Source organism: Aethalodelphis obliquidens, unplaced genomic scaffold (genome assembly GCF_003676395.1).
Source record: "Aethalodelphis obliquidens isolate GAN/ISIS:26980383/991018 unplaced genomic scaffold, ASM367639v1 scaffold34, whole genome shotgun sequence".
Lineage (NCBI taxonomy): Eukaryota > Metazoa > Chordata > Mammalia > Artiodactyla > Delphinidae > Aethalodelphis > Aethalodelphis obliquidens.
In genome coordinates, this window is record NW_020837978.1 from 16,895,396 (window position 1) to 16,967,484 (window position 72,089).

Below are 72,089 nucleotides of genomic sequence, written 5' to 3' on the forward strand. Positions count from 1 at the left end.
CCACTCTCTCGCTTTGTCACAGCTCACCCTTCCCCCTCCCCATATCCTCAAGTCCATTCTCTAGTAGGTCTGTGTCTTTATTCCTGTCTTACCCCTAGGTTCTTCATGACATTTTTTTTTCTTAAATTCCATATATATGTGTTAGCATATGGTATTTGTCTTTCTCTTTCTGACTTACTTCACTCTGTATGACAGACTCTAGGTCTATCCACCTCATTACAAATAGCTCAATTTCGTTTCTTTTTATGGCTGAGTAATATTCCATTGTATATATGTGCCACATCTTCTTTATCCATTCATCCGATGATGGACACTTAGGTTGTTTCCATCTCCGGGTTATTGTAAATAGAGCTGCAATGAACATTTTGGTACATGACTCTTTTTGAATTATGGTTTTCTCAGGGTATATGCCCAGTAGTGGGATTGCTGGGTCATATGGTAGTTCTATTTGTAGTTTTTTAAGGAACCTCCATACTGGTCTCCATAGTGGCTGTACCAATTCACATTCCCACCAGCAGTGCAGGAGTGTTCACTTTTCTCCACACCCTCTCCAGCATTTATGATTTTTAAGTTAAATCTAGCTTGGGCCTCCAGAGATTGACAGGACACCCAATCTCTCTAAGGGATCGGATTACTTAGTTCTGGTAATAAACACCTCTTGGAGAGGGAGCTGCCGCATGTGACCAGTCCATGAGGTGGCCCTCTTGTGGCTCCGTCACTGCCTTCCTGTAGACCACGTGGTCACCGCTCAGGGCTCCCATCCTCTCCTGTGACAATGCCGTTGCTGGTCCAGATCTTTGTGCCAAGTGGCTCTTTAGGACGGGATGATGAGCACATTCTCAGGGTCCACAGCTCTTGGTTTACATTTCCTTGCTTGGCTGTTCCCACCACCCCAGTACACCCATGTTATCCACCCTACACCAGAACCACATCTCCATCACTCTGCTCTTGTGGAGTTGGGGTTACGTTTCTAGGCTCTCCCTTTGCCATCATGCTGAGACCCCCTTTGGAGGCCCTTGGTGTCTTTTCCTGCCAGCAGAGCTCAGTCAGTCTACTCCAATCCACCAGAGACTAGTTTGTGGATACCTACTTACTTTACATTTAAGTTATTCTTCCCAGAGCCATGGAAACCTCCAAGAGGACTCGCCATCTCTAGGATAGAGACGAGATTGCAAATTTTAAATAACTACCTACTTTTGTTAAAAAATAAAAGTTAACAATTCTGATTTAACCAGGCACCCATTTCACATTACACGTCTCTGTAAACAATGAACAACAGTAAGAGAAGGGAGGGACCCAAAAGGAGGGACTGGGAAAGAACTCTGAGAAGTGAAACTTTTGTAGTCAGCATCCCATTAAGCAGATACAGTCCCTGGTTAGAAATCATTTTGTCAGGATCCAATTTTTCAGCTAAGGCTGTGGGAAATTCTTGTGGTGTGTGGCTAGGGGGGTGTCCATCATCACGACAGAAGGGATAGATAGCGCACAGCCACCCACCCAGCGATCAGCTCTCCGCATATGGCGGCCACATGCCCAGAACTGCCCTTCCTGCTTCTCCCAGCTTGGATACGAAAGTGAGGGCCAACCACAGACTGCCTGGGGGTGGGGGTGAGGCTGGGAGTGAGAATGTCCACCCCACAGCATCACAGAAGAGCCAGCAAGTGGGAGTGCCTCTGAGACTGCTGAGTGATTTTTCAAAGAGAAGGGGCAGCTTTGCAAACAGCGTGGGGAAAGAAAGCTGGATTGATGAGTAAGGAGCAAACCATTCTAGAAAAACATCACCATTTCTTGCACAATCAACCACTGAATATGTGTCATCAAACACGAGATCATCCTTACCTGGCAATAACACAGCTGAAATAGATCATTTAAGTAATTTTTCATTGTGACTGAGCCCAACATGGCCTTTAACCATCCCGTAACAAGAATACTGACACAGTAGCCTGAAGTACAGAAAAAGTTTATTTTCTTCATAATCCGATGAAAGTGTTGTGGGTACAGAGCCAGAGAACAGCCTCATATTGGAATTTTGGGGTGCCTTAAATTTAAAACAGCTTTTTAATTTTTTTTTTACAGTAACTGTACCATCCCAGTAAACTTTTTGAGATGAAATGAAGAATTTAGGTTTCACTGGGAAATCTACATTCATCTTGAAGAGGGTTCACAATATCCTCAACTTTGTTATTCTCTGAAGATGAGTTCTTCGAGAATTAGGATCCTGTTTTTGCTTTGTAGTCATCGCATGTGTCAAGAAAAACATTGAAGACAAAGCCACAGATTGACTTCAGCCACAACAGCCTGATGTACAGAGCATGAAATATGCAATATGTGTAACTCCTGGACCCAGCATCCTACCTAATGAAAACCCAGGAAGGTGACTTGCTGATCCTTGGTTTCATAATTAGAAGTTTTGCAGGCACAAACCAAGTCAAGAGAAAAGGTACACTTTATAACTAGTGGTTGCTATAATTAAAGTTATTAGTTAAGGAAGGGCTATTACTCGGGGCAAAACAATCAGAAGGAAGTTTTAGCAATTAAGTCAAATTCGCTGTGGTTGTGAGGGTTTGGGTTTTTTGTCCCCCTTTCTTTCTGGAAAACAAAACAACCTCAGGCAAGTGTTCTGTACTTCTCAAAGAGCATCTTGACTCCACAGTGGCTGGAGAGCAAACAGCGAACAGTGAACTGTGCTGTTGATTCTATCAGCAGGTTAATTAAGAAAGCTGTTAGTGATGATAAAAAGAAAAAAAAGCCAGCACATTTTCAATTCATATTGACAAAATCCATGACCTAGGCAGAACTGATGTTTGTTCAATACTAGGAAGACATGCTAGAGGCATTTAGAGGAAAAGGCCGACACAGAAAGCTGAAAGTCCAGTACAGGATGTCCCCTACCCTATTAATAATGTTAGCAGAACTGATCATTTGAAATTCCACGTGCTTTTCCCTCTCATATAAATTCTGTAAGTGGAAGTGTTCAAGGCCTCAGATTCACTCTGAAAAACCCAGTTCACTCATAATGGAGTCGTCGTGAAATAGGGCTAGTTTGGTAGTTGGAAAACTGAGTTCTAGTCCGGGATCTGAAGCTAATGTGTTACGTGGTTTGGGACAGTGGGTTTGACTCTGCATTTCGACTTCTAGACTATGCGTACCTTCAATACAGTCCAGTCTCAGGAGCACAGAAAACCCACCTTTCCCGTGTAGCATTTTCCATTGGGGGAAATCTGTTCACAACTCCAGCATGGGATGGTAGGAATGCATTGCCCTCAGGGCAGTGGCACTGAGTGGGACCATCCTTCTGCAGGATAGAGTCACTCCATCTGCTGCTGGGGGGCTGGGCAAAGACTGATGAGTTTGAGCTGAGACCATATTGCAGGTTGTCCTATGTTTGCAAACCCTGAAGTCAGACCTTGATCAGGAAAAATCTCCCAGTTCCCTAGTTAGGCTTTTATTTCCTCGACCTTGGGGTTGGCTGTCCTGTTTCCCTTTCCATGGCCATTAGTCATTCCCCCCAGAATTTATCCCCTTGGGAACACCACAAACTGTTTCCTCATGCTACCAGCAAGTTACAAGTGCTTATGGGATTGCTTTAGGGGACATGGAAAAGGGGTAGAGGGAGTAAAAGGGTTCCTCCTAGACCTGGCATTGACTCTTGCTCCCTGATCCCTTTCTCCCTTAGGGAGGACACCACTGGTGAATCCCCAGTTGGGATGGGCCCAGGGCAGGAGCCACCACAGAAAAGAGAAAGCGAGAGAGAAAAGACCTCTCTCAGGAGGCTCTAGGATATAAAGGAGATGTAACTGACAAACCTCTGACTGCAAATGAGGTCAGATGCACTCAACATGTTATTTTGACACAGTTACTCACCACCTCAGAGTTGAGTTAACAACATCATTTCTCACGGCCTTTTCTATCTGTCAATATTTGAGCACCTTTAGTGACTTAAGCTCTAAACGTAATCCTGTGATATTTTGGACCCTGTAAAAGTCTGGTGGTAAAAGATACAAATATTGACTCCCAAAAGTGATTTCAGAGATTTGATTGAGAAATTAAAATACACTTAAATAATCTCACTCGCTCTGGTTTATAGAAGCAAGGATATTGTGTATTTGGGTGAAGTGGCTAGATGGCGTATTGAAAAACCCAAATGAAAACGAGAAGGAGAGAGACCTTGTAAGTTACATGGAAGGACCACAGGACATCCCTGGGGAGGTCTTAACAGCAAGAGTAAAATGGACAATAGGAATTGGAATGAATAGAGTTGGAAGAACTGAGCTCAGAAAGTATAGAAGGAGATGGAAGCTCAACTTGGGGAGCTAAACACACCACAAAGTAAATAAAAGCAGAATCTCAAAACTAGGATCTATGCCAGAGGCACAGGCACGGACTCTTTATTGCTTTTAAAGGATGACAGTTGAAGTAGCATGGGACTTTATTGGTTATTTATCTCCATTCCATCCTGTTTGCACCTCAGATTTGCTTCATATGATGGTAAAGCTTAACTTGTACAGTTATTTTGACCAAATGCCAGGCAGAAGGATGGAGGAAGGGGTGCCACTAAAAATGGAAAATAAGGGAAGCTGGTGAACATTTGACATTGTTTTTTTTTTTGACAAGTAGTCATACTACTTTCAGGTACATGTGCATTTTCACAACCTCTTTCTTCTAAGTCTCTAAATATCATTCTCTGATTATATCGTTTCCCTGCTCAAAATCCGTAAGTCTTTTCATGTCTGTGGAATGAAGTCCAGCTATCTCAGCCTGGCCCTTGTAAAAGCTCTTCATTATCCAGATCCACACGTGTTAAACTAAAATACATAGCAGACCTATGCCCATACATAGAAGGCATGTGACAAGTGTTGGTCCCCTTAGTGGATGTTAGTTTTTTCCATCTGGCATCCATTTCTTTTCCTCCTTCCTTTATCCTAAGATAACCCTTATTTTTCTTAGACCTCCCTTTATCCAACACTTGGAAATATGTCTCAGGGGAAAAGGGAGGCTCTGGTTGGTCTAAGAATAATCCAAATCCCCTTGCTAGTGACTGGTTTAGGAATGTGCTTATAACACAGTTCTGGCCAATGAGATGTGAGGAGAAGTGTGTCAGAGGCCTCTGGAAGTTTCCTTGCTTTTGAGAGGGTCTTAGGGAGAAGCGAAGTCTGTCTTTGGATGCTTTATGTTTGACTGGGTTTCCTGGAAGTAAGCCAACCCCAAGAAGAACAGAGCGATAGAAAGAACCTAGGTCATTAATGGCATCCCCAAGCTGCTGAAGCAACTACTAACTCTCAAGTCTTCCCTGCCTCTGGAGACCCTGTTATATTAAGATGATACAATTTTCTATTTTAAATCAGAGTCAGCCTTTCAGCTACTTGCAGCCAAAAGCATTGTACACAATCTTGTTCCATTTTTATTTTCTGTTTCAACCTAATTGCAATCTGGATCTTTACCACTTCAGGGTCCCCAGCCAAATGCATCTGCGCTACTCTATAAATGCCCCTCAAACTCCCTCCCTCCCTCTACCCATCTACTGAAATCCTCACCATTAAAAACCTTATGGAAACATCATTACCCCTAAGAACTCTTTCCTGATAACCCACTCTCCTCCCAGCTGCCAGAATGTTTTCCCTTCTTCTTCGAATTCCAAAAACCCTTTCCTTTCACCTCTTCAGTCATTTTTCCTATTCGGGCATCATACTTATTCGTGCGAACGTCATGTCTTTTTCTAATTGTAAAGTCCTGGGTTGTATCATTTATAGTTTTGTAGTCACCTCCCATCTAGAATAGAGTCTGTTTTTTATATAAAGCACTTGAAATTTGTTGAAGGAATCAGATATCACTAGACTGATTTACCACCCAGGCTCTGAGAACTCCATGGACACTAATTGGTGTAGTAATAAAGTAAGAACACTAATTAGGCAGTTGATTCTTTAAAATGTGGCCTCCCTGTGAGAAATGTACGAAATGAAATTTTTAAAGAATCTGGTCCCTCTAGTAGGGTGATTGAGTGAAATTTAATGATGACAATTGAATGACATTGTAAACGATAGTATCAGTTCCTTTAGAAAGCTCTTTGCATTTAAAATGCAAGAGTAAATCGCCTAAGGAGCCTGGCTGTGTTTTTTTCAGTTGAGTGGAACAGTCGGATGCCCAAATTTTAAAAGCAAAACGGAAACGAAAGACAGTGCAGAAATTGTGCTCCCAACTCATCTGATGAAATATTGGCTCATTGGATTTACAGTACTGTGACAAACCTAACGAATTAGGAAACTGACATCTTGGTTTGAGAGGAAGGCAATATATTGTACTGTTAAGTAGCAATAGAAAAATGACTCTTAAATCAGAAATCATGGGTCAATAAACTTGCATTTCTCTTTTATGGGATCTTTTAAAACAATGACATTATTTGTTGATCTCTGATCCAAGTCTGACTGTAAGGATGCAATTAAGATTGGAGAGACATTTTAACTTCATCATATTTTATTGATTTTAATTAATTTGAAATATTTTATACATGCAGAAAAACACAGACGCTAACATTTCAGACACCCCATATACCCAGCATCCTGATTTAACATGATAATATTTGGCTACATTTGTAATATTTATTTTATATTTTAGATCTCATCCTTTTGTGTGATACTCAGAATAAAGTTCTACTCAGATTTTGAATTCACTAATTCATTATGATTTTCTTGAGTTTTATTTTTAATTTAGGCAAAATTTACATAGAGTAAAATGCACAGTAAATAAGTGTAAGTCCAATGACCTTTGACAGACCTACACATCTGTGTGTAAATAAACATCCCAATAAAGATGTACATTTTCATCACTCTAAAAAGTTTGCTCGTGCCATGTTGCAGTCAATCCCCCTCAAGAAGCACATCCTGTTCTATCACAGCAGATTATTTTTGTCTGTTCTTAAATGTCATTTAAACGAAATCATATGGTATATTCTCTTCTGTGTCTGACTTCTTCAGCATGACAAAATGGGTTTAAGATTTATCCATGTTGTCACATGTTTTAGTAGTTTTTCTCTTTAGGTTGTGTAGTAGTTTTCAATTGTATGAATATACCACAATTTCTTTGTCCATTCTTCTGCCGATGGACTTTAGGGTAAGTTTGGGATTATGCATAAAGTTGCAATGAACATTCTTGTGCATGTCTTTTGTGGATGTGTGTTTTTATTTTCTTGAGTTAAATACTGAGAATGGAATTGCTGAGTCATAGGGAGGTACATTTTTAACTTTATAGGAAGCCAACAAATTTTTTTTTCCATAGGAGTTGTACGATTTATATACCCAGCAATGGTATGAGCATGCCAATCACTGCACATTCTTGCCAGTATTTGATGGTTGTTAGTCTTTTTAATTACCATTTTTTTAGTGGAATGAGTGGCTTCTCATTGTGGTTTTAATTTGCATTTCTTTGTTGACTAGGAAAATTGAACACTCCTTCATATGTTTTTCTTTTATCATTTTAATCTACTTTGGTGAAGTGTCTAAGCATTTTGCCCATTTGAAAATAAGTTTTTCTTTTTTTTTTTTTTTTTTTTGGTGGTATGCGGGCCTCTCACTGTTGTGGCCTTTCCCGTTGCGGAGCACAGGCTCCGGACGCGCAGGCTCAGCGGCCATGGCTCACGGGCCCAGCCGCTCCGCGGCATGTGGGATCCTCCCGGACCGGGGCACGAACCCGTGTCCCCTGCATCAGCAGGCGGGCTCTCAACCACTGCGCCACCAGGGAAGCCCTGAAAATAAGTTTTTCTTTTTTAAAATGTTAATTTGTAGTGGATTTTATGTATTTTGCATTCAAGCCCCTTGAGATATGTATATCTATCTACTTATCTATTTATATATACATAATTTTTCTCTTGTGACTTCCCTTTGTATTTTCTTAATGGTACATTTTGATTAGTGGAAATGTTTAATTTTTATTTCTCCTTTCCTACTTTCTCTGGAGTTAATAAAATATTTTTTAGTATTCTATTTCCTCTATTGGCTTTTTAAAAAACAGCTTTATTAAGGCATATTTGACATACAATAAACTATACATATTTAAAGTGTACAATTTTATGTTTTGTCATATGTATACACCTGCAAAACCATAACCATAACCAAGATGATAAACGTGTCCATCACTCCTGAAATTTCCTCAGTGCTCCTTTTATAATCTTTCTCCCTATCTCTTCTCCTCCCTGTTTTCTTTTAACCCCAGGCAGTAACTACAGATATGCTGTCACTGTAGATTAGTTTGCGTTTTTTAGAATTGCATACAAATGGAATCATACTCTATATACTCATTTTTGTCTGGCTTCTTTCATCAGCATAATGAATTTTGGTTCATCCTTATACCTGAGTATATCAATAGTTCGTTACTTTCTATTACTGAGAAGTATTCCATTTGTTTATCCATTCATCTACTGATGAACATTCGGATTGTGTTGTTTTGGGCCATTACAAATAGAATTTCTATGAACATTTGTGTGCAAGTCTTTGTATTGACACACGCTTTCTTTGTTCTTGGGTTAATATCTGGTAGTAGAATGGCTGAATCCTACAACAGGTATATGTTTAAAAAACTGTCAAACTGTTTTCCCGTGGTTGCATCATTTTATATTGCCATCATCAGTGTAGGAATGTTTCATTTACTCTACATCTTCACCAACACTGATATGGTCATTATAATTTTAGCCATTCTAATAGACATTTGTGGCATCTCGTTGTGGTTTTTTTTTTTTTGGTACGCAGGCCTCTCACTGTTGTGGCCTCTCCCGTTGCGGAGCGCAGGCTCCGGACGCGCAGGCTCAGCGGCCATGGCTCACGGGCCCAGCCGCTCCGCACCATGCGGGATCCTCCCGGACCGGGGCACGAACCCATGTCCCCTGCAATGGCAAGCGGACTCTCAACTACTGCACCACCAGGGAAGCCCTCATTGTGGTTTTAATGTGCATTTCCCTAATGATGAAGGTTGAACATTTTTTTAAAATTTGCTTATTTTCTTTTGCGAAGCATGTGTTCAAATCTTTTGACCATTTTTAAAAATTGGGTTATTTTCTTGTTATTGAATTTTGAGAGTTCTTTATATTTTCTGGATACAAATCTTTTATCGGACATTGTTTGCAAATATTTCTCCCAGTTTGTAGCTGGTCTTTTCATCTTCTTCATTATCTTTTCATAAATGGCAGAAGTTTCTATTGCTGATTATGTCTAATTTATCAATTTGTCTTTTTAGGGATCTTGCTTTTGTTGTTGTATCTAAGAAATCTTTGCCTTACCCAGGGTCACAGAGGTTTTCTCCTATGTATTCTTCTATACATTTTAGAGTTTGGTTTTATATTTAGATCTGTGACCCACTTTGAGTTAATTTTTGTATGGACAGAAGTTAACTTTTGCATATGAAGACCCAATTGTGACGCAACATTTGTTGAACGTCTATTGACTTTTTAGGTATTCCTCTTTGTATTTTTTTTTTTAAACTGTTGCTCTAGGGATTTTATTATGCATTCTTAATTTGTCATAGTCCACTACCACTTCATGTAAAACATGAGAACCTTGCAGTAGTGTCACTCCATATGCTGCCACTCCATTCTTCATGAATTGTCATATATTTTGCTTCCATTTACGTTATAAAAATCCACAACAAAATGTTATTATAGTTAATTTAAATGATCAATTTTGTTTTCAAGAAATTTAAAACATAAGAAAGCACGTGTTTCAAAATGTACCCACGTATTTACTAAGAGTGGTGGTAGTGACCTCTCTCTGTATAACTGAGTTTCCATCTGTTGTCATTTCTCTTCAGTCTGAAGAACTTCCTTTAAGAATTTTCTGAAGTGAGGATCTGCTTGTTATGAATTCTCTTAGCTTTCTTTTATCCAAAAAAAATTTTTTTAACCTCATTTATTGAAGGATATTTTCACTGGCTGTTGAATTCTAGGTTGACAGTTTTCTCTCTGTGTTTTATACATACCATTAGATTGTTTTCTGACCTTCATTGTTTTCTGTGAGTAGTAGTCATTCATAATTCTTATCTTTGTCCCCTGACACACAGTGTTTTTCTTTTCCTCTGAATGCTTTATAATTTATCTTTGATTTTTAGTACTTTGTGATATGCTGAGGTATGATTTTCTTAATGTTTTTCATCAAATTTGGAAAATTCTCAGATACTATTGCTTAAATATTTTTTTCTATTCTCTCTCCTCTCCTTCATCTCCACTTAACACTGTGTTAGATCATTTTATATTGTCCCACAAGTCACTGAGGCTTTGCTTTTATTTCAAAAATTTTTTTTTCATGTTCAGCAATTTGGAAAATTTCTATTGAGCTGTCTTCAAGGTCACTGATGCTTTCTTCTGTAGTGTCCAATTTACTTAATAGTAAATTGCTTATCCAGGCGATCTTTTATTTAAGATTTTATATTTTCAGCTTAATATCCATTGGCTCTTTTTTATTGCTTTTATATATTGACTAAGATTCCCCATCTCTTACATCATAGTTATTCATGCTTTATTTCATATCCTTAAGGATATTTATAATAGGTGTTTTAAAATCCTCATATACTAATCCTAACATCTGGGTCTTTCAAGATCTGTTTCCATTTTTTCTCCTTGATTCTTTGCAGGTTTAATAATTTTTTATTGCATGCTAGACATTGTAGATGATACATTATAGGGAAAAGTGATTATGTTGTCTCCCTTTAAAGGGTGATAAGTTTTGTTTTGGTGGTATTGAATAGTGACATAATTGGTAGATCTTGATCTAGTCAGACTTTGTTTTAAGGTTTCTTAGAATAGTCTATTACTATTTTTGCCCTAAGTCCTAGGGAATGGCTTTTATTCTAGGACATAAATTTCACTAAGATATGGCTTTTCTAGGGTCTCAATTGGATGCCTGATGTTTTCAGTGAGGAGTGTCCACTCTGGCTGGGCCACAATCCCAGATTCTCCAAACTCTGTGTGCTCGCTAATATCTCTGTTCAGCTCTCAGCTTCCCAGCAGCAGAACTCACAGAGTCAGGCTTTGTACATGTGCTTCTCAGTTCTTGGCCCAGGATCTGAGGGAGTGGCCATCCAGTTTTCTTGGGCCCCAGCTCTGTGTAGCTACCCCTTTCTCTGGCCACGCCCCAACAAATTTTAGCTGCCTCCAAAACACATTCTGAAGAATAGCGGCAATATGGACAGCTCTATCTTATTTCTGATTTTAACAGAAATTTCTTTAGTATTTCATTGTTAGTTTCCAATAAATATTCTATCTTGTTTTAAATTTTTCAATTTTTATTTTACTTAGAGATTTCATCATGAATGCTTACTGAATTATATCAATTACTCTTTTGTCATATATTGGTATAGTCCTATATTTTCCCCTTAATTTATTAATGGAATAAATTATGTTGATAAAATTCCTAATGCTCATTCTTAGGTTTCCGAAATAAATCCTTATTTTATACACTGATAGGTATGCTTTTCAATTTTTCAAGCCTTTAACATTTAAATGAATAAAACAGAATAATAAGCTTTAAAATACAGGGTGCTTAAAAAAATAAAAGGACAAATACTTCTTAAATTTCAGTCACTTTGCCTTAAACATACAAAGGCAAGTTGATTATTAACAGTTAAAAGAAATTTATACTGTGTCTCTCTACTTGTGCTACTAAGACAATTACATTCAGCTTTCTTGAAGGATAATTGATGACAACTGCACGTTAAAGACAATTGTCTTTGATATTGTGAAAAGAATTTAGCTACCACTTACGAACCAAGTGACCTTGTTTAACTTACCCTCTCAGAGCTTGTTACCTTCTCTGTAAGATGGGGGTGGAAATCACACCTACCCTGCAAGGTTAACGTGAGCATTAAGTGTGATGATGGGTGGGGGTATGTTTTGAAAGTGCTAAGCTGTTGTTGGTGGGGTTTTTTTTCTTTTCAGAATTGCTCTACTGTATTTCTTTTCCCTCCTTTTCCCCCTTTTAAAACATTAAGACTTCCGTGTCTTTTTAAAAGCAATTTAAAGTTCACAGCAAAATTGAGATGGAGGTACAGAGATTTCCCATATACCTCCTGTCCTCACACATGCATAGCCTGCCCATTAGCAACATTCCCCCACCAGAGTGATGCAGTTCTTACAAACGATGAACCTACATGGATACATCATAATCACCCAGAGTCCATCCTTTACCTCAGGCTTCACTCTTGGTGTTGTACATTCTGTGGGTTTGAACAAAAGTATAATGACGTGTGTCCACCACGATAGTATCATACAGAGTATTTTCACTGCCCTAAAACTCCTCTGTGCTCTGTCTGTTCATCTCTCTCTCTCCAAACCCCTGGTAACCACTGTTCTTTTATTGTCTCTTTAGTTTTGCCATGGAGTTGGGGTTTTTTAATTAATTAATTAATTATTGGCTGCGTTGGGTCTTAGTCGCGGCAAGCGGGATCTTTCATTGCAGTGCGCGGGCTCTTCGTTGCAGTGGCAGAGCTTCTCTAGTTGCAGCATGCACTGTCCAGAGCACGTGGGCTCTGTAGTTACAGCATGTGGGCTCTCTAGATGTGGCACATGGACTAAGTTGCCCCGCGGCATGTGGGATCCTAGTTCCCAGACCAGGGATCGAACCGGCGTCCCCTGCATTGCAAGATGGATTCTTAACCATTGGACCACCAGGGAAGCCCCTGCCATGACTATTCTTTATTACCTGTGGTCCCCAAGGACTACACAGCTGACATGGGACATTCCTTGTTAAGGAAAGGGCGATAGGAAGATTCTCTCTTGAGCCTTGTTGTCACTGTCCACTATTGGATTTACTGTCCTGGCTGCTGGGCAGGACCCCCGAGGGTCCTGTTATTGTTTGGAGAGGCGTAAAATGGAAGAAGAAATCCACTCTCGCTTCCTGAAAAAGAAGGAAAAAAGGAAAAGGGAAGAGAAAATTCATTTGTCCCTGAGAGGAAAAGGAGGAAAGAAATTTAAAGGAAATTCACTTCTGAAGACTAGGACTGTAGCAAAAACAGAGTTCTCACCCTGCTTCCAGTATCCCCGTTAGGACTATTTCATTGTTTTTCCTAAAGAAATAATGGGAAATGATTTTAATACTCCAATTCAACTACCTTAACATTTAAATAAATTTTTAGAGGCAGGCTTGGAAACCTAACCATCTAAAGAATTTTTTTTAATGCATTGTATATTAAACAAGCATACAAACAAAAACCTTGCAAAGATGTTTTGTAACTTAATTCACCTTTCTGTCTCTACCCAGACACTTCATATACACCTCATCAGCTCAAGCTCGAAATGCCTAAAGACATGACAGCAATGCTTATGAGGGTTCTATTGAATGGCTGAAGAATGCTGATGAGGATCAGACATCAGGATGTATAGCAGAGGAAAGCAGCTGTTCTGTTCTGGAGCCATGGAAATGCTTTGGAATGGTTTTCGAGGAACAGTCAACAAACCTCCAGGTGAGTGTCAGATACTCAGGGCTGCCCTGACCCCAGACAATAAGAATAGCAGAGAGTTGTGGACAATTTCAGAGTTGAGGGTGTCCAGAGAAAATCCCAATAAGGCTACCCTTTGGCTAGGTGGCCAGAGTTTTACATGTACCAAAACATATTGAACAAATGTGCACATATACCCTCAGCTTGTGCCTCTGGGCAGTAAAACTATTAAATTGCAATATTAGGACTCAAGTATATTCACTTGAACTAATTTAACTTACGTTTCAGATAATGAGTCAGTTAAGTTCCTGGAATTTCGCTCCTCTTATTTTTCTTTCTTCTGAATTTACATCCTAGTTCACCTAAGAGATTTCAGTTTTCTGGGAGATCTGATTTGTCTAAAATAGATGTAAAGAGAAGCCCTCTATATTTATAACCAGACCAGAGCATGGTCAGTGGTGAGAGAAACATCCCCATGGTTCAGCTCTATAGCCCTGAAGACAGCTAAAAGAGAATTTGGGTTGATAGGCAGCTATCTGTTGATGGAATTATGCACTTAGAAGGTCTTCTGCTTTCCATTTGTAATGTTATCTGTTTGGTTGGTAGCCAGTTTGTTGTGTTTCAGGAAAAATTCTGCAGAGATCAACATATGCTTCCATGTTGTCATTCTTCTGGTTTCCACAATCCAGGACATAGGCCTGCCCACTATTTCATTTGTCTCCCTTTGGAGACTCAAAATTGATTTATTAAGTTGAATTAGCTTGGGTTGATGCAAAGAAAGGTCAAAAATTGTGATGGAAAAAGGATTCAGAAATAATGGTGGAAAAAGGATGAAACAAAGCAAGCAAGTCAAGATGGCAGGAGAAAAGGGAAAAAAAGGAAGACGTGAAAATGATGATTGATGTTGCTGTTTCAACTGAGAAATTTAAAGGCTGCAAAACATTGAGAAATCAAATTAATGACCTGGAAAATAAACTCAGATTAAGAAATGTCAGATTGGAGGATAATCTTTGATGGGGTAGAAGTAGGAGAAACAATGACTGTTCCCCACCCTTACCGCCCCCCCCCCACATGAAACATTGCAAAACTGCTTTGGGTGAATAATTTTTAATTCCTTCCACAAGCCATATCTTAATTTCGCTAAAGCTTGATGCCGTGACAGAAATCTGTAGTTTATATGTGAGATGAGAAATTCTTACAGGGAAAAGATAAATATCTTAAATTCCTTTGGCCTCTGAAGACTTTTTGTTTCTGTGGAGAAGCTGACAGAGCCACTGGCTTTGATTGTTTTTGATTATGTAGGGCTTAAACCAAAGTTGTTAAGGGTACTAAACAGTAAGAGTCAAATGCTTATCTGGCTAACTCCAGTTATCATAACTAAGTCACCTACTCCCTTGAACTATTATCTTGATAAGTATCTTTTCAAGATTGAGCTGAATCAAAAGAATTTTTGAATAGTAAAGAGAAAAGTATTTTAGAGAGGATGTGAGAGGCAAAACAGTTTCTTTGTTCCTGATCCTACTTGGAGATTCCCAGAAATTGTTCTAGAGTCACAGTGGCTGAATGGCCTTTTTTATTAATGGCACTGGGTGTGGTGCATACTTATTACACAAATAATAGATAACGGTTGTTGAACGTCTACTCTATGCCAGACATAGTTCTAAGTGCTTTACATGTATAAATTCAGTTGGTCTGCACTACAATCAAAAGTGGTAGGTATGGGACTTCCCTGGTGGTCCAGTGGTTAAGACTCTGCACTTCCAATGCTGGGGGCACGGGTTCAATCCCTGGTCAGGGAACTAAGATCCCACATGCCATGCGGCACCACCAAAAAGAAAAAAATGGGGTAGGTATGATTAGTGTCTCCATTTCAAAGATGAGAAGAGCGAGCTGAAGAGTTAGATCATTGCCCAGGTCACCCAGCTCTTACAAAAGAGGCAGGATTCATATTCAAGTTATCCTGGCTCCAGAATCCACCTTTTCAACCACAGTACTGTGGTTCTAAGCTATTTAAAGACACTGGGATTTTAAAAATAATCTATTTCTGGCCACGGGTGTAAAAATATATTCATGTATCCCAGGAACAGTTTTGTTAGCAAGAGGAAGTCTCTTTTTTGTTACCCGTTCATTTTAAGTCAGTTTAAATACAAAACAAGTCAGAGTTTTTGCACCGCCAAAAAGAGTACAGTAAGATGTGGAGAAAGCCAGAGAAGCACGTGTTCAGAGGGACTTTGTGTTACCTTCCTGGCCTGAATGGGATCAAGGTTGATATTTTCCTTTTTAAAAAAGATGGAGCTAAAATTTAAAGAACTGATTTTTCTTGTTTTAATTCATTTTATTTCCTTTGACATTATGGCCTGTTTAAATTACACAGCAGCTGTGACTGGTAAAAGAAATGCTTCAGTTCAGAGCAGAGAAGAAAGAACATGTTTTAAACCATGGAGTCAGAAGGTGAGAAACTCCCAGGTTACCAGGAGCAGAGTTACTCTCAGAAGAATGGGATGAGTTGGTGACTACACTCCTCAGCGCAACAGGAAGCGCAGCGTCTCCCAACATGATAGATCTCTCAATACCGCAGCATTGGAAAGAGCCTTTGTTTTTTTCCACCCAAGGGATCATTTTGAATAGTCTCTCAAGATGTTTGAAGTGGCTATAATCTGGTCAATGTTCCTCAAAGTGTGGAGGGTACCCGTGAGGCAAAAGAGAGAAGAGACTGGAAGCAGAGTGGGAGAGACGAGGCTCACTTCCAACCCATCCACTTCTACACCCATCACTTTTTTCTTCCTGCCTTGCAAGGTACGATGTTGCTACCAAAGTGCAAGAAAGTGTCTTTGTGAGTTTGAGAGCTCAAACAGGTGAGGGGGAAAGGCACCTAAAGTAACAGTGGTAAGAGTTTAGAAACAATATTAAAAGCCGTGGAATTACATCAAAACTCAGTAGGATGGAATTCCATCCAAAGTACTCATCTTGGGGCTTCCCTGGTGGCGCAGTGGTTGAGAGTCTGCCTGCCGATTCAGGGGACACGGGTTCGTGCCCCGGTCTGGGAAGATCCCACATGCCATGGAGCGACTAGGCCCATGAGCCATGGCCACTGAGCCTGCGCGTCTGGAGTCTGTGCTCCGCATCGGGAGAGGCCACAACAGTGAGAGGCCCGCATACCGCAAAAAAAAAAAAAAAAGTACTCATCTTGGAGCCCACTCCTTAGAACCAAAGGAAGGCTTAGCTTGGATCTCTATTTTCTACATTGATATTAGGAAAAAGGTATGGTTTCTTTCTTTTTACAATGTTTCCTGGCTACAGAAAAAATTAATTCCTCAAAATTTTGCGTGCAGAGAGATGGATTAAATAACTTTAAGAGTTATCTCTTCTCCAAAGAGAAGGTGTCCTTGCAATTTTATTAATTAATTTATTTGTGATATCATAGGTTAAGCCCGTATTTAATGAGAATGCTGATGGATGAAGCCATGACCGTATGGTGATTACTACAGTGGACCAAGATTCCAGATTTTGTGCTTGAAGACACGGGCAAAGCAGGTACAAGGTCTCTCAGCAGATATTTTTATTTGTGAAATGGGGCAACACTTCTGGTTGCTTTTCAGTGGTGAGGATTAATGCAGTGCATGGTACTTGGCTTGACAACCTGTGAGTAGAGATTTGAGGACTTAGGTGCTGCAATGAGCACGGTATTATTATCACTTGTAATTTTCTAAATTATGGAATTATGTAGAGCGGCTCCGACTGCAGATTGCACGTGAAGCCTCTGAAAGGCATCTTACTTCATGCTTTCTGGGATGGTAAAATTGTGATCACCTTTATGCAGATCCAAAACAGAGAGTAGAGTCTGGGTTAGATTTCGTATGAGACACGAGAGTTTGGATGACCCTCATTTTCAACATCGTCAATAAAATGCCAATTTACAACTGAGATGAAGAACTAAAATTCTACTGAAGATTTATCTTCTTACAAGGTGTAGTCTGTATATATTTTCCAAAATTATGTGCTTTATGATTTTGTCATAAAATTAATGCCCATTCATTCAAATATAGAAAAATAGAAATAAATATGTCTCTCTTAAAGAGTCAAGTACCTTGACCAATTTCACAAGCAGTGACAATGGAAGCCGAGTTAGGAACCTAGGGAGTCTGATTTCCAAGCCAGTGCTATCTTTGCAACCTCACAGTTTAGAGTTTAGCTAATTTAATATTTTGCTTTTTGTTTTCACTTAACATTGTGCCAAAAGCATATTTGACGTAAAACTTTCTTCGGGGGAGGTGTAACATTCTATCACGTACCCCAACGGTCTTTTTGAACATTTTAAAAAATATCTTGCGAATGTCGCTATTCGGGGTGAAGATCAAGGGTTCTGGAAGGTTCGCACTGTGTGTCTGCACCCAGCTGGAAACACAGGCTTACACAACAGCCTTGCCCTCCTCTCACCTGGCTGGGGTTTTGCAGAGCCAGTAGGAGGAGGCGATGACCACACCTGTCTTTATTTCTAGGAAGTCAGACAACGGCTTAGGAGATTTTACTTGGGAGGGAGAAAGAACATTTAAGAGGACTATTTAAATCATAAGAGAAAGAAATGGAAACTTGTTTGTTGGGGATTCGCTGAAGAAAGAAAGGAGAAAAATCCCATCTATCCAGCATGGTTAAAGTGGCCCTTTGCACTTAGATGAATGTATCAGGGTGTAAATTAGTTGTTTCTATGCTTTAGATCTGAAGGGAATGGAAAAAAGTCAAATAACAAAACAAAGCAAAGGAAAAAGGATAATTCACCATAATACTCTCAAAAGCCAAAGTTGACGAACACTAGCGCCCAGGTTATTCTAAGACGTGGATTTTCTGATGACAGGACTGGGAACCCTCCGTTCCTCCTAGGTGTCCCCTCGACCTCCCGGGAGGCCTTCCACCCACTGCCACTCTGCTCTCTCCCAGGAAGCTGTTGGCTATTCCCTCATCTGCTCTTTTCTGGGCTCCCCAGTTTCCTTCCAGCAGATCACTCCACTCCAACAAACATACAAATGTTCCTTGTCATGGATACACGTCCTATGTAGATTTACTCTAGTTAGTGAAGTAGCAGTCTCATTTTACAGTTCATAAACTAAGTTTGGATTCATGCTCAACCTCGCTACCAGAGCTTTTGCAGCTAAGAGCTGCAGCTCACATCACGTGCCCTGAGTTGCCCCTACCTCTGTGCCTATCACCCATCAGCGAGATCTGTTTTCTCTGCAGAAGCACATGCATTGCCCCACGCCGACAATCACTGGTTTTAGCATTGGCTAATCACCAATACCGTTGTGTTAAGTGAGATTCATAGATGCTGATTGCATTTATTGCATAAATTACTTCATTATTAAAATCAGGTCATTTGAGTCCCCAAACCATTAACATGAAGGTTATTAACATAATTTCATAAGCTAATAAATCAAGCACAGGAAAAGAATTAAAGGGTTCTTAGTGATAAGTGTTTCTTCAGAGATTAAGGAACACAATTTTCTTATGCATATATTAACATTTTACGAGTGGGTTCTTGCAAGAGCAGTTTTTTCTCTCTCCATACGTGACTCACACTCTGTCTTCTTCATACTTGGCCTCTGAAACTCATTTTCAAAATTAAGGTGTTTTTTTTTTTTCCTTTTCAAAGAACTATAAAGCAATTTTCTTTTTTTGATGATGAATGTGTAAGAATACACAGAAATTTTATTTTTTAATATCTTTATTGGAGTATAATTGCTTTACAATGGTGTGTTAGTTTCTGCTCTATAACAAAGTGAATCAGCTATAAATGTACCTGTATCCCCATATCTCCTCCTTCCTGCATCTCCCTCCCACCCTCGCTAACCCACCCCTCTGGGTGGACACAAAGCACCGAGCTGATCTCCCTGTGCTATGCGGCTGCTTCCCACCAGCTATCTATTTTCCATTCGGTAGTGTATATATGTCCGTGCCACTCTCTCACTTTGTCCCAGCTTACCGTTCCCCCTCCCTGTGTCCTCAAGTCCATTCTCTACATCTGCGTCTTTATTCCTGTCCTGCCCCTAGGTTCTTCAGAACCTTCTTTTTTTTTTTAAGATTCCATATATATGTATTAGCATACAGTATTTGTTTTTCTCTTTCTGACTTACTTCACTCTATATGACAGACTCTAGGTCCATCCACCTCAATACAAATAACTCAATTTCGTTTATTTTATGGCTGAGTAATATTTCATTGTGTATATGTGCCACATCTTCTTTATCCATTCATCTGTCGATGGACACTTAGGTTGCTTCCATGTCCTGGCTGTTGCAAATAGAGCTGCAGTGAACATTGTGGTACATGTCTCTTTTTGAATTATGGTTTTCTCAGGGTATATGCCCAGTAGTGGGATTGCTGGGTCGCATGGTAGTTCTATTTTTAGTTTTTTAAGGAACCTCCATACTGTTCTCCATAGTGACTGTATCAATTCCCACCAACAGTGCAAGAGGGTTCCCTTTTCTCCACACCCTCTCCAGCATTTTATTGTTCGTAGATTTTCTGATGATGGCCATTCTGACTGGTGTGAGGTGATAACTCATTGTAGTTTTGATTTGCATTTCTCTGTTAATTAGTGGAGTTGAGCATTCTTTCATGTGTTTGTTGGCAATCTGTATATCTTCTTTGGAGAAATGTCTGTTTAGGTCTTCTGCCCATTTTTGGATTGGGTTGTTTGTTTATTTGATCTTGAGCTGCATGAGCTGCTTGTAAATCTTGGAGATTAATCCTTTGTCAGTTGCTTCATTTGCAAATATTTTCTCCCATTCTGAGGGTTGTCTTTTCATCTTGTTTATGGTTTGCTGTGCAAAACCTTTTAGTTTCATGAGGTCCCATTTGTTTATTTTTGTTTTTATTTCCATTTCTCTAGGAGGTGGGTCAAAAAGGATCATGCTGTGATTTATGTCATAGAGTGTTCTGCCTATGTTTTCCTCTAAGAGTTTGATAGTGTCTCGCCTGACATTTAGGTCTTTAATCCATTTTGAGCTTATTTTTGTGTATGGTGTTCGGGAGTGTTCTAATTTCATTCTTTTACATGTAGATGTCCAATTTTCCCAAAACCACTTATTGAAGAGGCTGTCTTTTCTCCATTGGATATTCTTGCCTCCTTTATCAAAGATAAGGTGACCATGTGTTCGTGGGTTTATCTCTGGGCTTTCTATCCTGTTCCATTGATCTATATTTCTGTTTCTGTGCCAGTACCATACTGTCTTGATTACTGTGCTTTGTAGTATAGTCTGAAGTCAGGGAGCCTGATTCCTCCAGCTCCGTTTTTCTTTCTCAAGATTGCTTTGGCTACTTGGGGTCTTTTGTGTTTCCATACAAATTGTGAAATTTTTTTGTTCCAGTTCTGTGAAAAATGCCATTGGTAGTTTGATAGGGATTGCACTGAATGTGTAGATTGCTTTGGGTCATATAGAAATTTTCACAAAGTTGATTCTTCCAATCAAAGAACATGGTATATCTCTCCATCTGTTTGTATCATCTTTAATTTCTTTCATCAGTGTCTTATAGTTTTCTGCATACAAGTCTTTTGTCTCCTTAGGTAGGTTTATTCCTAGGTATTTTATTCTTTTTGTTGCAATGGTAAATACAGTGTTTCCTTAATATCTCTTTCAGTTTTTTGATCATTAGTGTATAGGAATGCCAGAGATTTCTGTGCATTAATTTTGTATCCTGCTACTTTACCAAATTCATTGATTAGCTCTAGTAGTTTTCTGGTAGAATCTTTAGGATTATCTATGTATACTATCATGTCATCTGCAAACAGTGACAGCTTTACTTCTTCTTTTCTGTTTTGGATTCCTTTTATTCCTTTTTCTTCTGATTGCCGTGGCTAAAACTTCCAAAACTATGTTGAATAAGAGTGGTGAGAGTGGGCAGCCTTGTCTTGTTCCTGATCTTAGTGGAAATGGTTTCAGTTTTTCACCATTGAGAACGATGTTGGCTGTGGGTTTTTGATTTATGGCCTTTATTATGTTGAGGTAGTCTCCCTCTATGCCTACTTTCTGGAGGGTTTTCATCATAAATGGGTATTGAATTTTGTCGAAAGCATTTTCTGCATCTATTGAGATGGTTTTTATCCTTCAGTTTGTTAATATGGTGCATCACATTGATTGATTTGCATATATTGAAGAATCCTTGCATTCTAGGGATAAACCCGACTTGATCATGGTGTATGATCGTTTTAATGTGCTGTTGGATTCTGTTTGCTAGTATTTTGTTGAGGATTTTTGCATCTATGTTCATCAATGATATTGGCTTGTAGTACTCTTTCTTTGTGACATCTTTGTCTGGTTTTGGTATCAGGGTGATGGTAGCCTTGTAGAATGCGTTTGGGAATGTTCCTCCCTCTGCTATATTTTGGAAGAGTTTGAGAAGGATAGGTGTTAGCTCTTCTTTAAACGTTTGATAGAATTCGCCTGTGAAGCCATCTGGTCCTGTGCTTTTGTTTCTTGGAAGATTTTTATACACAGTCTCAATATCAGTGCTTGTGATTGGTCTGTTTATATTTTCTATTTCTTCCTGATTCAGTCTCGGAAGATTGTGCTTTTCTAAGAATTTGTCCATTTCTTCCAGGTTGTCCATTTTATTGGCATAGAGTTGCTTGTAGTAATCTCTCATGATCCTTTGTATTTCTGCAGTGTCAGATGTTGCTTCTCCTTTTTCATTTCTAATTCTATTGATTTGAGTCTTCTCCCTTTTTTTCTTGATGAGTCTAGCTAATGCTTTGTCAATTTTGTTTATCTTCTCAAAGAACCAGCTTTTGTTCTTATTGATCTTTGCTATTGTTTCCTTCATTACTTTTTCATTTATTTCTGATCTGATCTTTATGATTTCTTTCCTTCTCCTAACTTTGGGGATTTTTGTTATTCTTTCTCTAATTGCTTTAGGTGTAAGCTTAGGTTGTTTATTTGAGATTTTTCTTGTTTCTTGAGGTAGGATTGTACAGCTATTAACTTCCCTCTTAGAACTGCTTTTGCTGCATCCCATAGTTTTTGGGTTGTCATGTTTTCATTGTCATTTGTTTCTAGGTAACTTGATTTCCTCTTTGATTTCTTCAGTGATCTCTTGGTTAATAGGTAGTGTATTTTTTAATTCCATGTGTTTGTATTTTTTACAGTGTTTTTCCTGTAATTGATATCTACTCTCATATAGCATTGTGGTCAAAAAATATACTTCAAACGATTTCAATTTTCTTAAATTTACGAAGGCTTGATTTTTGATCCAAGATGTGTTCTATCCTGGAGAATGTTCCCTGGGCACTTGAGAAGAAAGTGTATTCTGTTGTTTTTGCGTGGAATGTCCTATAAATATCAATTAAGTCCATCTTGTTTAATGTATCAATTAAAGCTTGTGTTTCCTTATTTATTTTCATTTTGGATGATCTGTCCATTGCTGAAAGTGGGGTGTTAAAGTCCCCTACTATGATTGTGTTACTATCAATTTCCCCTTTTATGGCTGTTAGCATTTGCCTTATGTATTGAGGTGCTCCTATGTTGGGTGCATAAATATTTACAATTGTTATATCTTCTTCTTGGACTGATCCCTTGATCATTATATATTGGCGTTCTTTGTCTCTTGTAATAGTGTTTATTTTAAAGTCTGTCTTGTCTGATATGAGAATTGCTACTCCAGCTTTCTTTTCATTTCCATTTGCATGCAATATCTTTTTCCATCCCCTCACTTTCAGTCTGTATGTGTCCCTAGGTCTGAAGTGGGTCTCTTGTAGACAGCATATATATGGGTCTTATTTTTTTATCCATTCAGCCAGTCTATGTCTTTTGGTTGGAGCATTTAATCCATTTACATTTAAGGTAATTATCAATATGTATGTTCCTATTACCATTTTCTGAATTCTTTGGGGTTTGTTATTGTAGGTCTTTTCCTTCTCTTGTGTTTCCTGCCTAGAGAAGTTCCTTTAGTATTTGTTGTACAGCTGGTTTGGTGGTGCTGATTTCTCTTAGCTTTTGCTTGTCTGTAAAGGTTTTAATTTCTCCATTGAACCGGAATGAGATCCTTGCTGGGTAGAGTAATCTTGGTTGTAGTCTGTTCCCTTTCATCACTTTAAATATGTCCTGCCACTCCCTTCTGGCTTGCAGAGTTTCTGCTGAAAGATCAGCTGTTAACCTTATGGGGATTCCCTTGTATGTTTTTTGTTGTTTTTCCCTTGCTGCTTTTAATATTTTTTCTTTGTGTTGAATTTTTGATAGTTTGATTAATATGTGTCTTGGCATGTTTCTCCTTGGATTTATCCTGTATGGGACTCTCTGTGCTTCCTGGACTTGATTGACTATTTCCTGTTAGGGAAGTTTTCAACTATAATCTCCTCAAATATTTTCTCAGACCCTGTCTTTTTCTCTTCTCCTTCTGGGCCCCCTATAATTCGAATGTTGGTGTGTTTAATGTTGTCCCAGAGGTCTCTGAGACTGTCCTCAATTCTTTTCATTCTTTTTTCTTTATTCTGCTCAGCAGCAGTTATTTCCTCTCTTTTATCTTCCAGGTCACTTATCCGTTCTTGTGCCTCAGTTATTCGGCTATTGATTCCTTCTAGAGAATTTTTGATTTCATTTATTGTGTTGTTCATCATTGTTTGCTCTTTCGTTATTCTAGGTCCTTGTTAAACATTTCTTGTATTTTCTCCGTTCTATTTGAAAGATTTTGGATCATCTTTACTGTCATTACTCTGAATTCTTTTTCAGGTAGACTGCCTGTTTCCTCTTCATTTGTTTGGTCTGGTGGGTTTTTACCTTGCTCCTTCATCTGCTGTGTGTTTCTCTGTCTTCTCATTTTGCTTAACTTACTGTGTTTGGGATCTCCTTTTTGCAGGCTGCAGGTCCGTAGCTCCCATTGTTTTTGGTGTCTGCCCCCAGTAGCTAAGGTTGGTTCAGTGGGTTGTGTAGGCTTCCTGGTGGAGGGGACTGGTGCCTGTGGCTGAGGCTGGATATTGTCTTTCTGGTGGGCAGAACCGCGTCTGGTGGTGTGTCTTGGGGTGTCTGTGGCCTTATTATGATTTTAAGCAGCCTCTCTGCTAATGGGTGGGGTTGTGTTCCTGTCTTGCTAGTTGTTTGGCATAGGGTGTCCAGCACTGTAGCTTGCTGGTCGTTGAGTGGAGCTGGGTCTTAGCGTTGAGATGGAGATCTCTGGGAGAGCTTTTGCCACTTGATATTACGTGGAGCCGGGAGGTCTCTGGTGGACCAGTGTCCTGAACTCGGCTCTCCCACGTCAGCGGCATGGGTCTGACAGCAGGCAGAGCACCACAACCCGTCAGCCACACGGCTCTTTCAGATACACCTTGGATGATATGGACTCTGAAAATTCAAGTTACACCCGAGATTCCATTCCCCTGTGGTTACTCATCTGGATCACAGACATGTAGGACCCGTCTGCCCTGAGAGGCCACCTCCAGTATCTTCCCCATAAGCATCTTTGCCATAAACGTATAAAGCAATTTTCAACTGAATCCATTAGCCGTCTGTGATATGCACTACCTATAAAATTCTTTTTTCACACTTCTTAGACTGCAAAGGCTTTGGGATGGGGGGGAAGGCAAGGTATAGAGTTGGAAGGAAAAATGCCTTGGATTAGTCTTAGGTAGTGCGATTTTCATTCTAGGTGAATTTCAAATGTATTTCTAGATTTAAGAGGTTCTAGTGAAGTTCTAATTATCTCTCTAATTACAACACATACTGAGGTTAAGCGTTCTTATCAAATGGTGCATTAAAAATGGGTTTTATTCCCAGGCTGGATCTAATAGGGTGAAATACTGGCCTGAACACATAGAAATTGGTTCCCTCATTCATTTCACTTACCAGATTGTGAAACATTCTGAGGGTCGGAACCATCATTATCCAGTGCAATGATGTTGCCTAGAAACGAAGATAAGTTCCAGTGTAAATTAGACTATAATAACTTTATCCTTTGTGCAATTTGTGTAATGTTTTTGGCAAATAGCAACTGATGGATCATAACTGAAATACGTAGACTGTTGTTAGCAAAGCATCACGTGTGATTTTACAGGTGAATTGAGGAAATGGGTGGGCCAACAGTTCTTTCTAAGAACAAGTGTAGTGATCACACCACACTTTTTCCTCTATAATCTTCAGTGACTACGAATATTCCCCTGAAGAAAGCACAAACTCCCCGGACCTCCTCCTCTCCACCTGCTTAAAACCTTTCAACGGCATCTCATTGCTCTTAGAAAAAAACATTTCTCAGCATGGCCCACAACCCCACGTAGTCTAGCCTGCCCTTATTGGTCTAGCCTCATCTCAAAGCTGGCTTTGCTATTCTGCTTGCTTTCAGTTCTTCATAAGCACTTTTCCCCTTCCCATCACAGAGCCTTTGCACAGGTTTCCCTCTCTGATTATAATGTTCCCTGCTCTCTGAACCCATTAACTTCTATTCATTCTTCAGATCTCAACTCAAGAGCTACTTTCTCCAGGAAGGCTCCCCTGAGCTTTGTGATTAGGTCAGATCTTTCCTGGCTGTGATAGTACCATGAATGGCTCAATTACATGTTTGTCACATTGCCATTTTTTAAGTTTTATAGTGTGTTTTTTTTCTACTTTAAACATGTTTACATGGTAAAAAAAAAATCAAAATGAAATAAAAACATATATACTGAGCTATCTAGCTTTGATTTCTGTTCTCATTTACCCCACAACCTCTCCTTTTATAGACAAACATTTTTTTATTAGTTCCTTATTTATCTTTCTGGTATTTCTTTTTTGCAGGGACAAGTACAAAATATGTATCTCGTTTCTCCCCTATTTGACACAAAAAATAACATACTTTATGCGTGTTCTACAACATACTTTTTCTTCCCTAACAATGTACTCTGGAGCTTATTCTATATCAAGACATAAAGAATCTCTCTCCTTTTAGAGCTGCGTAGAATTCTACTGTGAAACTCTTGCACTGTTTCTGGAACCAGTTCCTTATGCTGGCAGTTGGCTTGTTTTCAGTCTTTTACTATTACAAATAATGCTGCAATTAATAACCACATGTGCATGTCTCTGTCTTTTCCACGTGCAAGTTCCATGTAAACACCCACAAATAGGATTACTGGGTCAAAGATAAATGCATCAGTAATTTTTTTTTTTTTTTTTTTTTTTTGCGGTATGCGGGCCTCTCACTGCCGCTGCCCCGCCGCGGAGCACAGGCCCCGGCCGCGCAGGCTCAGCGGCCATGGCTCACAGGCCCAGCCGCTCCACGGCATGCGGGATCCTCCCGGACTGGGGCACAAACCCGCGTCCCCTGCATCGGCAGGCGGACTCTCAACCACTGCGCCACCAGGGAAGCCCATACATCAGTAATTTTGATAGAAATCACCGTATTACCCTCCCTGTGGGTTGTACCACTTCCCACCTTCACCAGCAAAACATGAGTGTCCGATTCCCCACAGCTTCACCAGCCGTGTTGTTCAACTTTTGGTTGGGAGGTAAGAAATTGTACTCAGGGCAGTTTTAATGTGCCTCTGTCTTATTTTGAGTAAGGTTGAGTATCTTTTCATGTACTTAAGGACCATTTATAGTTTTTGTGTGTATGAACTGACTCGTCATGTCTCTTTGCCCATTTTCTGTTGGGCACTTAATCTTTTCATTCCTGTTAACTAAGTGCTTTTATTAGTTGATATTAACCATTTACCTGTGATGTATGTTGCAGATATTTTCCCCAGTTTGTCATTTGTCTTATGACTTTCCATATTGTGTTTTCAGATAGATAATATCTCTCTCCTGCTAAGACACCAGGGAGGGCAAGTCCCACAGGTCTTGGGCTACCACTATGTCCCCAAATCTGTTTCTTCATCTGTAAAAAATGTGAACCTTGTTGTAGGGCCCCTTCACCTCTGAAAGTCTATGATTTCATTTTCTCTTCTTACCTTTTGGTTTATTAAGGTTCCCCTGCCTTCCCTTCTCCTCTGCCAACCCCCGCCCCCGCCTTCCCCTCCCTTTGCCTCTCTGCACTTGGTCTCAGCGGTCACACATACCATTGGGAACTGTGGAAACTCACATGGTGTTACCTGAGAAGTGCCTAGAAGGGCTCCCTCCCCCATATATCCCACCTGATTTTCACGTGAAATTTCACCGTTAGTGATACATTGTCTTCTCAATTCCCACTAACTTTATTCAGGTTTCTGTTACTTCTTATCTGGACTTAAGCTGGTCTCCAAGTTGCTCTGCCTGGATCACTTCTTTTCACCCTTCAGTCTATGTGCTGCCTCCATATGACATTTCTTATAGAAGAGCTTTGATCACGGTACTTTCTAACTTTCTTGTATTGTCCATTTCTTTTATTGTTAAAGTTCCAAGTCCCTTCATGATAAGATCTCAAACTGTATTTTCAGCTGCAAGTCTCATTGTGCCATCCCTGGTCCCTTTCCTTCCATTACGTAGGCTACTCACTGTCATCCATCTCCATCCTCTTCTCAGGCTGGTCCTTCCATCTGACATGTCCTCCTTTCAACCAGGTCTGATTCTACCTACAAAATATTACCCATTTCTCATCCTCCTCCTCTCAAGCTGGGATTAAACTCTGCTTTCCTGGTGCCCTCGTAACAGTTTGAATAAAAGATCATACTGCATGTTTTTCTTGGCAGGAATGTTCATGGCTCTCTCTGGAGTATAACCTCTTTGAGGGTATATTTTTTCATCCTTATAGGGTCTGTAAGTAATAGTCTCTAGGGCATTTATTGCCTAGAATTGAAGCAACGCTCACTCCCAGGAACTTTAATTTTAATTTAATTTGTACAGTACTCCTGGGATGGTAGAAAGTTGGGTAAGAGTTAATTAGTTTAGCAGATTTGGTTTTTTCCTCTTAAATTATGGTTCAGTAAAATATTAGTGTATACCTTTGTGTATGGGCATGTGTGTGTATGTTTATGTGTGTGCGCAAACACAAATGCCCACACCATTGCATGCTTATGGAAAGGGAGTAGTGTTGAAAGAGAGGAAAGTATATAGAGGTGAGAATAGAGGGGAACTGAAGAGAACATTCTTCACTTTATGGTTTTTCCAAGGAGCAACTGCGCTCTTTCCTGAAACCGTCCACCTCTTTGTCCTGCCAAATTGTATCTTTCCCATCTCTTTGATTTTGGATAAAATTTATCCATGGAAACCTTTCTAGTTAACCCATAACGACCACACCCCTTGCATCTCTCTGATAGGTTAACACATTCTGCATGGATGTGTTAAGACATTCTTGAAACAGTCTAGTGTATCTTGAGGCTATCTTTTATCCATCTTATCGCCTCTTTGTCCTTCCTGAGATAGTACTTCCTAATTTAATCACAGAGCCTTTCCAGAGGAATAGTTCATGACTCTTTGAGAGTGAAAGAATTCTGCAGGATATTTGATCTGGGTCAGACCCTAGTGCTCACCTCCATAACCCTCTCATTTAGCTGTGCCCATGGCTGCCTGGATTGAAGACTACATTGCTCCAGCCTCCCTTGCAGCTAGCTGTGGCCATGTGACTAAGTTCTGGTCAGTGAGATGTAAGTAGAATTGCCACAGGTAACTTCCAGAAGTGATTTTTAAAGAAAGAAGGTGCTCCCTTTTAAACCCTCTCTCCTTTCCAGGGGAGAGGGATGTCAAAATAATGGATGAAGCTTGAGGGACCATCTTAGACTATGAGGTGTGATCCCTATGCTAAAACTGGCAGTATAGCAAGGTAGAGCCGCGTCTGTGATGATTTTCTGCTGATGCATTTCTAGATACCTGCCCCCAGTCTTCTTTTATTTATTTATTTTAAAATTATTGATTGATTGATTTGACTGCACCGGGTCTTAGTTGCAGCACATGGGATCTTTGTTGCCACGTGCAGGATCTTCAGTTGCAGCATGCGAACTCTTAGTTGCGGCACGTGGGATCTAGTTCCCTGACCAGGGATCGAATCCAGGCCCCCTGCATTGGGAACGTGGAGTCTTAGCCACTGGACCACCAGGAAGTCCCCAGGCTTCTTTTACGTGAAAGAGAAGTAAGACATTTGCCTTGTGCAGGTCTTCATTATTTAGGGTTCCATTATTCACGGCCAAACCTAATCCTAACTGAATATAGTCATAAAAAAGACCAAGATCTGGAGAATTACCAACAGGCCTCACACAAGATTGACATATTAAAATCACTTTGGAGTGATAGTACCTCTCCTTATTTAAGCCATTCCCAGGAATTTGAAAGAAAGGAGCAAAAAAATTCCAGGCTGGCATGATACCACAAAAAAACTACCCGAGAAGATTCTTGTTGAGAATGTAGTGACGTGGGCATTACATACAGTAGAGAAACTGAGCTCCAGGAAGGAAAGTGACTCTCCCTAGACCACCCACCTCGTTAGTTAGGCTCTGAACTCTCCTTCCTTGAGTTTCCTAGGCCAGTTCTCTTGCCTCAGCACGTTTTATCTGCAAATTTAATCCAGTCTCCATCAGGAAAATTGGTTATACCCTGGGAAACTGGGCGGAAGCAGAGTGGAATATTCATCTTAGCTATAAGGCTGTGGGTAATCAAACACTGAGCTTTCATCTACCACCCACAAAAGAGAAGTTTAGCTTTCAAAACGTCTGCAAAAAAAGTTCTTTCAAGTTGTGTCTTTCTGACTGTAGGAAATGAGTCCTGCATGAGATGATACATGATAAAACACTTTGTGTGGGGCTGAGAGGTGCAGTGGAAGGCAGTACTCTCCTGTCTTCCCTGTGGAGTTAGAAATCTCCAGGTCCCAGGAGTTGACAGGTGGACCAGTCACAGTTACAGTTACAAAGTTGTGCTTGAGATCATGAAATGGAAACATAAATATGACATTTTCTTTGGTACTAGATGACAATTTCCCAGTGCACAGAGCTCTTCAAAAAACAATATTGCTATTTAAAAAGAAACAAACAAACAATATGCTGTTTCTTTCTACTAAATCTTTCAGCATATTTCTTATTCATTGCAAATTTCTAACACCTGTCTGTGTGTAAAGGTGCTAAATCCGAGTTGGATATAACAAATCCTCATGTCATGGGAGTGGTGCTTTTTCAAAGGCTTTCCTCCCCGTCGTTTCAGGAAAGTTGCCTATCTTAGAATCTCAGGTTTTTAACACTGACAGAAACCTCTTAGTTCAATATATAGAGAATCTAATCCCTTCATTTATAAATGAGAAACATTGAGGTCCTAAGAGAAGAAAGATTGTGCTACAGACTAGCTCAACTAGCTCTAGGTCACAGAGCTAGCTGAAGTTTTAATAAGTATCTCTTCAACTGCTTTTAAATCTTTGCAGAACAGATTAAAAAGAAATATAGGACTTCCCTTGGTGGTGCAGTAGTTAGGAATCCACCTGCCAATGCAGGGGACACAGGTTCAAGCCCTGGTCCGGGAAGATCCCACATGCTGTGGAGCAACTTAGCCCATGCACTGCAACTACTGAGCCTGCGCTCTAGAGCCCGGGAGCCACAACTACTGAGCCCACGTGCCACAACTACTGAAGCCCGCGCACCTAGAGCCCGGACTTCGCAACAAGAGAAGCCACCGCAATGAGAAGCCTGCGCACTGCAACGAAGAGTAGTCCCTGCTTGCCACAACTATAGAAAGCCCGTGCACAGCAACGAAGACCCAATGCAGCCAAAGAAAAAAGTTTATTAAAGAAAGAAAAACTTAAAAAAAAAAAAAGAAATATCTTTTCTTCTGTTTTCCAAGCCACCCAGCAGTCCAGATGAGATCTCAGGTTTGGAATCATAAATATGGGACAACAAAGTACTACCGTATACAATTCAAATATTTTTCCTTTACCCTGAAAGAACAAAGTGTATCATAACCATTCATTCTTTCTCACCTTTGTCGTCAGCTTTCTATGCATGGGTTGAACTGGCTTTTCTTTGCACTGAGGTGTGTGTGTGTGAAGATGTCATGTATTAACAGCGAATTAGGAGCATTTCAGAGCAGAGGTCGGCCTCGCTAACACAACCGAGTTTCTGTGTCACGGTGGTGCTGGATGCAGCTGCTGCTCTTAGGTGTCAACAAAGAAAGCCTAGTACAGTGGAGACGTTAGCCTAGGGCTAGAAGAAGCCTTCTGAGAGCAGCCAAAGTCCTCATTTGGAGCTTGCCACGTAGCTGTGTTGGCTGTTGGTCTGAGCAAACTGCTAGATGCCCGGAGGCCCCTAGTAACCCACTGCTAGCTCCCAACACCTCTTATATTTACATGGAACAAACTACAGGCCCCCCAAAGGGGCAGCAGATACTTGTGAAAAGAGCCATAGTGCTAAGAGAAGGAGACTGAGATAGTAGCCACCACTCTGCCTCTAACTGGGTGATGTTTCCATCCCATTCGCCTGCATTGTCAAAACAGTAGTTGGCCAAGCTTTCAGTCCTCAGACAGAAGTTATCAGGAAAAAGTAAAACAATTAATGAAATAGCATGCTTTGGGGGAAGAGGAGAGAGAATGACTTATTAATATAACATAACTAGGAGGTGATAAAAATCTACATCTTCTATACATGGTTTATCTGATTTACTACCGGCAGTATCACTAGTATATAAAATATCAAAGTTCTGTTTGATGCATTCCAGGGAATTCAGTATTTTGCCTTTATTGAAATTGATTAGGGTGTGGTACTTTTTACTTTTCATTTCAGACATTTAGAATGAGAAGGAATTGCTTTTCTAGCTTCAACTTAAGAAAAACAGCTAATGAATTCATCAGTATTTATTCAACAACTCAGTTTGCACAGGCCTGTGCTCAGAGATATTGGGATTAAAGCTTGGACCTGCCTGATTCTTGGAGTACATTTTAGGCAGCATGTAATTCATACAAATGCCCTCTTGAGCACCTATTCTAGATGAGGCAAAGAAGGCTGTTTTGACGTTACTGTTTTGAGACGGCCACTTGGTAATTGCCATCTTCACTTCCTTATTTTTTCCTTCACAGGGAACACAAACATTTCAGAACTCTTGTCACTGGTGTTTAGTGAAAACTAATAGAAACTGATTGTCATACAGAACACAAAGGATATAACTGGTTTCACAATTACTTAGTGCTCCCAAAAAACAAACCATAGGGACTTCTAGCTAAACACGGCAGATAAAACAAAACAAAACAAAACATGACCGGATCTCCATTCCCTCTCGAAGCCCCAGTAAGATGACAGAGAATGAAAAGGCACACATCAGTAAGGACCATGGGAACAAAAGAGGAAATAGCATTATTTTGAAAGCCAGAAAGCAGATGGATGGGCAATAACTGACCGACTAGACAGGAGAAAGCTGAATGGCGAGAGCCTGTAAGAAGCAAAGCCAAAAATCTGGTTTGATGAAGCCACCGAGGCCCCAAGAGTCTCAGCAGTAGAGGCACCAGCTGCCTCCAAAGGGGTGTGGGCGAGACTGACACCAGGAGGAGTGATTAAGAATCTGTTTAAGGAATACTTGGACCTAGATTCCCTATGGTATCCTGCACCGCCAGTGACTATACCTCCTCAACTCAGTACAAGACTGAAGGTTTATTCTCAAAAGAGGTTGAGTGAGACTGCTCTGGATGAGGGAATACTGGACACAGCTGAGGGCACTCGTGACAGCTAGAAACAGGGAGGCTAAGAGGGGCATCTGCAGACCAACTAGTGGCACCGCCAGCAACATGTGACCCCCGGAATGCTGCATGTGCACTGGCAGGAGAAAGGAGCCTTCCTCTTTGGGTAAATGGATCAGCCCAGGAGACAGTGTCTACAGGCACTGGGGTAACTGTGGTAAGAGTGATGTCCACATCCTAATCCCTGAAGCCTGTGACTGTGTTAGGTGACATGGCAAAGGGGAATTAAGGTAGCAGATGGCATTAAGGTTGCTCATCTGCCAGCCACAATAGGGAGAGTCCTGGGTTATCCAGGTGGCCAGTGTCATCCCCAGGCTCTTTAGCAGTGGAAGAGAGAAGCGGAAGAGGTCCGAGTGATGTGATATGAAGAAGACTTGACCCACTGTTACTGGCTTTGAAGAGGGAAGGAGAGGGCCAAAGGTCAAGGAATACGAGTGGCTTCTAGAACCTGGAAAAGGGAAGGAAATGGACTCTTCCCTGGAGGCTCCAGAAAGGAATGCAGCCCTGCCGACAACCTAATTTTAGCCCAGCAAGACGGAGTCAGACAACTGACCTCCAGAACTGTAAGATAGTAAATTTATGTTGCTTTAAGCAGCCAAGTTTGTGGTAATTTGTTACCGTTGCAATAGAAAACTAGTGCAGACACAGACTGTTGGGGGAGCCCAACGGTGAATCTCATTTGTTGCAGATCCCACGCATACACTCATTCCTCAGACAGGAACTTTTTAGGACTTCTGCCACTAACTTTTTAGGACTTCTCTTGAAAATGGACAGCCAAGGAGTAACAGATATTTGAAGGAAGTATCTAACATAAAAGGCAAAGTTCAAAATTAATAAACACCACAGAGGGAAGAGACCATTCAGGGAGCAGAAGAAAATGTAAAAAACAAACAAAACTCTCAGAGAAATAAGAGAAGATATTGCATCCAAGAAACAAGAACAGAGTGCTCTCGAAAAGGAGCATTCACAAGACTTAAAGCACTCTTAGAATTTAAAAATAGAATAAATAAATATTAGATAGAATGGTAGAGAAATAAAGTTTTAAAAACCAAAAAAGAGGTCAGTGGCAACCCATCGACATGGATCTCTGTTAAAGATATCAAGAATAGGTCTTACTTTAAGAGATACCAAGTAAAATTTAAAAGAAAACAAGAGGGTAAAATGGATTGCTATGCTCAGAAACACTTGGTACTCCAGGACAAAAGTTAAGTACAACACAACCAAATAAAGAATGATCGTCCATGTAGCCAACAGAGATATCATTTGTCAAATCTCTTATGCCTGAATAAAAGGGCATGTGATATTCTGCGGAGATAATGCTCATGAACTCCCAAAGCATGGTGTGACGGTTGGCCTGACAGATATTCTGCGGCATTCCGTCCTGGCCTCCTGCTGGCCCGCAGCCTTCTCAGTTGGTTTTACATGGACAAGATATACATACAATGAGGAAAGCTTTGATGGTCAGCCTGGTACCTTCACCTGCTATTTGAACTAAAATTTTGCCAGAACTACCACTGGAAATAAAGTTTTCGGGGCTCTGAGGGGAGTTGTGGATGGAGGCTTATCAGTGCCTCACAGTACCAAATTGTTCCCTGGTTACGATTCAGAAAGCAGGGGATTCAAAGCAGAAGTACCTCAGAAGCACATTGTGGCTCAGAACGTTGCAGATGATGTGAGTTACCTTATGGAAGATGATGAAGATGCTAACAAGAAACAATCCTCCCAATACATAAAGAACAACATAGCTGCAGACACGATGGAGGAGATGTACACGAAAACTGTACTACTGTATGAGAGAATCCGGCCTATCAGAAGAAGCCTAAGAAAGAAGTTAAAAAAAAAAAAAGAGTTGGAGCTGTTCCAGAAGGTCTCTTGCTCAGAGGAAAGATCAAGTAGCTCAGAAGGCAAGCTGCCTCAGAGCTCAGGAGTGGACCACTGAGAGATGAATCAAACCACAACTTTCTGTGAAGATTTATCAGATAAAGACAATAAATTTATTGACAAAGCAGTGAAAACCACCACCAACAACAAAAACCTTCGTAAAAGTAAAACAAGTGAAAACAGTTTTGAAAATAAGAGAAAATAAGATTAAAAATAATTATCTGTAAAGGATCTCCAATCGAAGTCCCATAATAAGTAGACAAGTTATTAGATTGAGTCAACATGCAATTAGATGAATGGAAAAGGACCCCCACTGAGATAGATCATTGTCTTTTTTTCCCAGAAGTCCAGTAACAGAGATGATTCTAAAAAATTCTAGAGAAGAAAACCTGATTATGGACAAAGGATCAGGCATCAGAAGGTCTCAGAGGTCTTAAAAATAATATTGGAAGTAGAAAAGCAGCGCCTTAACAATTCTGAAGAAAATAACTTCCACCTTAGAATTTCCATCCACGCTGTTAGACAGGTCTGCAGGTGGGGTAGCATTTCAAACATTCAAAGTCTCAGAGAGTTGCTGCCTATGCACCCTTTTCCAGGAACCTGCTAGAGAATACCCTCCAAAATGAGGAGAAAGAAAGAGGACACCAGTAGACAAGAAAGAGGGCATTCTACAGAAGAAAGGAGCCAAGGGAACCTCAGGGTGATTACTATGAAACAGGGCCAGAGAAGACCGAGTCCAGATTGAATAGAAGGATGGAGGGATCCAGAGGGATGACTCCAAGGGGGTGGGGGAAGAAGTTGATCATTCATCTGTTGTTCTTAGGAAATGTATACTTACTGCAGAGTTTGGAGCTGAATAACTGGCAAGCACATAGAAAAGCTTTAGCAAACAACTCAAAACAAGACAATTAATTACTCTGAGGAGCAGAGCAAAAATCCTCATGTAAGAAAGAAAATATAATCTTAGTTCACTATGAGATCTAGTTGTAAGTAAATGTCCATCATTATAATAGGGTCAATATTAAATACTCATTTAACTCTGACTGGTGATATATGATATGTCTATGTAAAGAGGATGGTGGCGAGGGAAAGTACCTATGTGTACGTATACTACTTGTGTGTAGTAGATTGCAAAAATGGCCACAATTTTCTTCTCCCTGTATCCTTCACGATGAGACTTGATAGCACCTCCCATCAAGAGGTGGAGTCTATTCCTCTTCTACTCAAATCCAGCTGGCCTTGTGAGAGAATGAAGTGGGAGTACCAGAAAGCCAGTTCTGAGCCTGGGCCTCAGGAAGCTGCGTGTGCTTCCACTCGGGCCCCCGGGACCCTGCCCATCCTCTGTGTGAACGTGCCTGGCCTCTCCTGCTAGAGGATGGAAGACCACGAGGAGAATGGAAGAGCCCCCCTAGCTGAGGCCACTCTGGTCAGCCAGCCCCCAGCCACCCCAGTAACTGACCACAGCTGACCATAAGCTCAGCCAAGACCAGAATTGCCCAGCCCCGTCCAGTTCAAACGGCTGATCCACAGACTTGTGAGTGCATAGAAATGGCTGGTTTAAGCCAGTACCTTTGGGGATGATTTGTTACACAGCAAAAACGAATTGATACTATGCGTACGTGTGCCAGTATGTCTACAGGAGGATGTTAATGCAGTAAAGTGAAGGTTTTGTGTTCTGTAGTGGGAAATCATTACATCTGTCTAAATCTGAAAAAGCAAGCAACACAAGAGAAGCAGGTTGTTTAGAAACATGATGACAGAAGCAGTGAATGGATTTGAAAATGGATATCCAAGGAATGTAAATCAGGGGTCGGGACGGATAGAGGTTTTCATTACAGGCTGTGTAGAATTGTTTGATTTTTAAAAATTAAGTACGCATTTCATTTTGATAAAACTGCAAATTAAGTGGAAATAAAAAAGAAAAAGAACTAAATTTCCCAGTTATTGGTAGTCAGCTGGTGTAGAGCGTCGGCCATTGCCAGCAGTAGTCACGTGTTCAACAAACGCCCCAGCAGCTGAGGAATTTCCTACTAACACCTTAAGCCACAACCAACCCAGTTTTCCCTTTTGATTAGTATTCAGTCTTCTAGCTTGCATACTTGTGGTTAGTACACAGTGGGAGAATAGAAAAAAAAGCACATGCAAAGTTAGCTGCTGAGTCGCAGACACTGCAGGTGTTCTTCACGTTGGTAGCCTCCATCCTAACAGAGTCAAATAAGGACCACAGACATCAAAACATAATGGAAAACTAGCTGCAACCAAAAGCAGGGCATGGAAAAACTGGTCACTAAAAATCATGCTGTGGTAACATTGTTGAATTGGCCTGGGGAAAAGATGGAGCAAATCCCCGTGCTCAACACAGCGAAGTGGCACTATGAACTCAAAACACACACAACTGCAGCAACAATATCTATTGTCAGACAGTCACCCTCTTCTTCCCTCCTAGTATACTTTCTGTGCTTTAAATGTACTTTTATCTTTGTAATGATTCTTTTTAAGTCAGCTTATAGAATTCTCTTTCCTCTGTTACATTGGGAGAAAGTAAGTGATATTTTGAGAAGACACAGAAGGTAAAAACAAGATACTAGATTCTAAATGATGTGTTTATTAGTCAGAATAGATACATGCTGTAGTAATGAAAGCCCCCAAGTCTCTAGGACTTAACATCACAGGCTACGTCTTCAAAGTTAGGTCTTCAGAAGAACTCTGGTTATCTAATTCACTCAAGATCCGAGCTGATACACCCTGCCATGAGCACTTCCTCTCAAAGCTGACCGGAAGTGACACTCATCACTTCTGCTCGTATTTTTTTAGCCACCTTCACATGGCTGTGTCTAAATTCAAATGGGTGGGAAAATGCAATTCTACCAAGTACCCAGAAGGAGAACTGGAATATTTGTGACATATGCCAACTCAATATGCTATTCTCCCTGCTGTTCAACATAGTCATACGTCACCTAGAATATAAATGAGTTATGTGTATTTTTAATCCAAAGTATAGGAACTTTTCCTCGATGAGTTTTACTCTGGAAAATTATTGTGCTTTAGAAGCAGATGATGCATCTGACTAAGGGGGAGGGCCTGGGAGGTTACATGAGGTTTGAAAGTTATGTAAAGTAATGTGGTTTCCTTTTTTTTTCTTCCTGCGGCTTAATGATGCAGCACAGTATTTGTAGACCAATCCTGGTCTTCCTCAAGTGGTTTCTATAACAAGATAATTTTCTTTCACCCGATCACTAAGCAGTTTGCTTTTGCTTCCAAGTAAAGCCTTATTTTTGCCTAAATTTTGAAGACTGTGACTATAAGGGCACACCACTTTCTGCCTGTTTAAGAAATAATCGGGGGGCTTCCCTGGTGGCGCAGTGGTTAAGAATCCGCCTGCCAATGCACGGGACACAGGTTCGAGCCCTGGTCTGGGAAGATCCCATGTGCCACAGAATAACTAAGCCCGTGCACCACAACTACTGAGCCTGCGCTCTAGAGCCCACGAGCCAAAACTACCGAGCCCGTGAGCCACAACTACTGAAGGCTGTGCACCTAGAGCCTGTGTTGCACAGCAAGAAGCCACCTCAATGAGAAACCCGCGCAACAAAGAGTAGCCCCCGCGCAGCAATGAAGATCCAATGCAAACAAACAAGAAGATTAATTAATTAATTATTTTTTAAAAAAAGAAATAATCCGAGGTGGTCTGGATGTAAAAATGCTAATGCATGCATGAGAAAACTTTATTTAAATCTCAAAGCAACAGTTGCACTTTGAGAAGGAGAGGTTCAGGTGAGCAGGGCCTGTGGATCTGGAGGATCAAAGCAGAGTTTTCAGATGAGACACTGGAGTGGGGAAGGTGGGGAGTAGGTTTCCGTCCCTGGGGACCAAGGAAGGAAACTTATTTTCCTACTGTTATTTTTGAAGAACTTCAGTGTATAGGCACTGGGCTTCTCTCTTGCATCAGGATGGAAATAGAGAAGTAGGGGTTCTAAATATTTAGCCAAAGTCCCCAAACCCTTTGATACTACAGCTTCGAATATGTCATGCATCACATCCAAGTATGGTTACGCTTCCTTGCTAAAATCCAAACAACCAGGAAGCTGAAATAATCAGAACCCTTTATTGCCTGGCAGTAAGAAAATAACACATGGCAAGGAAAACAGTTGAAATCAGGCACACCTTCAAGAGAAAAGCAATTATCAGAATTATCAGGGTCGGGACTGATCGCAGCCAAATTTCTTAACTTCTTTAAAACATGTGGCACATTCAGGCAGAAATAAACTTCGCTGAGATGAACCATTGACCACATGTGGCTCATTTGGAACTCTAAAATCTTTATTATGGAAGGTTCCATCTAGTCAGAATTATAAGCAGTAAGTTCTTTAACATGAGGCCTAAGGAGATCTGTTGTGAATATTTGTTGTGGATACTCAGACCCATAAGTATGTGCCTTAAACTTTAAACCATCTCTTCAGGGTTCTGAGAGAACCCTCTAATTCTTACTCACGAACATGCTGGTGACATGTGACAACCGGGGGTCTGAAGGAGTGATCTGAGCTGGTCTGCTAAAATCGCCTCTGTGTGAGAACCTTGGGGCTAGACCACTTCCGTCTTACAGAAATATGATGCAGGACGTAAGTGTGAGCCTCAGAAGTAATTTTAATTTTTCTAATAGCTACATTAAAGAAATGGAAAAATAAACTAGCAAAATAAATGGTAATTTTTTTATTTACCCCAATATATCCAAAATATTATCATTTCAACAGGTAACAATATAAGAAATTATTCATGAGGTATTTTCCATAGTGTTTTTTTTTCTCCGCTAAATCTTTGAGATCTGGTGTATAATTTACACTACAGGACACCTCAGCAGGGATGAACCTCCCTTCAAGAGCTCAGTAGCTACATGTGGCTAGTGGCTATCTTGTTGGATAACACAGGTCTAGATGGCTGTTAAGGACTTTGTGTTTGTCCCTCCAGAATTTATGTGTTGAAGCCTAACCCCCAATGGACGGTATCAGGAGGTGGATTTGGGATGTAATCATGTTTAGATAAGGTCATGAGGATGGAGTTCCCCCCGCCCTCACCCTGCCATACTGGGTTAGCGTCCTTATAGGAAGAGACTAGAGCTTGTTCTCTCGGCCATGTGAGGATACAAGGGGAAGACGGCTGTTTGCAAACCAGGAAGAGGGCCCCACCAGACACCAGTTTTGCCAAAGCCTTCATCTTGGACTTCAGCCTCCAGAACTGAGAGAAATAAGTGTTGTGTAAGCTCCCCCAGTCATGGTATTCTGTGATAGCAGCCTGAGCAGACTTAAGTCAGTGGCTTTGCTTTTTTCCACTATCAGTTTGAATGCCATGTTTCTCTGTCTCTGTAGTTAGAATGTAAGTATTAGAAAGGCAGGGACCAAAACTTATGCTCACAGCCGTAAATCCATTGCCTAGCACAGTGCCTGACACGAAATCAGCACCTATTGTTGAAGGAATATGAGTACGTGTATGCACTGTCTGTCAGCTGTGTCCTCTTGCTTCCTGTGGTGATGGAAAGGGCAGGTAGAACACAGGCATTTCTGCTTAGTCACTTCATGCCAGTTTTGTGTGGGTACATTTGCACCTAAAGAATTGCCCAATGAGAACTAAAGATATGACTGCTTTGATTTATCAAAAAAAATTATATTCGGGGGGAGGGTGAAATAGGTAAAGGGAATCAGCTGTAAGATGATGGGTGGAAACTAAATTCTGGGTGGTGAGCAAGCTGTAGTGTATATAGAAGTAGAAATATAATGTTGTACACGTGCAACTTATATAATGTTATAAACCAGTGTTACCTGAATAAAAAAATAAATTTAAAAATTACATTCAGAATATGATTACTGTTAAATACATTGTATGAAACAGTAAACATCGTTATTGCCAATTTATCACAATGTTGGGTTAATTCAGATTCTCTACTAAGCATTCTGGAGGAATGGTAAATTTGTAATTTTGTTGTTTTGTTTCATCATATTAGGTTTTTGGATGAATCCTATTCTAATCCTGGTTAATGGAACTGTGTGCAACAAAGAGGGTAAAAGAAACCTCAGTGATGGCCATTCTTCCCTGTAAAGACCTTTTTTTTTTTCATTTAAGAGTACATTTAGAGAATTAAAACAGGTCGCAGAGTAACACTTGAATATGAGCTAGCATAGCTGGGTCTGTTTCTTCCTCGGTACGAATGATCTCTTCTTTGTATGTATTTTCCTTTGTGTTGTTTCATCTGTGAATCTTCTTTCCCAACAACCATCTCCAAAAATGCTGATGAAATGATAAGACACCTCCACAGCAAATGATTTTCCTTTAATTCTTTCACTCTAAAACAGAGAGTTTTAGAACTTTTCTAATACCATCTCCTTTTCCAAATCTTCAAGATCATCAAACTTCTTTCGGGTGGGGAGCTTTTCAAAAAGATGAAAGGGACAGAAAATGTAGACAATGGAAATGACAAAAAATATAATAAATAAAGAGGAGGATGAGATTCGGGACGTTTCCAAACAGGAAATAAAAAGCAATATGGAGTGTGCCAGGCGGTTGATTAGTAAACATATGTTATTTTTCTTGAAAAGAAAGTATTAAAGGACTTCGCCTCCAGAGAGTATATTTCATTGGCTCTGGTGTGGGTCCTGATCATTGCATGTTTTTAAGTCTCATGGGTGATTTTGATGACCAACCGTAGTTAAGAACCAGTGGTTTAATTTCCTCTATAAATTAAAAGAGGGGGTATATAATAGGGAGATATATCCTAAAATCCGTTGTTTTTCTCTTGTGAGACCTTCTCTGGGCAAAGTGAGCTCTTGTCCAATAGTGGGTCCTGGACTTAAATGAGGGTTAATGAGAAATACTTTGAGCTAAAAGTGAAGACAGCTAGGTTTGATTTTGTTACTGACAACCTGTCTTTAAACAAGTCATTTATTCTTGCAATCAGTTTTTCTACCTGCAAAATGGATTTTGCAAGCAATGGCCCTTACTTTATGTTTGTTGAAAATGTGATTTGAAATGTATTTAGGCTGTGGAAGTTACCTTAATTAAAACTGTTATATCAATAATTACTCATTGGTATATAAAACAAAAGATCAGACTTGCTTCTCAATATCTCCCCCCAAACATTTTCTTGCTACTTTATTCATTGGTGGAAGATCCTTTTTATTGTTCTCATGAGAAATCATCCTAAGACTTAGTCTAAGGATGGAGGCATAGACAAACACAGCAGGATCACAGATTCGTAACAGAGATAGGCACAAATACACATGGTTCCTCTGATATCTAGTAAAATCTCAAATTAACACAAAATTAGTTCCAAAAAATTATTTCTTTATTGTTTTATAGTATATTTTCAAATATATGTTTTTTTCCTTATTTGGATAATATTTCATAATAATGCATAAAAATTTAAGGCATTTAAAGCATTCTTTTGTTAATATTTTTTAAATGGTAGGGCTAATTTCAATGAGACAAAAGAAAACTGTGGTTAATAACTAAGTATGAAAACATGGCTAGTTAGAATTAATTTGCATATGTAAACTTAATGTTTCTTTTATTCAAATCGAGAAATCTGCATAAAAATTGAAGGGCATTTCTTTTATGTCATGTTTTCATTTTGTTAAAGCTCTGATACTTTATATATCGCAATGGCTCCAAGCAGTTATTGTTCTGATATAACAGGGTGTTATCGTGATAGCTCAAATTTTGTGGTGAATTCATTTTCGTGGAAAGCCAGTATTATATACTCCATCAAGTGTGTTTAGGATCTATCTTCAGAGAAGATAGATAGAAAAAACACATACTTACGTATCTATGTAAAATCAGAATGATCTAGAAAGATGGAAGGTAGTATCAGCCAGCATTGGGCTGTCTTGCCAAGAGGATACTTCTCTGATTGGTTTATCACTCACGAGAAGAGGCACACACGTGGAAGCCATCTCAGATCGAAGCCAGCACATATGCCTCTTGTAAAATACCACCCTCTGAGGCAGTGGAGAAAAGCGCTTTATTCCCATCCCCACCCCATTTCCTGCAACTTGTGAAGTCACAGAATTTGGGGAAATAGTGACGCTTCCTGGCCTAGATTTAGCACCATCTGGGAACTAGGATGAGCTGCCTGGTGCTGCCACCACCGCTTTCATCTGCCACATTCTCGGAAATTCATCACCCATAGGGTGCTTCTAGCCAGTACAAGTCACTCTCATCCACGGGCGAGAGAAAGAAAGACTAGGAAGTGAGTCCTGCCCAAAACGTCCTCCTGGCTGCTTCTATGTGCTACCACATCCCGTGTAAAAAGGCCTTAGGCTGACTTCCAAGGCCACCAGTCATTTGGTTCCACTCTGCCTGCTTCTGTCCCCTGCCAAATTGGTCTCAGTGATCTCTGAACAGACTCCTCCCTGCCTCTGTCCTCACTGAGATTGTTGCTCTTCCCTGTTATCCTTCCAGGGGGCAGCCCAAGTCTCACATCTCCAACAAGTCTTCCCTGATTCCTCCAGCTCACACGGCAGTTCCTCCCTTCTGACCTTACAATTTTGTCGGTAACAAGTAATTTAGAACCTAATTACATGCTAGAATGTATTGTCTTTTGACTGTTTCGTGTGTTAATTTTACTTCCCCAATTAAATTGTAAGCTCCAGGGGATAACTTTTGTGTCTAATGTCTATGGGCTAAACTCTCACTTTCCCTTTCTTCTGGTAACCATCGGAGTTCTAAGTCCTCAATAGGTGTTCAATAATTCATAGCATCTTAGAGTTGGGACTTTTAAATCCAGATAATAGATGGGCAAATAAACTCTGCTGTATTAGAGAAATAACCACTTCCATAATGCTCTGCCCTCTTCCTTCCTCCCTTCCTTCCTTCCCTCCCTCCTCCAGTCTTTTTTCCTTCCTCCTTCCCTCCCTCCTTCCTTTGCTTCCACATTTATGCTGAGTTGAAATCTCTCCACCTTTAACTTTTATTAATTTATTCATTCAACCAAGATTCTCGAGCACCTACTGGGAGGTGGACCTTGCCAGGATCTGGGGATATAAAGGTGACTATGACCTGGCTCAGTCTCCTGGGAAAGGCCAACCAGTGCACACAGGGCAATGTGAAAAGAATTATGCTGGAGGGAGGTTTAAAGTTGCTGAGAGAGCACCTACCTCCCCCTGAGGTCACAGCTTTGCAGTCTTGCAAGGTCAAAACAGATCATTACTAAGGCTTAACTAGCATTGATTCAATTGTGAAGACCTACTACAGATTCTTAGCAGGGAAATGACTAAGGCTGACTTAAAATCATACAAGGAAGTTTGCAAATTATGTACCAGTTGTTTTGGCATCATTTTCTTGATAGAAGCCGCAATCTGAGAGAGATTGTTTTGTCACCAACTTCTGCAATTTCTAAGACATTTTATCCCTTCCTGGGTTATCATAAAGAGTAGAGGTAATGTATGTAAAGTATCTACTGCTGCAGTAATGACAATTATGAGTAAAATAAGTTTAGTATTATTGAGAGCTTACTATTACTATTGGATACTATTAGATATTAGCAGAGATAGATGCTATCTTAAGCTATTCATCATATTAGCACTTTTAATTCTCACGAAATCCCAATGTACTACTATTACGGCTGATTTATAAGTGAGAAACTGAGATTTAGAAGGTTAAGGAAGGTCACTCACTACGTGGCAAAGCTGGGATTCAAAACTGGGCAGTCTGGTGCCAGAGCCCAGCACCTGGCTTTTGCTACTATTGTCTGTAGGGCCAGGAGAACAGACATTTAAAAGAGAAACTCTTAGAAAATTCGGTACACAGGCTCTTGGTCGTTTCCAGTGGGTGGGCTAAGCAGAAGGGACAGAGGATCACGTGTGACGTGTAAGAGGGGCGAAGTGGGGATTAAGAGGACAGCTATTGGGCTATAGCACCGTCTGTCATGGCCCAACTCACACACAAACTCCTGGGGCCCACTTGAGCTCCCAGGCAACGCCATTTCTCTTCCACACTACGGGTCTGCTATTAAACTTCCAGATTTCGCTTGCCTGGTTTTTAGAAACCAGGGTTCCTTTCTTGTTTTCTAATTCTGCCATCTTTACAGCAAACACACAGCAGTTTGGGAATTCTGTCTTCCCCCTCCACCCTTTCATCGTCAATTTCAACCAGGAACAGCCATAGATTCATTAGATGATAAGAGCTAAAGGCATGTTATTCCCAAACACCATGGTTTAAAGTAAAAATTACAGTTGTCCCTTGGTATCCACAGGGAACTTGTTCCAGCACCCATGCAGATACCCAAACCCAAGGACGCTCAAGTCCCTTGTATAAAATGGTGTAGTATTTGCATATAACTTATACACATCTTCCCTTATACTTTAAGTCATCTCTAGATTACTTATAATACCAAATACAATGTAAATGCTATGTAAATAATTGTAAATACAATGCATATAATTTTTAGCACATGGCAAATTCAAGTTTTGCTCTTTCGGAACTTTCTGGAATTTTTTATTTTGAGTATTTTCCATCCAAGTCCAGTTGAATCTTGGGATGCGGAACCCACGGATATGAAGGGGCTACCATACTCTTTTGTTTTAGTAAAACCCCAGCTTCAGGGTACCACTGAGGACTGGTTGCCAGAACAGAGGTGAAGAAGCTTCGGGGGCTTCTGGAAAGTGGAGCTGTTGGGGGGGGGGGGGCCTTAGGTGAAGATGAGGAGGCCATTGCAGGTGGGGTGGAAGAGAAAGGAGCGTCTGGTTTCTCTCTCACACTCCTCCCTTCGCCCCTTTTATCTATTCTGATGTCATAGACGCTGCCCTTGCCCAGCCGAGTGAGATAAGGGGTCATGCCTGACAGTAGCAGCCAGAGGGTGGTAAGGGCAAGGGGCCGGGCGGCTGCTCTAGGTCTGCTTATGTGCAAGGGACAGATAAAAACTAACTGGCCCAGTGAATTGCACTGGCCTGCATTTTTTTTTTTTTAACAAAATTCAAATGCCCCTAAACGTTAAAATCCAAATTTTAACGTTTAGAAATTAGACATACAATGCAGAATCACTGTAGAAAAATCAGGATGACTGTTAATCTAGACAGCACTTCTTCTGATCTCTTTTTGTTACATCCAAATAGTGGAATCTGTGGTCATCTCAGCTGCCCACTCATCGTTTGTGGTTTTATGCTAACTTCAGATTTGAGGGATAATCTTAGATTTATTTATTTATTTATTATTCATTCATTCATTGGCTGCGTTGGGTCTTCGTTGCTGCACGCGGGCTTTCTCTAGTTGCGGCGAGCGGGGGCTACTCTTCGTTGCGGTGCGCGGGCTTCTCATTGCGGTGGCTTCTCTTCGTTGCTGAGCACGAGCTCTAGGCGCATGGGCTTCAGTAATTGTGGCACGCCAGCTCAGTAGTTGGCGCTCGCAGGCTCTAGAGCGCAGGCTCAGTCGTTGTGGTGCACGGGCTTAGTTGCTCCGTGGCGTGTGGCATCTTCCTGGACCAGGGCTCGAACCCATGTCCCCCACATTGGCAGGAGGATTCTTAACCACTGCGCCACCAGGGAAGCCCCATAATTTTAGATTTAGATCGCCCTGGGTTCATGAATATAAAGGACTTCAGTAACTCCTTTACTCCTAGTCCAGGCTAGAAACAGAAAGTAGAATAAAATCTATCAAAATAAAAATAACAAGGCAAGACAAACTTTCAGAACCAGCATTTTAGTTTTTTCAATTGAATGTATTCACAGCCCATTTTCTTTCTTTCTTTCCCTTGTTCCTCCCTCCCTCCCTCCCCTCCCTTCCTTCCTTCCTTCTTTCTCTAGCCCCCTCGCCCCCATCTCTCTCCAGCAATGGTTTTGCCAACCTGTAGAGAAACGAGTTGTCTCAGGAGCATTAAATATTATAACTGATAACAGTGAACTGTGAACAGGGAGTTGGCCCAGAATTTCATACAGCTGAAGAATAATTCCATGGAGGGCTAGATAATATGAGGACAGAGGAATCCTGAAGTGATCATGGGAATTGTGTTCAGGTAACCCTGAATCCCAGAGAGCAGCTTGCAAGGAAAGTCTGAAGCTGATGACTGCTTTTTATGTGGAGAGAAAGGGAAAAGGTTATTGATTTACTGCACAAAGTTCACTCATTCCTTGGCCGGCCACTGGGCAGAGTTTTTGGGGACAGGACACCTCGGGACTGGAGTTTTGGGGATTCCATACACCACATCTATATTGTGCTAGGTGCCATGGTGGATAAAAACTAGAGCTTCCTTCTTAAGGAATCATAGTCACCCCAAAGTGCCTTCTGGTTCTTGGTTTGCCAAGTAAATGTGTAGACCTGTATCCTGTCAATGTAAAGATGGGGAGGGAAATCAACAAGGGACCTAAATTCTAAGCCACATGCCCAACGGAAATGGTCTTCCCATAGATAAACACCATGTTTGTAATTGGAACCAAATCAACTACAAGCCTGTACTTTGCTTCTTGACTAATGGAGGTGACCTTAGGGGAAAAAAAAAGATAATTACTAGAGGCAGAATAATACAAAATTAACAATCACAGAGGCCAATTTAAGGGGAAGTTCCTCCCCTGGTTCCTTTCTTTGTGTATTCCACAGCTGCTTTCCCATTGCTCAAAAGGTGATTAAGAGGTGATAATGATGTGTATCCCCCTTATCAAAGTCATTAACACATTATTATTGTTGTGAGCAGGCTAGCTACTGCTTGGTCGTGGAGATGCTGCTTTAGGAGAAGAGTCTTTATTGCTCTACCAGAGATTTCTGCGGTGATGGAGAAATTCGTTTGGGGATGAATTAGCAGGTTACATTCTCTGTGACTCTTGAGTGTCTGATTTCCCAAAACCCTGTGGGTTTCTGAGAACCCCCAAGGCCATTCTGACTCTCAATTTAACCGGCTTTCCGAGCTGTTCACTGCCCGTCAGGGATGGCACTGCCTCCTGTCCATCAAGTTGCACATCTATTGTACTTGAAGATTTGGCTGGAACCCCCCTATCCTTGGTACCTTCTCTGAATCTCTACTCAGATAAAGACTCCACCAGTTCTCCTAACATCAGCTGGTTTCCCCGCTTCGGTGAGCAAGTGCTACCATGTACACATTCACTCAGACTGCGGTCAAGTTTTGTAGTTATGTAATCTCAAAGATCTTGGGAAAATGTGGGCGTATCTGCTTATGGAGCTTCTCACATTTTAAAGATATCTACAGGTTGGAGAGGAGAAGGGACAAATGCATTCAGATTGGTTCTGAAATCTCCTAGGCTTTGTTAGGTTAGAAAATGGTCTGTATGATTTTTCTCAGATTTGTGTTTAAATTGTACGATCCTTAAGGGCAGAAGTGTATCCGATTTGTTGATCATAAACCTCCTTAGGACCAGAGTTACGGCAGCTTAAAAATAACTTCAGATGTATCCAAATAAATGTATATATTTTAAGAGTCAAATATTACTAAAGCACTTTAAAAAATAAAGACAAAACCCACAGTTATCCTCCTGCCCCACCCCCTTTACCACTAGTCCCTGCGGGTAGCTACTTTAAATTAATTTTAGCAGTTTCTTCTGGTATTTACTTCCATATTTCTAAGTCATATATGTGTCTGACTAGATCATTATTTAGTGACTATTACAGTTGGGGAGGACTTAAGTCTCCTATCCCACAACACTGCTTCCTCTTGTTCCCTTTTTCGGTTAAATCAATATTCAGGATTTATATTATTATAACTGTATAAATAATATTCTCTACTGAGCTAACATTACCCTATAATTACCTTTCCTTTCTTGTACAACGTTTTGTTTTTCTTGGAGTTAATACTTGCCTTGTTTTTTCCATCAGCCAGGCTTTGTATATAACTGTCCCCAACTTTCAACAGTGCCCCCCAAACTTTCCACATAGTAATATAGAGCAGGTAATCTATCGGAGTCTAAGTACCTCCTTTCTGGGACCCTTGATGTCTTTTTTGCAACCTGGACTGGTTTTTCTCTTGGGCTCCACTGTTCTCCCGGGACTTCCCTCTGCTATCATCCTGTTGATTCTCCTCACCTCCTTCCTGTGCTGGAGCCTCTCCTTGGTTCCTTCCTGGTTTTCCTCTTTCTTTACTCCCTCCTTTTGGCGGCACACCCTTCCTGAGAAAGGGTGCATGTGAGGTAAATTTACTGAGAGCTTTCCTGCCTGAAAATATCTTTATTCTACCCTTGCATTTGTTTGATAGTATGGCTGAAATTTGAATTCTAGGTTAAAAATAATTCTCACTCTGAATTTAAAGGCATTGCACCATTATCTTCTAGCTTCCAATGTTTCCATTCACAAGTCTAATGTCATTCTGATCCCCCGTGATTTTTATGTGAGTGTTGTGTAGTTCTGTAGTTCTGAAATTTCAAAATGATATGCCTTGGTTGGGTCTTACTGTGTTGGTCATTAAGTGGTCCTTTTAATCTCAAGTTCCACATCCTTTTGGATCTTTTAATCTAAAGATCTATATCCTTCGGGTCTGTTAAATTTTCTTGTAGTGTTTCTTCAATAGTTTGTTCCTCCCTGTTCCCCAACCCCCCTGATTTTTCCTGTGGAACTCTTATTGGTCAGTTATTGACCCTTCCTGGATTAATCTCACGTTTTCTTATCTTTTCGCTCACAAATGCCTGCTTTATCTTTTTGTTTTACGCTCTGGAAGACTTCACCTACTTTGTCTCCCAAACTTTCTACTGATATTTTAAAAATATCAGGGTCCACGTTTTTAATTTCTAGGGAATTTTTCGTGTTCTAGGATTGTTCCTTTTTTTTATAGCACCTGTGCTATTTTATAGATGCAATATGTTTTTTTAACCTCTCTGTGGATGTTCAGCGTACTTTATTTGAAGTGTTCTTCTAATCCCTGCATTGTCTCTCTTCCCTCTGATTTTCTTGTTTTCTGTTTGCTGGTTTTGTCTCTGTCTTTCATGTTGGAGGTTGTCCCTCAAATCTTGTGACCCTTGGCTACAAGGGAATCACATGTGAACTGAATGCTCTGTGTGTACGTAAGGCTCACCAACTGAGGGATTCACTATAGAATGATGGGGCAGTAAGCCAACATTTTTATTAGTGTAACCCTGAATTCTACAGGTCTCTTCCTTAAGCCCTTCAATTTCTCGACAGTAGGACTTTCCAAAGCTCTTTCTGGGGATTATAAACCTGGCTGTGGCCTTCTGGGTGGCAGGTGGGAGGAGGCTAGAAGAGTCTGGTGATCAGACTTTTGCTAATGGCCCCTGTTTCTCTGTCTTCTGTGCCTTGGGTCCCTGGTCCTGAGCCTGTTTGGTTCAGTGTTTTGAGAGAATAAGTCACCTGTCTCTGGAGGTGGGAGGTAGGTCATGATGAGACCTAAGGAGCTAGCTGCCTTATGTTGACTTTCAGTCACCCTTGACCTCATGCCTGTATCTTCTGCACGCCCCACACCTCCAGTTCCTGAGCCTTCCCAGGGTTCTGAAGGATGGCTAGCTTGTTCCTTATGGGGTTGCCTCTGTGGGCACATAGAATCCAGCCTTTTCTGTTCTGCTTAAACTGTTATCATTCCTCCAGTACTTTTCATTATAGCAGATATTCGTTGCCATCCTCATCCACTGATGTCCTCTTTGCTGTTGTATTTCTTGTGGGTTTATACTTTTGTATTCTTTTACTGATGTGTGAGTGGGTTTCCAGGAGAAAGTGGAGATAAATATATATGTATGTATTCAATGTCTCACATTTAGTTGGATATGAATTTTGTAACTTGATTGATGATTACTTCTGAGTTATAGCTTATTTTTTAAGCGATGTCAGGCCTTATATTGATAAATGAAATCAGAGTGGGAATTTAAATATCATATTAACATAGCATTTATTTCAAGGTTAATACATACAGACCCAGTCTTCCCTTATAAATTAAACAATATGTGAAAGTTGGATGTGCTAACTAGGTTAGACCAGGACCAGGGTTTGTTTTATTCGGTTTTGTATCAACCATTCTCCTAGGAGTTAGCCCACAGACTTCTTTTTTTAATTAATTTATTTTTATTTTATTTATTTTTGGCTGCATTGGGTCTTCGTTGCTGCGCTCAGGCTTTCTCCAGTTGTGGCGAGTGGGGGCTACTCTTCGTTATGGTGCACGGGCTTCTCATTGAGGTGGCTTCTCTCTTTGCAGAGCATGGGCTCTAGGTGCACAGGCTTCAGTAGTTGTGGCACATGGGCTCAGTAGTTGTGGCTCCCAGGCTCTAGAGCACAGGCTCAGTAGTTGCAGCACACGGGCTTAGTTGCTCCGCAGCACGTGGGATCTTCCCAGACCAGGGATCAAACCCATGTCCCCTGCATTGGCAGGTAGATTCTTAACCACTGCGCCACCAGGGAAGCCCAGCCCACAGACCTTTAACGAATAAACTTAAAAACAACAACAACAACAATAATGAACTAATACAGCTGCAGTTTTCTTCTTTTCTTCAGTAAACATTTTAATGATCAACTAAGTAAAATAAACTTCTGTATGAGCTGGAAATATCATGATGAAGGAAAAAGAGTCCTTAGCCTGGAGAGCTTCACAGTCTAGCGAAAGAGACTGTCAAGAAAACAGATAAATATTAGGCAATGTAATTCATCTTAGTCTAGAAATATGCACCCAATGCAATGGGAGTACCATTTCCCCCTGAAGGTGATAAAAATGCCTAGGTCAGTTTTTCTTCATACTCTTTATGTAGGATCCAAGGCTCTGGCTAGTGTGAAGGTTGGAAATGAGTCCATATAGCTATATGCTCTATCCTAGACATATAGCTATATGTGATAGGTAGATGATAGATCAGATAAATAGATAAATAGGTAGATAGATGCTACATTTTAGCAGGCCCAGTACCCTAGAGGAGCATCACCAGAGATGGATAGAAGCTCTGAATACATCTTCTTCTCCTCACGGAGAGACTCCCCAGGCTACGCCCTTCAGAGTTGATCCAGGGGTGGGCATGGGTTCAAAAATTCTCCTCAGTGCTGACAAGAATCCTAGGTAGGCATTGGAAGTGATGGTATTATTACAATAATCATATCATTGTTATTATTTCTAAACATGTCTGTGATTAATCTTTGAGGGCAGGTTGAAGTTCTTCTTCATTTCAGGAGGCCCTGTGGTGCAGTGCAAAGAATATGGTCTTTTGCAGGGGAGCTGGGTTTGAATTCCACATATTGGCTGTGTGACTTTGGTCAATTACTCAATCTTGCTACATCTAAATTTACTGCTATATCAGATTGAGATAATAATACCTAACTCCCAGATTGGTTGTATTAAATGAACAAAGCCAGATAAAGGGTTATGGGCATTTCTTGATGGGAAGTAGGTGCAGAATAAATGGTAGATATTATTTTTTCTTCCTTCGCCATCAGGGGGTGAACCTCTCAAATGGAGAGACCATATGCTCTTCTTACCTGTAGCCCCACCCTTGGTGCAATGCTGGGCATGAAGTTGGCACTTACTGCATATTTAATGAATGAATGAATAAATCAAAGAATGTCTGGATTATACGAGTTGAGGTTATTTTCCTGACATATGAATCATCATCATTTGCTATTTTCTTCCTTTAGAATGTATTTTCTTAACTATTTGCTGATCCTAAGAAACCACTATTCTTTTCTGAGCTCCTGGATTACTGGTTCTCTAGTGCTGCAAATAAAGCTAAGTGCTAAGTGCTGCTAAGTGCTAAGAGCTAAGTGCTAAGAGCTGCAAATAGAGCTAAGGAACACTAACATTATTTTTAAATGCCCAAATAGCACTTCAAATCCAATACCGTGGTTCGGAATGAAAAGAGGCAACAGACAGTCTCCATCCTTCATTTAAAAGACCCTTTGGCAATCACTTCCTTTGGCAGGTCTGCAGATAAGAGTCTTTGGCTGTGAGTCTCTGCAATGAGAATAAAGGGCGAGAGGAGATGGTGAGATGAAGAGTTCATGTGTCTTTTTTTTTTCTTTTTTTAAATTTTATCATGTGTCTTTTCATGCACTGGTGGCTTTCATCCACAGAGCTGGAGTGGGGCATTTCCTGTCAAATCTTCCATTCACTCTTCCATTCATGAATGCAGGATCAATGTTTGGCTAAACAGTCTTTGTCATTTTCTAGCTTGGGCAATTACATTATATTAGGGCAGTTTATTTTTAAAAAGTTCTAGCCTCAGTGTCATCCTTCCCGCAGCAATCTGGGCAGCATCTGCTTTTGTTCTTTGTGGGGTCTAGGGCTCCTTGGAAGCCGGCATCTTGGACCATCGTAGAACCTCCCACCTTCTATAATTGGCATCACGCAATTTAGCTCTGAGTTTTAGTACCATCCTTTGGGTCAGCTTTGTCCTCCCAGTTATTGTTAGAAGTCCTTCACGTGCCGAAACCATGCCTTCCCCATTCCTTTCCCACTGTGCTCGGCATACGCCTTGCTCCGAAGGGCTCTACGAGCCAGCGGCCTATGGTGTTAGTGTTTCCTTGAACTCTGCAACATCTGACTCCGTGAAACAGCTTTTTAGATTAAACTCTTTTACGAGGACTTCTTTGAGCTTATGCTTTTTGATTCGCCGATATTATTGCTGATCACGTCTCTTTCATTTCCTTCCCCAGGGGAATCTCATTTACTTCCAGGGCTCTAATTATGACTTTTATGATAATGACTGCTAACCTACACACTCATCTCCACCTCTTAGGAAATTCACAATCAATACACCTAAAAGGAAATTTATTACCTGTTTGCACAAATCAGTATTCCTCTCTTTTGGAGTTTATTTTATTCTACTTTGTATTTATTTAGTTATTTTAGTAGGTTTCACTTGATTTTAAGCTCTCTCTCCAGCTATACCTGTAGATCTAAACGTATGTCTATGTGCATCTCTCTATGTACATTTATCTCTATCACTTGGCCTCTGTAGATGCCTAATGAGTGTTCCATGATTTGTCTTGCTTCACTGTTCTGGCCTTTATATTTAACTCAGGTTAGGTCAGAAGGGCAGTGCTCTGAGATGAAGATCCTTCCAATCCCATGGGAAGGAGCAGATCCAGTGTGTTCTCCAGAGATGATTATAGGGCTTCAGACCAGGAAAATTAAAGTCATAAGGACATAAACACACAACATTTTTAAAAAGATGATTGTATAGGGGCTCCCCTGGTGGCGCAGTGGTTGAGAGTCCGCCTGCCGATGCAGGGAACGTGGGTTCGTGCCCCAGTCCGGGAAGATCCCACATGCCGTGGAGCGGCTGGGCCCGTGAGCCACGGCCGCTGAGCCTGCACCTCCGGAGCCTGTGCTCCACAACGGGAGAGGCCACAACAGTGAGAAGCCCGCGTACCGCAAAAAAAAAAAAAGAAGTTGATTGTATAAAGGAAACCATTAGGCCATGACAGTGCCATATCAACAGGAGTGTCTAAATTAGCTCAAGGTTGGGTTTTTGAGGCATCTGGGACTTGAGATTAGAAGAATTTTGTGCAATATTATAGGAAACATAACTTAAATCATCTTTTTCAGAATAGTCTTGGAGAATACAAGTTTTCATTATTTCCAAGAGATTTCAGGTGTGGTCCTTGAAACACAAGGATAGATAGGGAGGTTGTCCTTTAAGTTCAAGAGTTATACAGACTCATCACAAGCACATGGTGGTAAGACCACAGAACACATCATCTCCAGTGGATGCTGTCACTTCCCCGCCTAGATGAGATGGAGAAAGCCCCCTGAACGTGCTAGGCCAAAGGCAGGGTAGACCATCAAAGTGGTTCACGGCCACAGAACCTTCCCAGTGAATCTCTCCTCTTGCCTGCAACCATCTCTTGTGGTGCTTCAGATTCCCCTGTGTTTCACATGCACAAACATCCCAACCAGGCCCAGACTTACAACTGAGGGAATTGGAATCGTCCATTTCCATTCTGAAGTGTCTCCCTGGAGCCTCCATTCTGCTCTCTGATTAGACTGGGCCTCAGAACGCTAAATGTGCTTTTTCTCTGTTAGACACTTGGAGAAGGGGCTGTGAAATGTACAGTGCAATTCATATGGCAAGAATACTTTAAAACAGTGGTTTATGGTGTCTAAGTCAGCTTATTAGTCAGCAGGGATTTCTGCCGATGGTCCTTGGGATGTCGAGTTAAGAATAGCTGGCTGCGTGTCTGTGTTTGGGGCTTTGAAATGCTTTGGTTTCTTGGGCCGCATTATCGCAGACTTCACCGCATTTTCAAACAACACACATAATAAATGACGTCTCCAAGAATCCCTGTAAGGCCTACCTGGATCCCTCTCCCCTTGTTTTGCACTCCATCATCTGTTGCTTACATTTAAAAGCCTGCTGGAGACTGTTTTTCATCTAGCTCACTAGAGAGGAGTAGTTTTTCATGAAGAATTGGGTGGTTGAAGTGATTGTAATTCTTCTTCCAACAGTCTTGGCACCGGAGTCAATTTAAAAATGTATACATTTAGCTGGGTTGCTTTGGCTTGCCCTATTTACGATGGTGGATTTGGGGTGAATTCTCAGGTCTGTGCATGAATTCATATGCCTCAGTGCTTTGTATTAAAACTAGCGTTTGCATCTACAAAGTCTCCAGTTAGATGCTATAATATTTAATTTAGTTGGGGAAATTAAAAACAACGAAACTTCACACATGACATTGAAATCAGAGTATATTAAGATACTCATCTTCAGGCAGTGTTTCTCCAAGCAGTCCTATGCGACGGTAACACTGCCACATGGTTAAGTAAAAAGGCTGATGGACGTATAGATCTTTTGAGTTGAGTTAGCAGAGAATGCATTTCTCTGCTTCTTTGAGACTCATGCTGTCTGTAACCAGACATAATTAAAAGATTAAAGAGACATTTAGAAATGTGAAGCTGGTCACTTTTTAATCAGGGAGATTGATTTTCCAATCCCAATGTGAAGGTGGAATTTTAAATAATTTATAGGGTAGAAATCAGTGGCTTGTCACAACTTGGCTAAAAGAATAAAGGCAAGGGGAAAAGAGGGACTTAATTTTTTCTTCTTCTTTAAGTGCCTTACGGAAAGGAGCATAAGAGGGAGTGAGCCGTGATTTGGTTGTTATGGATGAGATGTTTCCCAGCCTCTGTATCTCTGCTGGAAGAATGAAGATTAGTTTGGTTCCTTCCCACCCTCCTTCCTTTTCTCCCTGTGGCTGGAGGTCTGGACAAATTCTCTTGACTACTCAGCAACATTTCTCTTTTATCCTGCAGATACCAGTCAGGTTCCAATCGGGTTAAAACCAGAGTCTCCTAAAGAGGGATTGCGACTGCAGTACAGGGATGCTTCCATTAGCCAAGAGGGGCATTCCAGGGACACGTATTATCGGAAACTAAACAATCAGAGTCAGAATATAGGAGGGTTAAAGGAGGGCTCCATGGGGCTACTTCAGGGCACTTCTGGCATTAAAAGAAAAAGAGTCATCCGATAGCAATGTAGGTGCCAGTAATATGTGCAAGAAGAGATTAAAAATGTGTTTCAGAAACCTTGGCGCTAAGGTTGATTGATTGATTATCCGACACCAGAAGAAAGCTTGCAGGGAGCAGATGGCTAGCAGAGGCTGTTCTTTTAAGGGTATGGATTGTTCAGGAAGGATTGAGAAAAACTTCTACTCCCAGGTTGGCCAAGTTGGTAGGTCTTCCCTAAGTCAGGGGGTGTCAGGTAACAGAGGTTCACTGCTGGTCCCTTCTGTGCATACACTGATCATGACACCTCTCCTCTTCCCCAAACGAGTTTTCAAGACCAAATCAGACTTACCTTCAGACAAAGCAGTGGGCTTAGTGAAATTTTCAAATTTGGTTTGCCCTCTCTCAAGATTTCTCTGCTGCTTTTAAAGTCTAGAGCGGCTTTGCCAAAGCGGAAGGTGGAATGGAGAAATCCTTTGATTCCACAAGTACCCTATGAAGTCGTGGTTGCTGTGGCTGAGTTGCTATTAAAGTGCATTGATCGAGAACGGGAAGTAAGTGATGGCAGCTCCTTCTGTGCCAGCTCTTAGTCACCTGGTCTTGCTCTTGGGAAAGGAGGGGGTGGGATGGAGAAGAAGGTGAATAGGTGAGGGCTAAAGAGTGCACACTGTGCTGGAGGGGCGGTGGGAGGGAATTACTCTCATCAGAGGGAAGGAAATACAGAAGGGGCTAGAGAAGAAGATGACTTCTCATGGCATCTGTCTGCCATGAATTTGGCTGGAACAGTTAGAAGCTGGGAACTAAGGCATTCTTGCCCTCATCAAGGTCTGTCAATTAAGTTATTTATAGGAAATTTCCTCCCATAGAGCTTACTGATTAGAGGTACCACTGAAACAGAGGCCCAGAGCTTCTTAAAATGAATTGGCTAAGATTCCTAACCTTCTCCTTCTGGCTTCTGAGATGGTGATGAATAGATTAAATGTCGAGGCCAAAAACCAACTCTCCAAATAGCAGACTGTGGGGCTGGATGTAACGATGACTTTCTGAAGATGAACAACATTCAGAGCCTCTTTTTGCCTTTGTACTCTATATCCATGCTTTCCTGTTCCTGTGCAAGATGTAACTAGAAATTACTACATGACAGTTCTGTCATTTCTACAATCCTGGCTACTCACCTATAAGCCTAAAGCAGGGTTTTTCAACTGCAGCACAATTGATATTTTAGGTTAGATCATTCTTTTCCGGAAGAGGCTTTCATGGGCCTTGAAGGATGTTTAGAAGCATACCCGGCCTCTACCCATTCAATGCCAGTAACACCCGCTCCCATCCCCTACTTGTGACAACCAAAAAGGTCTCCAGATATTGCCAGTAACCCCTGGGAGGATAGGGCAAAACTGCCTACAGCTGAGAATCACTGTCTTAATCAAAACCTATAATGTATATTGAATTGGTAGGCCAATTACAAATCAGGTTGAATCTTCACTTATTTATTAAGCTTTCCTACAAATACATAATAGATAATAAGACCACATCAGGCATGAGCCTGTGGGTTTGAGCCATACTGGAATCATTCTCTCATAATCGTTACCTACCCTGTTTACACCAGTGTTGCAATACAATCCTTAATAAGGCTCTCCGCACACAAAGTTGTATGTTACCACCTTCATTTCAACTCTCTTCCTCTTTGCCTCTCTTTGTAATTCCCCCCCACCCACCCTCTTAACCACCAACTGACTTAAGTACGATACCTCTTGGAAGAATGTTTTCCAAAAGGCAATGTGTACTGTAAAGGAATGATTCACTCATGGTGGAGTTTCAGGTAGCAGGGCTCAGGTGGCCTGGGAGGGAGTTCTGCATGGGAGCCTCTCCCCTGTCCTTAAATCCTACCAGGCAGCAGCCACCCAACCCCTCTCTTTGTATGGTTGGCTCTGTCAGGGCAGATTATGTTATGAGTGTCCACTGACAACTGGCAATAGTAGTCAGGGGTTTTGGTAGCTTTGCTAGGAAACAGATCTGGTTTTGCTGTGAAGGATATTGTCTTAAAGGAAATGGAAGCTTTTTGCCCCAGGAAAGGAATAAATGCAATCAACGGTTCTTATAGGGATCCCGGTCCAAGCAGTTTTGGTCAGGTTCAGCGTGTCGGCACGCTGAACTAAAGTGTTACCGCTGTAGATTACGAAATGCAGAGTCTAACTTTAATAAGGTAACCAGTAAATGTGGAAGTTCTGGGTCAATAACGGGAAATTCTGGGCTTCCCTGGTGACGCAGTGGTTGAGAGTCCGCCTGCCGATGCAGGGGACACGGGTTCGTGCCCCGGTCCGGGAAGATCCCACATGCCGCGGAGCGGCTGGGCCCGTGAGCCATGGCCGCTGAGCCTGCGCATCCGGAGCCTGTGCTCCGCAACAGGAGAGGCCACAACAGTGAGAGGCCCGCGTACTGCAAATAAATAAATAAATAAATAAATAAATAAAATAATGGGGACTTCTGGGTGAGTGACAGCCAAAGAAAAATTAATATGACAGACCAACCAACAACGACCTGCAGGGTTACCATAAAGAACTCTTCACTTGAAATCTAAATGAGAACAGGTAGTATAATTTCTATCTGTGAAACTGAGGGCAATCATCAGATCCCTTAAACTATAGCTTAATTAATTAATAAAGACTATCCTGTAACCTGCCTTCACTGACTAATTGTTCTTGCAAATTGCATACCCTCCTAGCTTCACATGGCTTAGGCAATATACATCACAAGACTCCTTTAACAGCCCCCTACAGATAACGCTTCTGACGTATGGACCGCTGTGGTAATGGTTGATTAAGTTGTTTTTCAGGAACTTAGAGTCAGCTGCTGTGCAGTTCAAATCTGAGCCAATTAAGACTGGCTGGGACCACCAACCCGACAACTGGGCATGCACAAGTGTCCGCTCAGTAGCCTTGTGACGTCAGAGGCTCACAAACTCCACCCTCAGACATGCTAACGCCGCCATTTCCTGAACATGCAACCCATGAAAAAGCGCGTGATCCAGACAGGCCTGTGTAGAGCAGCGACTCCCTCACTTTTTTCTGTACCTCCAAACACCTTATACTCTCCACCCACAAATACCCCAAGCCCCTCGCCTTGGTGAGGCGGATTGGAGACGTGTTCTCCCGTCTCCTAGTTCAGCTGCCGCATGAGCAAACCCTTTCTCTGCTGCAAACCTCAGCGCTCAGGGTCTGGCTTGCTGCAAGTCGGGCAAATGAATTTGGTTCGGTAACGTGCACTAGCGTAGTGTTGCAAATGATGTTTGATCACTAGGTACATGTTAGGTGGGGATTCCTGTCCTAAGGGTCTTCTAGCACTTAGGCCAGCTAGAGGACGGAGTGGGCATTTGGGGCCACTGATACCTAGGTCTCTCTGAAGATGGAGCCCTGAGTAACAACCAGTCCCTCTGACAGCAAAAGTTGGTCTATTCCTTACCTTTCTGCTAGATGAATAGAGTAAAAAAGAAATGATCTTGGTGGTTAAAAGACCTCATGCTATATATTTTGAAAAGTTTCTCCAATTACTGGAAACACAAGTGTTCATTCAAAATAATAAAATGAAACAAAACAAGATGGGATAAACTCAGAGGCAATCCGTCCCGTGCTTCTAGTTTTCTTGAACTGGGATACAGTTCCCGTTAAGAACACAACGTCCCTGAAATCTGTAGAGCAGAGCAGGCAGGGCAGCAGCAAGCTGTGATCCATGACTGTCCAGTCTCTCCTGCTTAAATCAGCTCCTATCTGTCTTTGGAGATATGCCACCTTTCCTGTCTGTACACATGTGTTGACTCTTTCCCGAACCATTTTGAGATGTCTGGTGAAAGCTGGATCTGGCGTGTAAATGCTTGCTGAGTCTCCAAGCTCTGTAACACGTTTCCCTCCCCACATAAATGATCTGCTCAGCATAAGACTCAGGGCTGGCTGTTGCTTACTTGACTTTCAAACATTGGGTAACTCACCCCTAGGTGATCTCATTCGGTTTCAGGGTTTAAATACCATCTGTTTGCTGATGTCTCCCAGCTTGCTATGTCCTCTAATCCAGAATTTTACCTGAACTCCTGCTTCTTATTTCAGGATCGCAACTGGGATGTCTCTTGGGCATCTCAAACCTCACACGTTCAGAACCTTGACCCCTGATTCCCATCCAGCAAACCCCTGTTCTTCCTGCAGGCTTCCGCATCTCAGCAAATGTCAACTCCACTCTTCCCCACGATCAGGCCAAAACCTTGGTATCATCCCATCCCTCATTACCCACATCTAATCCATCACAAAAGTGTTGGTTCCACCTTCAAAGAACATCAATCCAGGATCAAGTCATTTCCTGCTGCGCCTACGTCTGTATCTGGCCCAAGCCCCGCCTTGTCTCTCGCCTGGTTAAACGCAACAGCTTCCTAACTCATCTTCCTGCTTCCCCTCTTGTGCCCTTTCATCTGCTTTCTCAGCACAGCAGCTAGAGGAGCCCTTTTTAAATTGCTGCTCTACTTCGGATCATCCAGAGTCCTCCCATCTTAGAGTCAAGCCAGTGTCTTATGGATGAGCGGCCACAGTGATGCTCCCAGTTGCATTTCCTGCCCCTCTTCCTCTTACTCACTGTGTTCCAGACCTACCGTCCTCCTTGTTTTTCCTTAAGCCCACCTAGAATTCCTCTGCATCTGAGTCTCTGCACTTGCTGTGACTTGCCTGGACTGCTGTTTCCCTAGACAGCAGCCCGACTTCCACCCTCATTAACTTTGGGTTTCTGCTCAAATATCAGCTTGCTAGTGGGGGAGTCCTTGACCCGACTGTCTAAAGCTGCACTTGGACCTTTGCTCCCCACGTACACCTCTCTACCCCCTTCCCTGTATTATTTTTCTCCATGGCATTCATCACTTATACTTGTATACGTACTTGTATCCTTTGTCTCTCTTACAAGGATGTAAGGTCTATGAGGGTGGGACTTCATTTTGTTCACGGCTGTGTCCCTAGGGCCTGTATCAGTGACTAATACCTTCTAGTACACGTTTGTGGAATGAGTAGCACCTTTTAATTCCATTTAAATGTTACTTTTGTAGGAAGGCTTCCATGACCCTCTAAGTCTCTGTGAACCGTCCCTCCCACAGCTGTCTGTGCTTTCCCTGTTACAGTACTTCTCACACTGCAGGGTGATTTCATGGTTAATTTATTAAAAACTCCCGTAAGAGCTGCATCTTTTTCGTTGATGAATCCCCAGTAGTTGCAAAGTGGTTAGCATATCATTGACACTCATATTTGTTAAATTGGATGCAACTTATACATATTTATATGCATATATAGTATACATAATGAGACTGGATTATAATTTGAGTGAAAACTCACATAATATAGAATTAACTATTTTAAGTATACAGTTCAGTGGTGTTTCATACATTCGCCATGTTGTGCAGTCATCACCTCTATCCAGTTCCTAAGCATCTTCATCACCCCAAGAGGAAACCCCACCCCCAGTAAGCAGTCACCGCCACCACGTCCCCCTCAACTCCCTCCCTCCCTCCAGCCCCCGGCAACGACTCATCTTCCTTCTGTCTCTATGGGTCTACCCATTCTGGATAGTTCACGTAAATGGAACCCTACACTATGGGATTTGGTTTTGTCCGTGAGGTTTCAATATATGTGATGCAGAAAGTAAAGCAAGGCTGTTTTTAATCCTATTGGCATGTGGAGCAATAGGTCTAACCTGTATCTCTTTCTTCCCGTCAAGTACATACCACTTGAAATGGCTAAATAAATGAATGTGAAACACTTTCTTCCAAGGTATCACTGTCATTTTACCAGAAGCCTTTTCTAGTGCAATGGCCAACCCTTCAAGCCTTCGTCTTTCTCCAGCTCCCCCATCCTGTGTCTTTTATTCCATTCTCCCCCCACCCCCATAGTTTACTGTCTTCTCTCCCACCTCTCTCTTGATGCCTGCTGGGATGAAAGTATTGGCGGTAAAAGACTAAAGCTGAGGGGAACTGATGAAAATCCATAAAATCATGAGAGGTAGAGAAAATCTGTGTAAGAACTTGTTCCCCAAATCTCAGAATCTTTTTGAAGCTTAAAGGAGCTAGTTTAAGGGAAAAATAGAAAAGAAGTTCTATCTTATGTAGTAGACTGAATACATACAGAACTTGTTATCCCGGTGAAAAGATAAATAGCTTTAGGGTTTAGACAAATATACAGACAATAAATCAATAATAGGCTGTTGAGAGGAAGCTGGGGAGAGGAGTGAACATCCAAGGGCAATTTCTTTCCCTCCCACAAATGCCTCCTCCCAGGGGCAGGACTGGGCTGATGGGCCCAGGGTGGGTCCCATGGTGACAGGGTTAACTGGAGCCTCCCGAACTGATCGAGTAGACTGTCTCTTCCTCGGAAATCATCCTGGAATTGCAGTCGGCTTCAGATTTTCAGAGGCAAATTTCACAAACCATCAGTTAACTTGCCCTTGGGTTGGACATTAACATATCTCGGACTTTGGGCTATTTCAGAACTTGGAGGTGAGAGGGTGACAGGGGAAAAGAAAGGCATGGAAACCAATACATTATTTTCCTTGTTACCAAGAGTGGATTCAAATTTTATCTTGGAGGAGGCAAAAGCAAAGGTTTTGGATTACTTTAGGTTTTCAGTAGCCCGGTTAATTGCCATGGAACACTTGAGAATTAGCTGAATAGTTTCAAAATTTTATATTTGATTAAACACCTTATTGAAGAAACAACACTTCTCTTTTACGCTTTGACATCAGCTTGTTTTTACTTTTAGACTTTTTAGTAATTTGGGGAGGGGGCCATATTAGCTTGAACCTGTCGTATATAATTCAGTCTATTGTAATATTCCAGTGCGATGGTCTGAAACTGATTTGGTCCCATAATATTGCATTGTTTCTAGACTAATGTTAATATGTATGGTTTAAACTGGGGTATGACAAAGTTTCTCTGAAACAAATAAATGAACAGTAACCAAATATTGTTTCCTTTTGCCAGTGAAAATAGCTGGCTCAGTGGATGGGCCAAAGAGAACTCAAACCAATGCAGTGAGATTTCTTTTCAAAAGCTTAGGCCTCTGAAATAAGGTGACTAGAAAAACTCAGAAGAGTTTTGAGCTCTGAAAATGAGGGTGTGCTTTTCTTTCAAAAAGAATCTGGTGAAATTTAGCGTAAAAGTGAAAATAACTTCAAGGCTTCAGGCATGATGCAGAGAGATTATTAATCTGAGAACAAAGGGCACTTGGCCAGTTAAAATAGTAATGATTTTAAGTAAGGACTACAACGTTCCCAGCAATGGCTGAAACCCAATTAGGTCTTTCCAACTGGAGTTGTAGTACCTTCTTCCAGATGATGCGGTTTGGCATAATACAGAATGAGTAAACATTCTTAGATGGGGAAAATATAATCAAAAGAAAATAATCTCGTAGCGTAGCTTGCCCTGAGCCAGTATTAATGAGTGGGGAGGGTGCATTTGCTAGTTAAAGAGTATATGCTAAAGCCTAGGGGTAGGAGGTCCCTTGAAAAGAGATGACAAATCAGAGGACAAATGTTTTTAATTTGTGTGGTTTCCAGTAGGAAATAACTGATCAACTCACATGTGTTTGTTTAGGACCTACTTCTTGGCTAGCCCTGTGCTGGGGATTGTTGGGTCTGCAGGAACTTAGCTCATTTGGGATCCTTGCATCCCTCCTCCTCATCACCGTCATCAACACAGCCACCGTGAAATGAAATACGCATCAGGTACTGTGAATTTGTTATTTCGTTGAATGTTGGCAAATCCCCTGCACAGCAGATATTATTTTGCCTATTTCACAAATGGGAACACTCCTGTTCAAAGAGATTAGACAACTTGCCCAAGGTCTTTTATCATTGGCAGAGTCCAAACCCAAAATTCTACATTTTCAATATCTATAAATCTTATTTGAATGTACTGAATTTTTTAAAATGTATGTTAAATCTGGTTAGTTTTAGTTCTCGATTATCTGGAGGAAGTTTTAGTTCAAAGCAAAGCTGAAATTTCCTTTTTCCACAAAACAGCTTAGTTTTCCAACTATTTCCACATAACTATATTATCAGTATGTGCGACAGCTATTTAAGTCGTTTTGAAAGTCCCCTTTGGAGCTTTAAAATTATTTTTAATGTACATACATATTAATGGAAAGGGACAGATCTTTTGTTCCCCCCGAAGACATTCCCTAATAAACAAATACAGCACATCTGAAATTATTTTGTTTTTATCTTGGCTGAAGTTTATTTAAGGGATCTACTTTTTTTTTTCTTTTTTGCGGTACGCGGGCCTCTCACTGTTGTGGCCTCTCCCATTGCGGAGCACAGGCTCCGGATGCGCAGGCTCAGCGGCCATGGCTCACGGGCCCAGCCGCTCCGCGGCATGTGGGATCCTCCCGGACCGGGGCACGAACCCGTATCCCCTGCATCAGCAGGCGGACTCTCAACCACTACGCCACCAGGGAAGCCCCTAAGGAACCTACATTTTTTTAGGGACATTTAATTCACATACCATTAAATTCACTCTTTTAAAGCATACAATTCAGTAGTTTTGAATATACTCACAAAGATGTGCAACCACCACATTCTCACTGTTCCAGAAAGAAACTCTAGCCTATTAATGGTCACTCCCCATTCCGCCTTCACTCAGTCTGGCAACCACTAATCTATTTTCTCTTTTTTTTAACTTTTAATTTTTTAAATTTTATTAGAGTATAGTTGATTTACAATGTTGTGTTAGTTTCAGGTGTACAGCAAAGTAATTCAGTTATACATATATTCATTCTTTTGCAGATTCTTTTTTTTCTTTTTTTTTTTTTAAATCCATCTTGATAATCTCTGCCTTTTAAATGGTGTGTTTGGTTCATTTTTTTTTTTAACATCTTTATTGGGGTACAATTGCTTTACAATGGTGTGTTAGTTTCTGCTTCATAACAAAGTGAATCAGTCATACATATACATATGTTCCCACATCTCTTCCCTCTTGCGTCTCCCTCCCTCCCACCCTCCCCATCCCACCCCTCCAGGCTGTCACAAAGCACCGAGCCAATATCCCTGTGCCATGCGGCTGCTTCCCACCAGCTATCTACCTTACTACGTTTGTTAGTGTGTACATGTCCATGACTCTCTCTCGCCCTGTCACAGCTCACCCTTCCCCCTCCCCATAACCTCAAGTCCGTTCTCTAGGAGGTCTGCGTCTTTATTCCTGCCTTACGCCTAGGTTCTTCATGACATTTTATTTTTTTTCTTAAATTCCATATATATGTGTTAGCATACGGTATTTGTCTTTTTCTTTCTGACTTACTTCACTCTGTATGACAGACTCTAGGTCTATCCACCTCATTACAAATAGCTCAATTTCGTTTCTTTTTATGGCTGAGTAATATTCCATTGTATATATGTGCCACATCTTCTTTATCCATTCATCCGATGATGGGCACTTAGGTTGTTTCCATCTCCGGGCTATTGTAAATAGAGCTGCAATGAACATTTTGGTACATGACTCTTTTTGAATTTCGGTTTTCTCAGGGTATATGCCCAGTAGTGGGATTGCTGGGTCATATGGTAGTTCTATTTGTAGTTTTTTAAGGAACCTCCATACTGTTCTCCATAGTGGCTGAACCAATTCACATTCCCACCAGCAGTGCAAGAGTGTTCCCTTTTCTCCACACCCTCTCCAGCATTTATTGTTTCTACATTTTTTGATGATGGCCATTCTGACTGGTGTGAGATGATATCTCATTGTAGTTTTTATTTGCATTTCTCTAATGATTAATGATGTTGAGCATTCTTTCATGTGTTTGTTGGCAGTCTGTATATCTTCTTTGGAGAAATGTCTATTTAGGTCTTCTGCCCATTTTTGGATTGGGTTGTTTGTTTTCTTGTTATTGAGCTGCATGAGCTGCTTGTAAATTTTGGAGATTAATCCTTTGTCGGTTGCTTCATTGGCAAATATTTTCTCCCATTCTGAGGGTTGTCTTTTGGTCTTGTTTATGGTTTCCTTTGCTGTGCAAAAGCTCTGAAGTTTCATTAGGTCCCATTTGTTTATTTTTGTTTTTATTTCCATTACTCTAGGAGGTGGGTCAGAAAGGATCTTGCTGTGATTTATGTCATAGAGTGTTCTGCCTATGTTTTCCTCTAAGAGTTTGATAGTTTCTGGCCTTATATTTAGGTCTTTAATCCATTTTGAGCTTATTTTTGTGTATGGTGTTAGGGAGTGATCTAATCTCATACTTTTACATGTACCTGTCCAGTTTTCCCAGCACCACTTATTGAAGAGGCTGTCCTTTCTCCACTGTACATTACTGCCACCTTTATCAAAGATAAGGTGTCCATATGTGCGTGGGTTTATCTCTGGGCTTTCTATCCTGTTCCATTGATCTATCTTTCTGTTTTTGTGCCAGTACCATACCGTCTTGATAACTGTAGCTTTGTAGTACAGTCTGAAGTCAGGGAGCCTGATTCCTCCAGTTCCTTCTTTCGTTCTCAAGATTGCTTTGGCTATTCGGGGTCTTTTGTGTTTCCATACAAATTGCAAAATTTTTTGTTCTAGTTCTCATTCTTTTTCAGATTCTTTACCCATATAGTTTATCACAGAATATTGAGTTCCGTGTGCTTTATAGTCAGTCCTTGTTGATTATCTATTTTATATATAGTAGTGTGTGTATGCTAATCCCAAACTCCTAATTTATCCCTCCCTGCCATGTTTCCTCTTTGGTAACTAAATTTGTTTTTGCAATCTGTGAGTCTGTTTCTGTTTTATAAATAAGTTCATTTGTATCGTTTTTTAAAATTAGATTCCACATATGAGTGATATCACATGATATTTGTCTTTCTCTGTATGACTTACTTCACTTAGCATTATAATTCCTAGGTCCATCCACGTTGCTGCAAATAGCATTATTTCATTCTTTTTTATGGCTAATATTCCCTTGTATATATGTACCACCTCTTCTTTATCCATTCCTCTGTCGATGGACATTTAGGTAGCTTCCATGTCTTGGCTATTGTAAACAGTGCAGCAATGAACAGTGGGGTACCACAAATCTATTTTCTGTCTCTATAGATGTGCCTGTTCTGGACATTTCATATAAATGGAATCATACAATACGTGATCTTTCATGTTTGACTTTTTTCATGTAGTGTAATGTTTTCAAGGTTCATCTGTGGTATAATGTATGAGTAATTAATTCCCTTTTATGGCTGCATAATATTCTATTGTATGGGTATACCACATTTTTAAAATATATTCGTCAGTTGATAAACATTTGGTTTGTTTCCAATTTTTGACTATTATGATAATACTTCTATGAACACTCATGAAAATGTTTTTGTGTGGAAATATGTTTTCAGTTCTCTTGCATATATACAGGAGTAAAACGGCTGGGTTGTATGGTCATTAAGTTTAACTTTTTGATGAACTGCCATACCGTTTCCTATAGCAACTGCACCATTTTACTTCCCTATCAGTAAGGTAAGAGGTTCTAATTTCCCCGCATTATACCTAATACTTGTTATTGTCTTTTAAGTTTTTTAAATTATAGCTATTCTAGAAGGTGTGAGGTGGTATCTCATCACAGTTTTGATTTCCATTTCCCTAATAACTAATGATATTGAGCATCTTTACCTGTTGACCATTGTATATCTTCTCTGGGAAAATATCTATTCAGGTCCTTTGCCTATTTTTTAATTGGGCTGTTTGTCTTTTTGTTGTTGAGTTTTAAGAGTTCTTTATATATTCTGGATACTAGACCTTTATCAGATATACGATTTACAAATATTTTTTCCTATTCTGCGGATTGTCTTTGAACTTTCTTGATACTGTCCTTTGAAGTGCAAGAGTTTAAAAATTTTTTCTGTTTGTGCGTTTGGTATCATGTCTAAGAAATCCTTGTCTAATGACAGATCAAAAAGACATATCTTTGTTCTCTTCTTGGAATTTTATAGTTTGCTCTTACATTTAGGTCTTTAATCTAGTTTTATATGTGGTGTGAGGTAGGGTTCCAACTTCAGCTTGTTTTTCCATTGCTAAAATGAAATGTGTTGGCAGAATAGCAGAGTGATTAAAAGCTCAGGCTCTAGCATCTAATTGCTGAGATTTAAATTCCTTTTATTTAGTTACTAGTTGTATGATCTTAAGAAAGCACCCTATATTCTCTATGCTTCATCTTTCTCATGTAAAGAGGGATAGAGTAGTAACTATTCATTAGTCTGCATTAAAATTCAAATCATAGAATTGTCATAAGAATTGAGTCTGTGCATTGAAGGTGCTGATGGATGGTAAGCACTGACAGATAATAAGCTATCATCATCTCTGGCTCCATGAACTCTCTTTACATTTAGGATTATCTCAGAATCTCCTCTAGGTATAAGTTTTCAATGGCAGACTTGATAAGTGTCTCATCAAGAACAAGACTTAGATAGATTTTAATATACCTCGAATGATCCAACAGGGTTGGATGTGGGCTGAATTTATAGTTGTAGCTCACCACAAAAAGAAGCAAAGTATTTGGAGAACGGCACTTACAATCTTTTACAGAGCTTCACAAAAATAAAGAGACTAAAGCCAGGCAAATGTATTAGTTTGCTAGGGCTGCTGTAACCAAGCACTACAAATGGACGGTTTAAACAACAGAAATTTATTTTTTCACAGTTCTGGAGGCTGTTGTGTCCAGTTTCCTCTTTTATCCTTTTTGGTGGCCCTGCCCACCACAGCCCCCTCTGGGGGGCCAGTCCTCTCATCCGGCTAGCATCAATTTGATCACACAGAAAAAGCCTAATTCCTACCAACGTGCAAGCAACTTAAAATGTTACCTGTCGATCCAATAATGGACTTCTTACCCAGGTGTACCACCGAACTATGAACTATTTGACTCCCAATAGGAGGAAGATCTGAAAGCCCAACTTATTTACAAAAAAGGCCGCCAGCCCTGACTTGACCTTCAGTACCCTGCCAGGAGCATGTCTTCTGCTACCAGTTGTCCCATTGATCCCTGCAAAACTAAGCTTCATGCTGCAGGGCCTGGGGGGGGGGGGGGCTTCTGACCTGTCTCTGCTGGGCCCCCCTCCATGTGAGTGGGTTCCAGTAAGAACCAGAAGTTACCTCTTCTAGGCATGGTACATTTTGATGCAGAAGCAAAGGCAGTGATTAACTCTAACGCTGATGTATTTGTGGTGAAATTCCGATATTTGCAACAAGCCAGTGAAGGCAATGCATTGGAGAGGAACACGTTTTTGCTAACTCGCTGATCCTTTCAAGTAGGGCACAAACTACCTTCATAGCACGTCAGTCCTACTAAGACGAAAGGTCCTTAATTTGGTAGTCTGTAGAAAATATTTACCAGGAAACTTTCAGTTCACATAACAAGAAGCTTCTAGGTAATTTAGAGTTACTTGTCTCCTAATGTGAACTCAGTATTCTTAAAAAGACAAGGCAAGGGTTAGTGCTTCCTGGGATTTGGCTTCAAGTAATTAATACACGATTGCTACCTTCAACAAGGGACTCAGGCATGGGGTAAAAGTGTTGCCTTAGGGAGACTTTTGTCAAATGGATAATTCAAAAAAGTCATTCCTTTTGAGCTTGGAGTCATTAACTCCTCTGGTTACCAACTGTGAGAGTTATGTTTGAGCTTGTCTTGAAAATTACTTAAAAAAAGGAATAGACAAGGGGCTGTTGACTTGGCTGTCACTTTATTTACACGTCTTAAGCAAGAAGCTGCATATACTTGTTTTAAGCTCCGTTTGGAATCCTACTGGCACTCTCCAGTAATCTCACAGAAGAGTCTGTCTGTGTTAGAATCAGCCCCTGCTACAGTGCGGGTCAGGCTCGAAAGTTGTTACGGACCCCAGATAACTCATTCCTTTTTCTTTTTAATTCAGGAAAAGTAATATTCAAATACTTGTTCTTACATAATCATTTGAGCAGATCAATTCAAAGGAAACTCTTCTAGGACAAGCTCACTGTCTGGTACTTTGTTCAAAAAGTGATAGCTCATCAAAGTGCTGTCAGTTCTGTTGGTTCTTAGTCAATGGGATGAACATGAGGAAAGGAGGGAATTCCAACTATCATAGTATTAGGGGTGTGGGGTAGGTATTTTAGTTTTTCTAGGGCTGCTGTAACAGAGTACACAGACAGGGTGGCTTAAATAACAGAAATGTATTGTCTCATATGTTCGGAAGCTGGGAAGTCTAAAATCAAGGTGTCAGCAGGGTTGGTTCCTTCTGAGGGCTGTGAGGGAAGGATCTATTCCCAGCCTCTCCTTGGCTCATAGATGGCCGTCTTCTCCCTATGTCTTCCTTCTATAAGAGCTCTGTGTCCAAATTTCTCCCTTTATAAAGACACAAGCCATATTGGATTAGGACCCATCCTAATGACTTCATTTGAACTTGTTTACCTCTATAAAGACCCTATCTCCAAATAAGTTCACATTTTAAGGTATTAGGTTAGAACATCAACATATGAATTTGGCTGGGAGGGGGATGAAATTCAGCCCGTAATGTGGGGGAAGTGTGGCATTTAGTGAAAAGCCATGTAAGGAGCACCCACTGCTGGTATCTGGTAGCCTCACTGATACGCTCAGTGCAAAAACAAATGCTTTCAGTGTCTCAAAAACAAACCTCCTAGAAGCAGTCAGATTAAGTTCACTGTGTTCTATTAACTAATACACAGAAGGGCCCAGGACCTTTTGGAAAGATTTTCACCACAAGGTATTAAAAGACTCGGTATTTGAAGGAACATCATTTTAATTGTCAGTGACTTTAACTTATATGTTCATACTGATTTTTCACTCACTGAGTTTTCATTCTGAATAACTGAGGTTCCTGTATTTAAAATTTTGCTGTAGCCTATTTCATTTTTATTCCAGAGGATGCCTAGGACAATGTGTCTTTAGCATGGAGTAATGAAGACAATTTTAATGACACTTTTGTTAAGACTGATATATCTGTCTCTTAAAATCGGGATTACTTTGGACAGGTGACTTAACCTCTCTGTGCTTCCCTTTCCTTGTCTGTAACATAGCTTAGTAATAGAGTTGAAGAGTCAGATGAGATAATGGCAGGTAAGCTCTTAGTTTGGGACCTGGCACATAGTAGATGCTCAATAAATCGTAGCTGCTCCAACTTTATTAGAGTTTGTATCTTTATAAACCAAGATTGTGGATCAGAGGCCAGGTCTTCAGTGTCGACAGGCTGAGAGCAGGTGGGAAGGGCCACTATCATGAAGGGGAGCTTCCTGAGTCGGAGGGGGTACTTTATAAGCTGGGTGATGCTGAGGAGAGGGAAATGATAAAAGGTTGTGATGTGACCCACACTCCCAACATCCTGCACGTCTCTATAAACTGCACACATCACAGTATCACTGATATGACTGGACTTCCTGTGGAAGTTAGCATGAAATGGTGGTTGGCACCAATCTGGTATTAGAGTACAGGGTTGAGACAAAAAGTCAGAAGGGAGGAGAAAAAGAGGAATCCATGAGTAAATAAGAGCTGAAATTCAGAGTAGTCAACCCTTTAATCCCCTACAAATAAATAAATGATTGAGTGAAGCCCATGTTGTTTATGATAAGATAGATCTATTGATAGAAAATGAAGAAAACTCTCCTCAATCTTGTTGCTTTCAATATTCTCTAGTATGATTAACCCCTTACTTAATTATCAATTTTCCTTCTATTCTCTTGGCTTTCTTTGGTTCTCTTGGTTGTTTGGGTTTTCATCCATATAATTAGTCTCCCTGTGTAACTTTCTCCCATACAGTGTATGCAACTATACCTATTACTTTCCCTATATTTCTGGCTGCTTTCAATCGCTTTTAGTCCAACTGGGGAGATATTGCTTAATGGTGAAGTTCACCCTGATCAGCAGACAATTCAAGACCACCC

At 40.9% G+C, this 72,089-nt stretch overlaps 1 long non-coding RNA gene and 1 pseudogene across 1 annotated transcript; both read left to right on the plus strand.

Annotated features, from left to right (window-relative positions):
• Window positions 1-13,249: 13,249 nt before the first annotated feature.
• Window positions 13,250-16,948, plus strand: LOC113631632 (uncharacterized). The gene is made up of 3 exons (XR_003437457.1): window positions 13,250-13,437; window positions 15,788-16,209; window positions 16,838-16,948. It is a non-coding gene; the product is annotated as an uncharacterized LOC113631632 (long non-coding RNA).
• A 17,123-nt stretch (window positions 16,949-34,071) lies between these two features.
• LOC113631614 (60S ribosomal protein L5 pseudogene) lies at window positions 34,072-34,922 on the plus strand (annotated as a pseudogene).
• Window positions 34,923-72,089: the final 37,167 nt, after the last annotated feature.